At 35.2% G+C, this 72,089-nt stretch overlaps 1 protein-coding gene across 1 annotated transcript; it reads left to right on the forward strand.

Annotated features, from left to right (window-relative positions):
- Positions 1 to 16,012: 16,012 nt before the first annotated feature.
- On the forward strand, positions 16,013 to 16,960 carry LOC143666550 (olfactory receptor 8H1-like). The gene has a single exon (XM_077140224.1). It carries the CDS (start codon positions 16,013 to 16,015, stop codon positions 16,958 to 16,960), a length of 948 nt encoding a protein of 315 aa, XP_076996339.1.
- The last annotated feature ends 55,129 nt before the right edge of the window (positions 16,961 to 72,089 follow it).

The following is a 72,089-nucleotide window of genomic DNA, read 5'->3' on the forward strand; positions in this document are numbered from 1 at the left end:
AAGTAAAATGTTAGTTGTAAGTTTCCTTTGTAATCTTACCTGAGATTTTTTTTGTTAATCATGAAAGGTTGTTGAATTTGATAAAATACTTCTGTTGATTGATTGACATGATCATGCAATTTTTTTCTTTAAAGTGTCCATATAGTGGATTATATTGATTGATTTTCAATTACCATGCTAGTTCTCTGTGTCTGAAGCCAAATTAACCTGTTCTTTATTAATAAATTCTATTTCATAAAAATTTTCAGTACTTTAAAATTTAATTTGTAAAGGGTTCTCATCTGCCCTTTTCTTGTGTTTTTTTATGTTGTATTTTTCTGTTTTTGTTACTAGAGTAATACTATTTTCATAAAATGAATTGAAGGAAATCAGCTGCTGCTTGTGTCAGTTGATACAGTAGCATATTTAACAACCACATGGGGAGGGGAAGATAAACTGGTTCTCATTAGGCAGAACCCAAAAACAGCATGAAAGGCTCAGAATTTTTTTGCCTGTGATTATCTGCTGACAGAGGAGGTTTTTTCCAATAATGGAAAAGAGGAATATTCTTGGGTAGGAATAACTAGAACAGAAGCATCATTTAGCAAAGCTGTGCCAAATTTAATAGTTAAGAATCTATATACTTCCTTGATTAATCTTCTTCCCAAGCCAGTCACCAAGTTAGTAAAGCCAATTTAAGGAATGCGTGTTCCTGGAATTACAGATTTGATGCCTGGGCTTTGTGTAGGAAAGAAAAGAATATTCTCCTCTAAGCAAGACTTGTCTCCCTTTTTTTGGTATATCCCTCTTGATTTTTTTTTCCTTTTTTGACCTCTGCTAATTTTTCACCAACTATCTTCTCAGCACTATTATGAAACCCTAAGCAGGGTGGCAGTCCTTCAAGTCATAAAAATCTACACAAAATATAAGGACAATATTTTGACACCCTGTGCTATGGCAGCCATATAATCAATTTCAGACCAAAGGATGGAGCTCATTCTGAGCCAAATATTTTCTATACAGCCAGGTAGCCTTTTGATTTGGTTCCTGGAAGAGGCCCTTAAGGAGAGACTACATCTTAGAGCAAGAGTGGAGACAGGTATTCTTCTCCAAGCAAGAACTGGCACCTCCCCCTTGGTACTTTACTTTTTTTTTTACTTTATCATTTTATAGGTGGTTAGCAGCAAAGCAATGGGTAAAAATGTTCCAATCACTATTGTGGTGGTGGAGACAGCAGGCAGACTTCTCCATAGGGGTCACCCCACATATCTGTTCACAATCTACACCCAGGTATCATCTCCCCCAGGAATTTTGGTTCTTAACTCCTCTCAAGTTGGCACCTCTAGGTGCATCCTTATTAGAAGCAGTTGTGACCAGCAAGTGACTAAAGGTCTGAGTCATCTTTTCAGTAGATTAGCAACCTCATTTAAGTCCTGGGAGGGACAAGAACATAAGATCCCTTCCTATAAATCACTTTAAGTTGTTCTGACTTGGTCAGTGCATGGCTAGGTTCTTGATAAAGCTTAGGAACAAGCTGACAGCACCTATGAATGTACTAGCAGTAAAAGAAAGCCAACTGGATAGAAAGACATCACTTCCATCTGCATTTTGGAGATGTGCATCTGGAATTTCTGCCTATTTCACTCTTTTATCTGCCAAGCCATGCCCCAGGAATGATGAAGTACCCTCATTGAGGAATACCACAATGTCATTGGCCTGACCCTGAGAAGCAACTCGCATTATAGAAAACTGTGGCATCAATGGCAGCACAACCTCAGTTCAGAGGCATGCATTCCTCTCATCTTTTGATTCAGGATCATAGGCCTTACAATAACCCACTGGTGCCTTTCTAGTGGGGTGCCCAGGCATCTTGATAGCTCTGACCCTAAAAATCATTTCCACTTGGGTGAGTTCACTCCATGTATTGGAACTACTGCTAGGACAAGCTAATATGGCAGAGGGGAAGAACACATAAATACATGACACTGCACAGAAAATGGCAGTACCTCACTATCTGATGCAGAGATGTCCCAAATTTTGAATTCTAACTACTTAAAAATATCTAGGATTGTTTTGCCAATTTCTCATTTCATACTTGATACCATTTTCCTTCTTTGCACTTAATGTCATCTTTTTCCATTATGTTCTGTGAGATCTCTAAATCTAGATCAGATATAACCTTTCTTCTGCTATCTTGCTTGATAATATAAAATTTATTTTGCTACCTTTAAATTTTGTTTAAAAATCAAGATACTGTATTGAATTAGAAGTCTTCCACTATGCATTTATTACTCCCACATATTTGTGTGAACCTCTTGAAAATTACATCATGCATTATTTATCAATTTGTAATTTCAGTACTAGGTAATCTTTCATGTTCATAACAGACAATAAATACATTTATTTTTAACATAATTTATTGTCAGTAACTTCACTCTCTATGCTAATTATTTACACATTACAAGCTTCAGAAACACACAGTTTCTAACCATTTTGGAATCAATGATTTTGTTTATGTCTAAAAATATAAAACTCTTACACATTTGATAGATAGATGCTAAGGTCTTATGAAATCTTTCAACTAACTTTGCACTTAAGAATTTGCCTCAGAGGAGGGGGCCACATGTCTCAGCAGGCAGAGTTCTTGCCTGTCATGCCAGAGACCTGGGTTTGAGTCCTGGTGCCTGCCCATGCAACAACAACAACAACAACAATGACAAAAGAATTTGCCTCCCAGAAGACACTACACTGAAAGCTTACAAGCTATGCACAATCATTTTATAATTCACCTCTCATTTCCCAAACAAAACAAGCTTACTATCATTCTTTCTATCGCCTCTGTCTGACTTTCTTCCTTTAAATTATCTTGACATTATTGTTGCCAACATTTTCTTATCTTCTGATACAGTAGTAGTAATCTAAACAATTTCTTGGTACATCTGTTAGCAAAATAAACTAGTCAAAACTATTCCACACATAGACTGCTACCTTAAGGATAGAAGGAAAAATTGATATTTTTGTATACTCAAATCCATTAAGGAAAAATATAACACATAAAAATACAAATGTGAAAATTTCAGAAAATAGTTGGTGCTAAGAGAGGTTAGTATAGAAAAATTCATGAAACTTTGCAAGACTTCTCACTTTGCAAAAATTTTAGATGAAAAGGTAAGATATAGGTCTAAAACCTGCAAGGTATCATATAGGTTTTACTCAGATATTTTCATTTATGCATTAAAATAACTGCTATTTGTTTAGCTTTCCAACGAACAGCATGAGTTTTGACTTGTTTGAATTGACTGAAATTCATCTACTGTTTTGTTTATGTAACAGATAACATAATTTTGAAAATTCCTTTTCTTATTTGATTTTTTCTTTCATTTAATAGTTTTATAGGGATTTTATGGTCTCAAACTACAGTCAAACTGGGACAAAAGAAATAAACCAACAGCCATCTAATTCTTAGGAACTAAGACCATTTCAAGGAAGGAAAAAATGGGATGCTTTTATAAAATGAGAACTTTTAAATAAAAACGTTGATTATTTTTGAAAATTTTAAACTTTATGTAAATGGAATGAATTTTGATAAAAGGTATGGCAAGTTATTAGTGGCAATTTTCCTTAGTAAAAAAGAAATTGGTGAAGTAATAAATAAAAAATGAATGAAAATTGATAAAATATGATATAATATAAGAAAAGTTAGAACATTTCCTCAAGACAGAAATATTAAATTGGGTACTTCAAAACTGAGTGAGTAATTCAAAAGGAGAAGATCCTTAAACTTTTCATATTGTTATACTGACTTTTTTAAAATAAGGAAATGTACAATGCTCATATTTAAAAATAACAAGGATTAATTGCTTTGAGAATACACATCATAATTATTTTTTAATTATTCTTCTCCATGTTAAAAATATTAACTGATAATTGTAATTTTAGAAACTATGAGAAATTTTTTCAAAATCCAGTGATAAAGTAGACAGCTTTCAGTGAAAATGTATGTGTCCAAAGTATGTCATATCATTTTCTAAATTACTCCTAAATTAAGTGTACTGATTGAGTCTTCTTTTGTTCATAAATTATATGCCTATTTCCTATGTCATGAATAAACTCAAGAATATAAAACACTGAGTTAAAGAGTATTTTCTACACTATGGATAAATCTTATTTAAGGATAAAGGTCAATTATTTATTATAGGTAAAAATCTAATAATGGTAAGTAGTAATATTTAATATTACTAGATTAATCAATGAATTTGCCTCAAGTTGATAATCACTAAATAAAACTCTATCCTCTGAATATTAATCCATTTACTTATGAAATATTTGATGGTATTTTATTTTAATTTAGACAAAAGAGCTAAGACATTTTTTAAAAGAATATGCATAATGCAATATTTTGTTATGAATTAACCTCCTTAGAGACTTGACTTTTATAAGCTAAAGTTGGTAACTTGCCAAAAAGTGGTGACTAAATCAAACTTATGCTGAAGTTTGTATGTACAGGCACTATGAATCCCTTTAATACATAATTAAAATTAAATATTTTATTTTTTTAGTTTTATTTGGTAAATATGCTTGAAACAGAATTCAACAAATCCAAATTAAAATAAAATAGAAAATTGCTGTTCTTTTCTTCAGCTAACTGATTTTTAGCCTTGTTTAATCTAGATGATATATATGAAAACATAGAATCTCTTAGTTGAAATAAATACTATGTTAATGTACAGTTTTACAAAAAAATAAAAGGACAGTGAACAAAGTCCTATAATTTCAGTTATTAAAAATTCCTTACACTGTGATCATAAAAAGGGAAACCAAACTAATTCTGAAGTAGTACTTTTATAAAATATGTAATAATAATTGTATTGATATTATTTATTGTTTCTATAAGCACATTTACAATTCATTTTGAATGTTATTATTTTGCTACAATATTAATTTCTTTTATATTTTCCTCTGTAAATTCTGTATACATAGTTTGTGAATTCTGAAAATATGGATTTTGATTCAACAGACATAGGATAAAGAAATAACCATACAATAGGCTTTAGTTTTAATCATTGTAGATGAATACACCAGATTTTCTGATATTACCCTTATGGCAATTGAAAAATATAGCAATGCCTAAAAAAATATCTGTCAGAATTCTCTGTGCTTGCTTATTTTTCTAATCAATGTCAATTAATTTACTTTTTTTTTACATAATTATAGTTGTCATATTAAATTGTAATTTGACTTGTGGCATTGCTACCCTAACCATGGATTTATTGTGAATCCCATTTCCATATTCAAAGCAAAATCCTTCAGTGAAGTAAAAGATTGTGGTGAAATGACAGTGTGAATGAGAAAGAAGAGCTGAGAAAAAGCATTACCAAGGACAGAAACCACAAGGGGCTCACTCAAGTGTAATATCTGTTCTTAGCCTGGAAAGGACAAGGACGTTTTCTCTTGCTAGCATTTTCGCAAATCCATGACTGAAAGAATGCTTAGTCTAATTTCTCTATCCAGAAATTATTTGTGAATGACTTCAGAAGAAAAAAATCCATTTTTATGTTCTGTACACAGGTCAGTTAAGTTTTGCTTAACCCAAAAATGTGGATATGCCCTTGGTCTCAAGAGCAAAACCTCTGGGGCAAGTCCTTACCAATCAGTGACACCTGGTTGCCCAAGGGTAATTTCATGGAGATAATGATCTGCAAAGCACAGGGGATTTGGACCCAATGAAAATTGAAAAGCAGACACAAGAACTGAACAACTAGAAATAGTATTACCAATGAATATGTGTAGATATTTATTTGAATAATGAACTAATAAAATTAGGGAACATGAAGTGATCATCCTTCAGAGGGTACATAGGGGACATCAGTGTAGATTTCTGAGACAATATTATAAATTCTATGTAGACTAGATGACTTGTCTCTGCACTGGTGTGACCAATCATATGACCCTCTGAGTCTCAGAAATTCCTACTCTAGAATACAATTATTTATACTTGTCATGTTCATCACCAAGAGAAATTGGGAGGAGCAGTTGTCAATCAACTCTTTGAAAACTTTAAAAAATGTGTAAAACATCTGCATAAACAAGGCAGTTTGGGAGCAATCAAAATTTACAATAGGCCATTAAAATGCAGAGATAAATGGAATGATTTCCTGGGGGCATTTTGCCTGAGTTCACATGATAGATTTGACCTTCCTACCTGAGTGAATTCAATAATTTTTAAAATCTCTCTAAATCTCTCCTTAGTTTTTAACTTGAGTTACTCTGAGAATTAAATGGATGAAATATATAATTTATGAATTCCATATTTGATATATAATGTGTAAAATATTTTAATAATGTCTGTTATTTACTAATCATAAAACTTAAAAGTTAGGTACCATTTTTCTTACTTTTTATAAGACTTGGGACCTGAGGTTTAGTTAAGTCAATTATTTTAGCCAATGTACAATTCCTGTACGAGAGAGGAATACAGGATGGCTTTGAACTCATGCCTTCTGAGTCTAACATTCATTTATTTAAAGCTCTGCCAGGTACACTTTCTCCATTTTACTTAATGATAACTTAATATTAACCAAAGTATATCTGTGGGAATTGGTGAAAGAATTAGATCATCTATGGGCATTAGTTTGAGATTTTAATATATGTTTCAAGTATCCAGTAAATAAAATTAACAAATATTAACAAGATGTCTAAAACCTGTAATAATAGAGTAACTGACTTTGCTGTATTTTTAATGTTTAAATAGAGAGAGAGAGATAAAGAGGGAGAAAAAAGAAAGAAGGAGACAGAAAAATATTGAGGAGACAAATAGAAAATATATAGTCTCTGTATGTTCTCATTGTCCCTGAAAAATTTTATTTACTGTTTTGTATCAAATGATCTTTCATAATTTCTGTGTAAGTATTTATCTGTTTGTTTTCCATCATCTATCAAATATTTATCTGTCAATCATATCTCCATTTTGACCTACCTTCAAGATTAGTAACTGCTTTTTTGCTTGTTGTTTTCAATGTCCTTGCATAATTGTGTCTGCTTAATCTATTTAATCTAACAGTTTTACAGCTTTGTATTAAAATCTCCAATAATATTGATTTATCCATTTCTGCAGTTCTGTCATTTGTGTGTAGTGAAATTTTGTGTCAAGAGAAAAGAGAAATTTTCACACTACAATTAAGAAAGTGCATTCTCAATAAAATGTTAACATTTAAAAAGCTAGATTGTTCTAATTTCAGGAATAAAACTCAGTGTGTTCCATGTCACTCTTTAGATTCCTAGATTTATCATATAAATGATTTTTTTTACCCAAATAAGAAAATACACATTCAGATATATGCAATAGGAAACATAGTACATTTTAATTATAATTGTATTTTTGAAGAATGGTTATTAGCAGAATTTCACAAGTGAAAAATCAACTTGAGAATAAATGAAAAGAAAACAAAAAAAATTCCATAATCAACCACATATTATGAGACATTTTTTAAGGTACTCTAATTGATTCAATTACATTTTTTATTTGAATCAGTTTGTGATGTTAAAAGAGCACTGGGTGAATGATCTGTCTATATTCAATTCTAAATTTGAACACTTTAAGACTATTAAACTATTTCAATCTTCAGATATCTTATCTTTGACATTGAGGCTGATAATGTTTATCTAGCATGGTTGTAAAAGTAAGAAAGCATATACTGAGAACACCAACATAATCCCTGGCACAGAGAAGGTGTCCAAAGGAGAGTAGATAATATTCACATTAATGATATAATAATATTTTTATTTATATCTATCAATGAAGAATTTAAATATTTACCTATAGTATATTACTATTTATAATATATTGATATGTCAAAGTTGAGAAACATTTTTGACTTTTAAAAGCAGGTTCTATGAACTCAACATAAAGCTTTGATAATATCTAAACTCCCTTCTTAACCACCCCAGATAGTTATCAAACTCATAACATCATCTATTTGTCTTCAACATTTGTTAATACTTTATAGGAATGTATATCATGGCTCATGTGTTCTTTTGTATCTCACAAAACATATTGTTTTAGTGTCAGCCATATTGTCTGTAGAAGTAAATCACTCATTCTAATTGAATTGTATTTCGTTGTGTAAATTTTCCATTTTATAATGGTTGACATTTGAGTTGTTTTAGATATTTGGTTTAAAAAATAAGGCTGCTTGTACATGTTGTTTGGTGACAGGATATGCACATTACTGTTTGATATGACTTTGAGGAAAATTGTTGGGACACAAGGTATATAGATATTAAGCATCTGTAGTTATGGAGAAATAGGTTTACAGTTATATTAATATGCAATTCTCAATAGCATTGCCAAGTGATACATTTCCTCAGCACATGATTTTGAAATTATTAATATTTAACATTCATCAGGCTATGTGGAGTTTTATTATTGTTATTTATTTATTTATTTATTTATTTATTTTTTTTATATTTCAGGTGCAGCTTCATTCAGTGTTCCAACATAGTTACATTACACTTAGGTATTATTGTGCTGTCCATTTTTGAGTTTTTGTATCTAGTCCTGTTGCACAGTCTGTATCCCTTCAGCTCCAATTACCCATTATCTTACCCTGTTTCTAACTCCTGCTGGTCTCTGTTACCAATGATATATTCCAAGCTGATTCTCGAATGTCGGTTCACATCAGTGGGACCATATAGTATTTGTCCTTTAGTTTTTGGCTAGACTCACTCAGCATAATGTTCTCGAGGTCCATCCATGTTATTACATGCTTCATAAGTTTAGTCTGTCCTAAAGCTGCATAATATTCCATCGTAGGTATACGCCACAGTTTGTTTAGCCACTCATCTGTTGATGGACATTTTGGCTGTTTCCATCTCTTTGCAATTGTAGATAATGCTGCTATAAACACTGGTGTGCAAATGTCCGTCTGTGTCTTTGCCCTTATGTCCTTTGAGTAGATACCTAGCAGTGGTATTGCTGGGTCGTAATCCATTCTGCCAGTCTATGTCTTTTGACTGGGAAATTCAGTCCATTAACTTTTAGTGTTATTACTGTTTGGATAATATTTTCCTCTATGCTTTTGGCTTTTGTATTATATATATCATATCTGATTTTCCTTCTTTCTACACTTTACTCCATACCTCTCTCTTCTGTCTTTTCGTATCTGACTCTAGTGCTCCCTTTAGTATTTCTTGCAGAGCTGGTCTCTTGGTCACAAATTCTCTCAGTGACTTTTTGTCTATAAATGTTTTAATTTCTCCTTCATTTTTGAAGGACAATTTTGCTGGATATAGGAGTCTTGGTTGGCAGTTTTTCTCTTTTAGTAATTTAAATATATCATCCCACTGTCTTCTAGCTTCCATGGTTTCTGCTGAGAAATCTACACATAGTCTTATTGGGTTTCCCTTGTATGTGACAGATTGTTTTTCTCTTGCTGCTTTCAAGATCCTCTCTTTCTCTTTGACCTCTGACATTCTAACTAGTAAGTGTCTTGGAGAACGCCTATTTGGGTCTATTCTCTTTGGGGTGCGCTGCACTTCTTGGATCTGTAAATTTAGGTCTTTCATAAGAGTTGGAAAATTTTCAGTGATAATTTCTTCCATTAGTTTTTCTCCTCCTTTTCCCTTCTCTTCTCCTTCTGGGACACCCACAACACGTATATTTGTGCGGTTCATATTGTCCTTGAGTTCCCTGATTCCCTGCTCAAGTTTTTCCATTCTTTTCCCTATAGTTTCTGTTTCTTTTTGGAATTCAGATGTTCCATCCTCCAGTTCACTAATTGTAGCTTCTGTCTCTTTAGATCTACCATTGTAGGTATCCATTGTTTTTTCCATTTTTTCTTCTTTGTCCTTCACTCCCATAAGTTCTGTGATTTGTTTTTTCAGATTTTCTATTTCTTCTTTTTGTTCAGCCCATGTCTTCTTCATGTCCTCCCTCAATTTATTGATTTGGTTTTTGAAGAGTTTTTCCATTTCTGTTCGTATATTCAGCATTAGTTGTCTCAGCTCCTGTATCTCATTTGAACTATTGGTTTGTTCCTTTGACTGGGCCATATCTTCAATTTTCCGAGCATCATCCATTATTTTCTGCTGGTGTCTGGGCATTTGATCAGATTTCCCTGGGTGTTGGACCCGGCTGGTTGAAAGGTTTTTCTGTGAAATCTCTGGGCTCTGTTTTTCTTTTCCTGCCCAGTAGGTGGCGCTCGTGGCGCTCGTCTGTCTGTGGGTCCCACCAGTAAAAGATGCTGTGGCTCCTTTAACTTGCCAATCCGAATCTCGCAGTCAGCCCGGGAAACCGCACGTGGAGGGGGGGTCGCCGGCGCCGCGGCTTGGGGGAGTGCCGGTCCAAATTGTCCAGCTGGCCCGAGACGCCAAGCGCGGCGGGAGGGCCCCACTATCCAACGTTCCCAGTCAGACTGGGGAGCCACGTGCGTGGAGGGGACCCCAGTCACCAGCCGCCCCGGCCGGGAAAACGCACGCCCCTCGGGTATCTCACCGCAGCGGATTCTCCCTGCCCGTTCAGCTGTTCCAGAATGGGGTACACTGTCTTTTTGGTCTCTGTCGTGGCTCCGGGAGCTGTTTCGTATTGTTTCTGTTTCTTTAGTTGCTGTTCTGGAGGAGGAACTAAGACCCGCGTATCTTACTAAGCCGCCATCTTCTCCGGAAGTCCTATTATTGTTATTTTAATTTGTGTTTTTCAGGTGACATGAAGGCCTGTTTGGCTACATTGACTCAAAGCCTATCTGGCAGTCCCTTATAAAACTAGATATCGAGTTGCCCTATGACCTGGCATTTCTACTACTTGGCATATACTCAGAAGAGCTGAAAGCAGTGATATGAGCAGACATTTATAGCAGCATTATTCACAATTGGCAAAAGATGGAAATAATTGGAGTACCATAAACAAATGAGTGGATTAACAAAATATGGTATTACATATGATGGAATATTATGCAGCAGTAGGATGAAATGATATCCTAAACCAAATGATACATTGGATGAACCTTGAGAACATAAAGGTGAGTGAAATAAGCTAGACACAAAAGGATAGATACTGCATGATTCCATTTTTATAACTATGGTAAAGGTAAAGTCAGAGGCTTATAATACAGAATATAGGGGACCTAGAGAAACATGGAAGCTAGAGATGGGTGAATGGTTAGCTAATGATGTTTAACTTAAATATAAGGGAATAGATAAATGTGAAGGTGGCCCATTAGTAAGTCTATAAATAATATTGCCATATTGAAGGTGCAAAGGATTTAAAGGGGTTGCATAGACCCATGTGTCCTACCAATTACCACTACAAATATACATAAGTTATTGAATGAACTATTTCAAAGATATGAATCTTTTATGAAGACTGTATAATTGCAGGGTATGGGGAAAACTGCTATTGCATGCTATGGGCTATGTTTAAGAGGAAAACATCAATAATACCACAGCAATGTCAAGGGTAAATAATGAAGTAGGGATAAGAGTTAAGGGGAAGTTTGGATTTTCTATTTTGTGAGGGTGTGTTTATCAGTTATTTTTCTCTTGGAAACAATGAAATTGTCCAAAATTGAGAGCATTAATGGACTGTTGACTTTGAACATTATATATGACACCCAATGTATGGAAGTGGCAGAAGGATGCACTGACTGAGAGGTAGATTGGCAAATGATGGTGTATACATATGATTGAACATTTTTTTGTGAACCAATGAAGTTGTAAGGCATACAACATTGTAAACGAAACTGGGGAACATTTGGTGAGGCAAAATACACTCAAAACAATAAAGCAAATATGGTATGGCTTCATTTAGGAAATATGTATAAGAAAATTGGGGCCTAGATTGTAGGCTTTTATAGCTGTCACATTTAGTCCAGAGTGGTAATTGTTATTTGTGAATTTTGAGATGCTGTGTTATATATATATAGCCCAGTATTTAGTGATAAGATTGAAACTGATCAGGTCAGGATTAGGGTAATTCAGAATACAGGGATAAGGAAGAAATTGTGTTTTAGAACTTCAGCTACTCTATGAGACCAAAGTAAAAAGTTTTATTTTGTCCAGAATCTAACACAGGGAGCCTAGAATGAGAAGGATGGCCCTTATCCTGTATAGCTTAAAATAATGACTGTATACATCCCAGAGTATACTATGCAGATAATCAAAAGGTAATGGCAAAGTCCTTTGAGGGATGGAAAAAGAATATGGAACTATTAAACTTTATAACTGGGGAAACTCCTGGTACAATGTCAAATATTAGGGATACACAAAACAATAGGCCAAGCCCTTGATCTTGAGGCTTGCTGTTGTGAGTTCATTTATATAGTGGGGAAGCTTAGCCTACTTATAAGTATGCTTAAGAGTTACTTCCAAAGGACCTCTTTTGTTGCCCAGATGTGGCTGCTCTCTCTAAGGCCAACTTGGCAGATGAAATCATTACCTTCCTCCTTATGTCGGACATGACAGCAGGGGTGAAAGTTTCCCTGCAATGTTGGATATGACTCCCAGGGATGAACCTGGTACAAACATACATCTGTGAATACAGCATTTAAATACTGTGGTGCAAAGTTGTACTGCTAATAGATTCAATTTCTAGGTTTTTGCCATGCCACACGAAAGAATTCAAGGGCATGGCCCAGACTGAGCAAAGATTATTAATTACACATGCAAGAGGGGTATGCTGGCACTATCAATTACAGAGAGCCCAGGGGCATTCAATGCTGGAGCAATTTGCTTTTATGGCTAAGTTTTAATTACTCACCCTACTCTCTTCTTGTTAGATCAGAGTGGTTTAAGGCCTAATAAAAATGTTCTTTTCCCCACTCTATTAGGTCTTGTATTTGCAAAACAGGCCCTTGAAAAGCATATTTTAACAAGTCAGGACTCTTTCTCATACCCTCCCTTCTCTCAAGGGTGGTGCCTGGTGGTCATCAGTGCATTTGAGCAGGTTGGGCTGTCCCCAGGTGTTTTGCACATAGGTGTGTAACCCCAGACAGGATGTCTATGCAAGACAGGCTCCTGGCACTGGTCAACCATCCTTGCTCAAAGGCTTCCTCATGGCATCTTCTCTCCCATCTCAGGTTCCTGTTACAGCCTGCCTCAGTACTATTAGAGAATAGTATTAATAGTACTCCAGAGATAAGAGGGACAGTATAATAAAAATAGAGTTATCACCTGCCATGCTGGGAATCCAGGTTCAATTTCTGGTGCCAGTTCATGCAAAAAAGAAAAAAAATAGAACTAAATTTTCTGACAGTTATAAAGATCCTTAATAGAACTTCAAAACAGATTTTTAAATGGACACAATTAAAAAGAGGAATTAAAAAGAGGAATAGAATTTTGTTTAAGTTTCATTGGGTAATTGTCAGAGATAAGGTTCCAATTTTGTTGAAATGTAGGAAAAAGAAGTCATCTTTGCATTTTACCTACTTCTGATACACTGTTAAAAGCATTTTACTGTTATAGAAGATAAACTGGAATGCTACCAATAAAAATTCAGTAAAAAAATGTTAAATGTAAAATTAGTGTTGGTAATTATTCTTTCTTCAACTATTACTTACATTATTTTAAAGTATAATTAATGACTATGAAAATCTGATTTCAGTCCTGAAAAGAAAATTTCCTATATGGCCATTTTTGCAAAGAGTCAGCAAGACCCCAGTTGAGGTGGCACTAACATAGAACAACTTAAACCTCGAGGTCACAAATTGTGAAATAAATTGATGCTGGCTTTTGAACCTTTAAATAAGCATTTCTCAGTATCACTGAGAAAATCTGAGAAGAATTGTACTTCCAAACGTTCATCAAATATGTGATAAATATTTTTAAATTTATTTATTCATACTATCAAATTACCTACTGAAATTCTGCAGTGCAAATTTTGTTGAACAAGTTGATTCTAAATCTATATGGAAATTCATTTCATTCTCATTAATTCATGCACAGTTCATAATAATGCATTTCTCCTGGTTATATACAGATAAAATGAACTTTTGACCATCAAATGAATTTTAAAATCTTTACTCTCTTGGGCAGATTTTTACTTTCTTTTCTCACATTTTTTAATGCAATAAAATCCAATACAATAAAATAATGAACAAGATGCACAAGCATTGTTATGAGTGGATGTATCAATGTATCCAATTGTAGATAAATTAATTGACACTGACAAAACTGATTGGAGAAACTCAATCATGTTTTCCTTGTGATGCCTCAAAAAGGTCCATTCATTATCTGGGGTACACTCATAGAAAGAAGCTGGTTGTGCAGCATCAGCCATTGAAAAATACATGAAATTGTGGGTTTTACAAAAGTCTGATATAGTAATATTTTATTATTATTTAATTATAAATTACAGATATTATTGAAAACGCAGTGTGAAAAAAATGTATACACGTAAGTATACATCTAAGTAAGCTTTATATGCACAAAGGAAATAATTGGAAGAAAATAACCTAAAGATTAACTACATTTATGAATGAGTTTCTGCATCTTCATTGAAATTTGTTGTATTCTAATTTTTGTGTAATGAACAATTTTTACTCCTATGATGATGTCACACTTATAAAATGTTTCATTGATAAAAATGTGCTATTTCATCCCTAGTGGTTAATGATTTAGCCTTTTAGCCATAAAGTGTTTTTTCATGAATAGATTTTTTAACACAGTCATGAATTAGAGCATCACAAAGAAATGCCAGAAAAAGTACTCCTCAGCATTATGTTGCAACTAAGGGGAACATGACTGTCTGTAACAAACCTAACACAGATGCATTAGTCTTTAAACTATATCCTTGGAATGATGCCAAGCAATCTTCCTTGGAAATTGGCCCCAAAGGTGAGCAATGTTGCATTATCAACAGTCCTCAATATAGGAGATACCTTGGCATTGTCAGGGTGAAAGACAAGGGATGCTTTCTTCTACCTGTGTTCACAGTAGCTCCCTTGTATACTTTGAGGCATAATTTCCAGCTGAGTTGTCTATTGATCAGGACCTGAACAAAAGTTTTAGATTGATTTATTGAACATTAAAAAATTTTAAAACACCTACAAACAAAAATATTGTATGCATGAAAAAATTAAAAAAAGTTTATCTCAATGGAAGTAAATATATCATGGAACTTTCAGACTCCTTAAATGGTTTACATGTTGCATTTGTGAGGCAAATGAGTCTGACTAATTTCTAAACAGATAAGCTGAAAGAAGTTTTTCACCAATTTTGGTTCATGGTAAGTATTAATTAGAAGTTAGCGTGTTTTAATTTGTTTTAAAAATGGGGATATTATTAGAATATTATGCATGTACATATATTTATATATATCACAAAAGCCTTATCTAAGTAAATAATATCGAGATTTGTACAAGTGGAAACAGAATTGAAGGAACCAGTGTTATCAATCAATGTACATGTATTAGAAATAATTTTTGGAGGATAATTGTTTAAATAATCCATTAATATATTTTTGAAAATTAACAGTAATGTGTGATCTATAATATTAATGCACACCAGTGCAGTACTCTAAGGTTTAATTTATCTTATGTCATTTTTTTCTATAAAATTAGATACACTGTAACAGTAAATTATGCATGAATCTCTTTATCATTGTTTACTATATATCTAGTCCTTTTTCCTGTTTCTCTCAAATTAAATTTTAGTGGCAACATATTTTTTTGAGCATGATCTCTGAACTCAAATAATCTCTAGATAAGTCCTTTAACTTTCTGTGCTGTTTTCTCATTTAAGAATAAAGTAATAAATATGGTATAACATTTTCATGTGCATAAATGTTTAGTGTCAAATTCACTTTAATTATTCAATATATATGAGTCTCTATTATATAATATCCAAATGATTATACTAGTTTAATTTGGCAGGCATTCTGAAGTTTTTTCAATTATATTTTACAAACTATTCTTTATTATGAATTTCTAGAACCACAAAATAATATAGGCTATATCACTCCTATAAACAAAAACTGTTTTTAAGTCATTCAACTAAGTATCACCTTTGATTTCTCAACAGTTTACAACAGTTCAATTCTATTATGGGAAGTAGGAATAACACAAATGTACCTGACTTCATCCTTATGGGATTGACAGACTCTAAAGTGATCCAGCAGGTACTTTTTATGCTATTTCTCTTGATATACCTGATTACCCTGCTGGGGAATGCAGGGATGATACTGATAATTCACCTGGACCTCCAGCTTCACACTCCCATGTATTATTTCCTCAGTCACCTGTCCTTCCTTGACCTCAGTTATTCAACGGTCATCATCCCTAAAACCTTAGAGAACTTACTGACTTCCAACAAGTACATTTCATTCATGGGCTGCTTCACCCAGATGTCTTTTTTTATCTTCTTGGCAGTCACTGAATTTTTTTTTCTCTCTTCGATGGCCTATGACCGCTATGTGGCTATCTGCAACCCTCTAAACTATCAGGTTATTATGTCCACGAGACTCTGCAGAGCCCTCATCACTGGGTCCTATGCGATTGGCTTTACTGAATCATTAGGCACTGTTGTTTACATAAGCAATTTGAATTTCTGCAAATCCAATGTAATCTATCACTTTTTCTGTGACATGATCCCCATTTTAGCCCTGGCCTGCACTGACACTCGTGACATTGAAATAATGATGTTCATCTCTGGTAGTTTAAATGTCATGGTGTCTCTGATCACAATCTCTGTGTCCTATGGGTCCATTCTGTCTACTATCCTGAAAATTAATTCTACTTCAGGAAAATACAAAGCCTTCTCTACTTGTGCATCTCATCTCCTGGGAGTCACCATCTTTTATAGCACTACGATTTTTACTTATTTAAAGCCAAAGCAGTCCTACTCTTTGGGAAAAAATCAAGTGGCCTCTGTGTTTTATACTATGTTGATTCCCATGTTGAATCCACTCATTTATAGTCTTAGGAACAAAGAAGTGAAAAATGCTCTCTTTAGAATCAGGCAGAAGAGAGAGGGTTCCAGGCAATTGAAATGACAGTGAAACTCAAAATGTAAGAACAACTTTTCTTTTTTTGGTATTTACTTGACCTCTTTATAAATATGATTAGTTAGCATTTTTTGAGCCATCTTCTATTATTGCATGCATGACCTGGAATATTTCCAAGAATATGGTTTTAGAAAGCTACATAGTAAGTGTTATCCATGAAATATGTCTTAAACTACTAAGATTTAAATATATTTGTTTTTTAAGGACATCCTTTGTATAAAAACAAAATGTGGTTTTTCCCTCAAAATTTTATCACATAACTCCCCATGCATGTTTCAATTGCAGATAATTTATACTGGGAACATTTTCAGAAGTCACTCTATTTTCTCTAAAGAAGTAATAGAGCAATTAGTAAAGAGTGCTGCTTTGTTCTGGGTAATCAGGATAACGCTGTTTTTTTAGCTGGATGGCACCTCAACTTAGTGAATCACTGAAAAATCAAACCAAGTTTCCTCAAGTTTATGTGTAAAATACTTCTAAATCCCTAGAGTTGTGTTAAAGTTTGACTCAGATAATGAATGGAAGGAATTTAATGTGATTTAATTGATTATTGCCAGATCATCAGAGTACTTAGATTTTTGCAAAATTTTTAATGAACAATTATTTTTTGAATGAGTGGGGTCACTGGTGTTTTCTAAATACTTTTGTTTAGTCTTATTCATAAAAAAATAAACAGCCAAGAATGAAAACCACACTTCAATATTTGGTCTTAGAACAAAAGAAAATATTGTGATAGAATTAAGTTTTAGAAAAAATATTTGTTTATATGGTAAAACTGCAGTAATTTTAAAATATAGTTTGTATTATTAAAGAAAATAGAAATATCCTAACCATTTTTGGTAGTTTTGTTCATAGTTTTCTTGACTAATCTTAGGTATGCATATATATATATATTTATTATGTGACATATGATGTAGTTGTCATTTTCTATTCCCATTTTCAGCCTTCAATTTTCACTCTTCATTATAACCTTTGTAATTCTTTTGCTGTTTAAACTTGAGAGATGAATGAATGCTTTCTTGCTATGTGAGTGAAATTAAGAATCTCATATTGCAACGCCTTAGTACCTGGAGTTTAATAAATTCATGAGGTTAAATATCTCCTTGCTTTGTTTTTCTCTTTGTGTCCACCTGCTAACCATGCAAAAACCCTAATATACTGTGATTGGCCATAAACTTCAGTAATGGAATTCTTTCATTTAATGTTGATATGATTAAAATAATCACTTCCTTTTTCTTGATTTTCACAAGTTTATGCTCTTTAAAAAGAAGCACTTTTTTGGGTTAAATTTTTGGTTCATTAGTTTGAAAATTTTAATAAAGAAAATTACAAAATTAAGAATTGTTATTCAATCAAATTTTGTGTTATTTCATAAATTTTAGTTGTTAGGTGTTAATACTTCCCTTAAAAATCCTCTACATAATCTAGGATGACAGCTTTTATTTTTTCTGTTATTCAATGTATATTTAAGAAAACATTTTTTCTTAATTATCCCCTATTTGATTATTTTCATTTAAACTGTAGCAGTGGTTATAAGATATATTTTTTCAAGAGATTTCTATTATTTTTAACTTATAAAGTGTTTCTTCATACAATTAGTTTTGTTCATTTTTCTTAAATGATTTTTGAAAGATTAAAATAAATTGAGGGTGGGCCACAGTGGCTCAGCAGGCAAGAATGTTTGCCTGCCATGCCAGAGGACCTGGGTTTGATTCCCAGTGCCTGCCCATGTAAAAAATAAATGAATAAATAAATAAATTGAAACCTCTTTTAGAAGTAAACTGCTAATGAGTTTTCACTAGTTCATTACTGTTAGTTGATTTATTCAATAATTGAAATGTGCATTATTTTCCTCTACAACCTGAATTTATATGAAAATGTTGACTTATAATATGTAATATTCATATAAGTTTCTTTATTATATTTCATATTTACCATGAACCCTATGTTGTCTAGAATCCATATTTATGGCAATAGACTTTATTTATTTGCAATTAGAGATATATTTGATAAGAGCTATTTTTTAAAATATACTTTTTTGGACTAATCACTCAACTTATACATATATTGTTTCTTATCTCATATTTATAAGCTCTATACATTTTCTGATCTTCTTTATGAACTGTGCTTTCCTTGCTCATATTTGTATGCATTTTTATGATTTAGGAAATGGATACTGTGCTGGTTGGAAATGATGTATGTACCCTAGAAAAGCCATGTTTTAATCCTAATCCCATTTTGTAAAGGCAGCCATTTCTTCTAATCCCTATCAGTATAGTATGCTTGAAGCTGTAATTAGATCACCCCCTAGAGATGTGATTTAATCAAGAGTGCTTGTTAAACTGGATTAGGTGGAAGCATGTCTCCAGCCATTTGGGTGGGTCTTGATTAGTTTACTGGAATCCTATAAAAGAGGAAACATTTTGGAGAAAGCAGGAGATTCAAAGAGAGCAGAGAATGCTGGAGAATCATGAAGCAGAGAGTCTGCCAGCCAGCGCTTTGGAGATGAAGTAGGAAAACATCTCCTGGGGAGCTTCATGAAACAGGAAGCCAAGAGAGAAAGCTAGCAAATGACACCATGTTTGCCATGTGTCCTTCCAGCACTTTGATGCTGAGTTTGCCATGTGCCCTTCCAGCCAAGAGAGAAACCCTGACTGTGTTTGCCATGTGCTTTCTCACTTAAGAGAGAAACCCTGAACTTTATCAGCCTTCTTGAACCAAGGTATTTTTCCCTGGATGCCTTTGATTGGACATTTCTATAGACTTGTTTTAATTGGGATATTTTCTTGGCCTTAGAACTATAAACTGGCAACTTATTGAATTCCCCCTTTTTAAAGCCCTTCCATTTCTTGTATATTGTATTCCAGCAGCTAGCAAACTAGAACAGATGTTGTTGGAGTTTGTTGACAATGATGGTCATCAGATTCTCTAATTTTTCAGACAAAATAAATTCAGGAGATACTTACATTTTAATTAAATCCAGATTACCCTATCTTCTTTTAATGTATTCTACAATGCACTTATGATTCTACTAAATTAATCTTCTGGCAAAATGAGAAAAATCTAGACTATTTGCATTGTCCCTGTATTTTTGATATTTACATCAATGCATATCATATTATATGTAATATGTGATTAGAAGTAATTTTAAGACAAAATACTTTTGCTCTTGGTAGTATGGCAAAATTGTACGTATTCTGAAATTTGAACTACTTAAATAATGATAAAAAGAACAAGATAAGAGCATGACAAATGGAAAAATAATTGTTTTTTATTTTACAAATGATAGAAGTTATATAGTAATGATATAAAATAGATTATATGTACTCAGCCCCTACTTTGTGCCAGACAATATTCAAAGGGCTATAAGTATATAATATCTATCATCACAAGTTACCTCTCAGGTAGGTTCTTGCAATATCTGAAATTTAATCTCAAGTAATGAAAAGCTCTTCTACTACTTGCTCAGGCAAAGACTTAGGAGTCATCCTGGCATACTCTTTAGTCACACACCTCACTTTGAGTTCATAATAATATCATATTTTGACAGTGACTAATTCTCAATACTTCCTTTGTTGCCATCCTGACCCAAAGAACCCTCATCTCAGTCTTTAAATTAATGCTAAAGCCTTCTAATTTATCCCTCTGTTTTCTGTCATGTCTTCTGTGAGTCTATCTCAATGTAAAATTCAGAATGTTACTGTAAAAAAATGTGAATTCTATTTTGTCACTTTCTTCATAAAAATGTAAACTTCTCATCACATTGAGAATAAAAATAAAAATTTTATAAGAGCCTTCGGATTCAGTATGATCTTGCTCTATTCCTTACTTTCATGAATTCAGTCTTTATACTGCATCTGTCATGCTCAGTTACCCTAGGGATCATTATATGTACGTTTAATTTAGCACAGTCTACCTAATATACTATACTACAGCTACATAACTTGTAACATTAACTTTATAATTCAGTAGAGATTCTATTGTTCTTTCCTATTGTGATTTTTTTCATAAAATACACTGTTCTATATGGTTTAATCCTAAGAATAAATCAATCTAGTTTTGCTAAGGTAGTTATTTTTAAAACAATTAAAAATGCAAAAAGCAGATATTTGATATATTTACCTTTACTTTGATATTTTCAACATCATTTAAGTCTATGTTTAGACCTTTCTGTTATCTTATACCTGATTGGATCATATTTAAAGAACAGTTCTGTGGGCAAATTTTTATTTCTCTGTGTGTATATGTATGCATGTGTATGTGTTTGTTAATTTTATTAAAAAGTCTGTATTTTTTTCCTTATATTTGCTTGTTATTATCAGTGGGTGTTGAATTCCACAATGAGTTTTTATCTTTCTGTTCTATAAATATATCTTTCCATTATCTTATGACTCATTAAAGATGGTGTGCTAGTTTGAAGCTGTTATGTAACCCAGAAAGAGTCATATTCTTCTTATCTATTCCTGTGGGGGAAGATACATTTTGGGTGGGAACTTTTGATTAAGCTGATCCAATTGAGATGGGCCCACCCAATTCAAGGGTGGATCTTAATCCTTTACTTGGAGTCTTTTATTAGAATAAGAAAGAAACACTCAGACAAAGCACAGAGACAAACACTCAGAGATTTTGGAAAAAGAGAAAAACTTTGGGGATGATAAGAGAGTACCTATAGAAGCTCAGAGAGGAGGCCACTGGAACCAGAAGCTGAAAATGAGGCTGGGGCGGGAAGGATGAACAGATACTGGTGATGTGTTTTGCTATTTTGCAGAGAAACCATGAATGCCAGCAGCCTGCCTTCAGAGTTCAATATTATCTTGTTGATGGCTTAACTGGAATGTTTTCATGTACTTGGAACTGTAAATTTCAAGTTAATAAATCCCAATTGCAAAAGCCAATGGATATCTGGCAAATTACATTCTGGAAGCTATAGAAAACCAAAACAGATGGTGTCCTTTATAATAATTATGTTTTTCCTCTACATATAATATGTATTCACTTGGACTGCCTTCATAATTGCCTCCTTGCCTTTGTATTTCAGCAGTGAGTCTCATAAATCTAAATGTTATTTATACTCTCCACTAGACATTTATTGTCAATGCTCTTTAGCCAATACCACCAAAACACCTGTGGACCAACAACTTAGGTTTATTATACAATGCAGTGAGAAACCCATATGGAAATGTGCAGTTTCAAAGGAAGTAATTCTGAGGAACAAACTGTAATATTTGGGAGGTTGTAATATGAAAAGAAATATCTATTAGATTAGAGGCTGTCAGAAAGCAAGAACAACCCTATTATTAAATATCTAATAAATCTTATCTATCATTAGAGCAGTCTAAATTAAGATTAAAGATGTAGCCAGAAAAGTAATAGCAATCCCTGATTTTGTTAGAAAGGAAGATGTTTGATATTTTGTGGTTTGCATGGTGATCATGTCAGGAGATCTCTGAGTAGGTCACCAGTCTTTCTCATGAACACTTGGTAGAGACCTGCAAAAATGAAATTGAGAATGAACACAAACACCTTTATTCTAATTCTCTCTGCTTTTCTCTAAAATGACATGAAAGCCCACATTTGACTTTAACAATTTCTTATGATTTATCTACTTTCTTCATACTTGTTTGCACAATGGTCATTGCTTTCTCCCATTTTCTGACAAAGATGGGGCAATTATCTGATATGAGGTTCTTGTCCCTCCTTAGATTATTTGGGTTTTTCAAAAGTGTTAGGTTGCACAATGTTTTTGCAGATTTATACACCTCAAGAAGAAGTGGAAATTCTATATTCCCTTTAAACTTGAATGCAGCATGATTGCTTCAAATATTTTTTCTTGATAACTCCATATTTGCCTGTATAACATATTTCTGGGGTTCTAGTTTTGTATCATGAAAATAGAATAGTACCTAATAATCATTATAGTTATAACTGATCTCACACAATTAGCTTTTCCAATGTTTTTCTTTTTTTCACCCTCTTCTTTCACTTCCTTCTCTTTATTTTCTCCTTCTTATTTTCCAAAATCTCCTCCTCTTCCTTCTTATTCTTCTTCTCCGTCTTTATTTACAGTTACTTCTATTTCATCTCCTTCCTCTTCCTTTCCCTTCCTCTCTTCCTCTTCCTCTTTCTCTACATGTTTGTACTTTCATCTCTACTTTTTATGTTTCCATCTTATTGATGAGCCAGAAAAATATGCTGTAAGCCTACATGTATCAGTAAACTGAATAATTCGTGAAATATAGTGGAAGCCAATTCTCCCCTACTACATATTAAAATATTCCTTTCTTTCCTATTTGTACCATTGACTTAATAAAGTCCTTCATGATTTCATAAAGTATTAGTCAATATACCTGATAGTCAGTGAGCACAATGAAAAGATAAGTTTGTTCCTGCATTCAGTATACAGAAGTGTTCATAATCAGGTCATATTAGGAAATTTAGTTTTGAATGCTGGTATAACTCATATAAGCAATGTGGTATTGACTATATTTTATAAAGTTTATATGCCTCAGTTTTCTCAACTGATCTTTGATGACAGGAATAGTCTCACCTCTTGGAATTGCTATGTGGATAGAAACATTTAGTTTATTAAAGTGTGTGAATATTGGCCAGTTACTAATAAGCTGCATAAAAGTGCCAATTATTGACTCATTACTTGATTCACCACTCATTAAAATACATACATTTTCTGAGTAAGCTGTAGTTTGCAGGCACCATGTTATATAATGAAGATAAAATTGTGGACATAGACAAATTGACAAATATCTGTCTTTATGCAAATTACAGTGTCAGTGTGGTGGTAGACCTAGATAGAAATTAAACTTCCATATTAAAAGATATTAAATGATTGCATGTTAAGTGATAAAAAGATGTCCAATATGAGGAAAAGAAGTCAAATAATTATTTCTTGAGGGAAAAGTAATTGGGTGGTAATGAGAAAAATGAAAAATTGTTAAGTTGAGAGCTAAATATATTATTTTCCATATTGACCTGGTGAATAGAAAATTATTGCAGATATTTATTCTCACCATTTTGCTTCTACTTTACCAGGAGGCAAAAGAGGATAGTGCAATTTTCATGCAGATTGACTTGATAGCAACTTGTCTATTTTGAGGACTGAATTATCAGTCTGATGCTTACAGGCATAAGTGAGTGCATCCTTGTTTCTCATGCCAATCTTTCTTTCTCAAAGAAAGACTATTTCTGATAATTTCAAAGAGCAAATATACTTATAAAACAGGGTACAACCAGGAATTACACAGGGAAGTTCAGCCACTGGGGCACAACTTCTTTGTCATTACTAACTGTATCAATGCCTTGGATATTATTATTCCTTTTCAAAAAATGAGGATAAAATTGTGTGGACTCTATATTCACACATTCTTGCCTTGGGTACATATACATGTAAAGTGAAATATCAGGATAGGCATCTGCTTTGCATATATACAAGATTCAGGTGAAGAATATGTCTGAGGTCACTATGTTTGTGTTGATGGGTTTCACAGGCTGAAGTCTTCTTATTTTTATTACATCTAGAAATTTATCTCTTCAGTTTATTTAGGACATTTGGGACTGGTTGTATTGGTCATTGCAGATTCCTGGCTACACAAACTAATGTATTATTTTCTGTCACACTTGGGTGTTTGCTATTCTTTGGTTGTTGCATTCAAAGAGGTAGTCAGTTTCATGGCAGAAAATAAGGCCATTTCATTTCTTGAATGTGCAACACAGATGTTTGAACAGTTTGCATTTCTGCAAATCCATTATAACATCACTTTTTCTGTGACAAATCACAATTTTAGCCCTGTCCTGTACACTCCTGACACTTGAAATCATGATATTCATTCTCAGCAGTATAACTGGATGTGTTTGTGCCAGTTTGAAACAATTCTGTTCCCCAGAATTGCCGTGTTATTTTAACCTAATCTTGTAGGGGAAGGACAGTTGTGGGATGAGACTTTTTGATTAGGTTGTTTCCATGGAATTTTGTGGGGTCATTAATTGGATTATTTACATGGTATTTTATTTTGTAAGCTGCTGGAATGTGATATACCAGAAATGGAATGGCTTTTAAAAAAAGCCTTAATTTATTAATTTATTAAGTTCCAAGTTTACAGTTCTAAGGCCATGAAAATGGCCAAATTAAAGCAAAGCTATAAAAAGTCCAATCTAAGGCATCCAGGGAAAGAGACCTTGATTCAAGAAGGCTAATGACATTCAGAATTTCACTTCTAGCCATAAAGGTACATGGTGAGATCTGCTAGCTTTCTGTTCAATGGCTTCCCTGGGGCTCTGTCCATTCTGTTGACTTTGTTGGTTCTGGCAGCTCTTGTGGCTCTAAATCTTTTTCCAAAATGGTTCCCTTTTAAAGGGTTCTAGTAAGCCACCCCACCTTGAATGGTGGAGACATTTCTTCATGGAAACCATCTAATCAAAAGTTATCACCCACAATTGGTGGATCATATCTCCATGGATACAATTGAGAAACTACCACCTAACAATATTGAGTGAAGATTAAAGGACATGGCTTTTCTGGGGTGCACAAGAGATTCAAACTGGCACTACTTGGACCCCAAAATGATATGTTCTTTCCAAATACAAAAACATTTACTCCATGACAATATAAGAAAGAAAGACTTAAACAATTTCAGTAACAATACAAATACAATACAAAGTCAGAAACAGTACAAAATCTCATCAAAATCAGCTACAGGCATGGTCTGTCATAAGGCAAAATTTTCCTTTGTCTCTGGACCTGTAAAATTCTGAACAAGTTATGTGCTGCCAACATACAAAGGAAGTACAGTCATACAATACATATCCCATTTCCATAGAGAGAAATTGGAAGGAGCACAGGTGTCACCAGACCCATACTGTTTCAAAAACCTGCAGGGAAAACTCCATTAGATTTCAAAGTCTGTGTGTCATTTATCTTCTAGGCTTTCCAAGGGTCTATGCAGTGGTCCACCTTTCTCCAAGTGCAACCTTGGGAGACATTGGGGAGACCACATTTTTCTTATCTCCACCTTCTCCAAGTGTTGGGACCACATCTGGGCTCTCTGCCATCTCTAGGGCACACAGTCAACCCCTCCATAACAGTACTGTGGCAGCCAAGTTCTCCCCAAACCCCAAGGAATATACTCTACCATCTCCAATGTCTGAAGTGGTATAACTCTTCAACTGAAATGAGGTGGAAGGCCCACACTCTGCCTTCAGGACAAACTCACCCTTTCCAATTGCTTGGGTTGTTCCACTCTCCTGGCCCATGGTTTCTTGACTTCAGAAGTTGGCTTCCATAGTTTTGCCTCTGAAGTTAGTTTTCCTCCAAAGTATCCTTTTTCTCTCCCACTTAGTCTAGAATGGCAGAAGTTCCATTTATACAGAGCCTGCAACCCTCCTATTGGTTTCCAATGCAATAAGCTGGGATTGTGATCATCAGATGAAAGCACTTTCCACAAATCCTTCCTGAATAACTCCATCTCAAATATTTACCTGTACTTTAATGGCTGACTGCTTCCATATTTGGTCATGTCCTCATATGGGGCACTACTGTCTGGGGTCTCTGTTTCTGAAAGCACAGAATTTTACAGTCAGTTTCTGGTTTCCTTATATCCAAGAGTTCAGTTCTTAGCTTATCTCTTTTCTGTCATATTTCACTTTAAGCTGCAAGGAGAACCCATACTGCACTTTCCACATTTAATTTGGAAATCTCAGTCAAGTATCCTGGATTGTCACCTTTAAATTCTAATATCAATCCAAAAGCAGTACACAATTTTGCAAGATTCTATGCTACTTTAAAACAAGGATCACCTTTTTTTCCAGTTTGCAGTGGTACATTCCCCATTTCTGACTAAATCCTTATCAGTGCTATCTTTAGAGTTCACATTTCTACCAACAGTCTCTTCAAATAATTCTAGGCCTTCTCTATCAAGCTGCTCATAACACTTCCAGAATCTTCCAGACTTTCTTGAGTGAAGGTATCCTCTTCTTGATATTTTATGGCTTTAGAACTGTAAACCTGCGTTTTAATAAATCCCATTTGTAAAAGCCAGTCCATTTCTGGTATATTGTATCCCAGCAGCTTTAGCAAACTGCAAGTGTATTTTATCACAATCCCTGTATCCTATGGGTCCATTTTGTCTGCTCTCTTGAAACTTAATTACACTTCAGGAATGGGGGTGAACATGGCTGCAGAAAGTATTCTGGAGGTAGATTTACCATGTTTGCAAACATAAGCAATGAGTTTTTTTTCCAGGTTTCCTTCTAGAAATACCTATTAATAAAGTGCTCATTTTGGCCTTAGCACTTTGTGTACCTTATTTCTGTTCAAATTTTGTGTTAATTATGATATAAGGGATTTCCTTATTCTTATGCTTGTAATCCTGCAGAGTTCTTGTATGGATACTTGGGAAATATTTTTTGGCAAAAAGAAAAAACAATCATTTCATTAATATATTATAGTTGTTTATGCAGTCTGTAACTAACTACACAATATGTATTCCCCAATGAAATATTGGAAATATTTTTGAAAGCTATTGCTAAAAGAATTAAACCATGTAGGTAACATCCAAGAATTTTATAAAAATAAGGAAAGACAAAATCATAGGGCCACAAATCTCAGTGAAACCACAGGAAGGGTAACTACAAAAAGCAAATCAATAGATCATAAAGTGCATCTTGATTTATCTGATTTATACTGAAAACCATGTACAATTACATAGGTATTCAGAGGAAAATACATATCAGATAGAGAAGAAAATAACATAATTATTATAAGAGACTTGCATTGATAGTAATAAAAGCCAAAAAATAATTGAAAGGCATATTTAATGGACTGAGGGAAAAAGTCATTCCAGAGTTCAATACCTACTGATAACAAAACTTTCAAAAGCAAGTTTTTAAACCATGTAATTTTCCCTAAGAATTATCTGATTTCTGGTATTCTCTCTATGCCATCAGACTTTTGTATTCAATGGAGAATGAAGAAAAACTTCATGCCAAAAATATTAAAAGGTGCATGTAAATGAAATGAAAAAAATTAAAACAATTTCCATAAATAGGAGCAAAATTTCAGCACACTGATTTTGATTTTCTTTCAGTTTGTCATAGACCAAGGTGTGTGAACAATTACTAACTCATTGGTCCATGTGTGTTGTAGGATTTAAGGAATAAAATATGTTCAAAGCATTGAGCCAAGCTGCATTCAGTGACCCACAAATTTTTTATATCAATTACATGGAACACACTAAGGTTTTGTCATATTGAGATGTTCATATGTCAGGAAGAGAATGTGAAAATCTTTAAAATGTTGGAATGAAAAGGATACCATGTCTTCATTTTCCAAGAAAGGCTCTTCTAAATCTAAATGAAGGAATTTCTAACAAATAGATAAAATAGTTTCATAATTGTGGTGTAGAGAAAACTATGTTCATTTAGTGCAGAGAATAGAATAGTAGAATAAAAATTTTAATTAAGCTAAATTCCAATTTATACATTTATTCAGACAATTTATTTTTTCATGAAAACTCACTTAGTTTGAGTGGTTATGTTAATAAAATAACATATGACTGCTAATAATATAATTGTGTACTGTTAGACATTGTGCTGGTTTGAAAGGAAGTATGCCCCCTAAGAAAAGCCATGTTTTGATATAAATCCCATTTCATAAAGGTAGAATAATCCCTATTCAATACTGTATATTTGAAACTATAATGAGACCATTTCCCTGGTTGATGTGATTTAGTCAAGAATGGTTGTTAAACTGAATTAGGGGATGACATGTCTCCACCCATTTGAGTGGGTCTTGATTGGTTTGCTGGAGTCCTATAAGAGAGGAAACATTTTGGAGAGAGAGATTCAGAGAGAGCAACACTACAAAGCAGAGAATCCACCAGCCAGCGACCTTTGGAGATGAAGAAGGAAAATACCTCCCGGGGAGCTTCATGAAACCAGAAGCCAGGAGAGTAAGCTAGCAGATGATGCTGTATTTGCCATGTGCCCTTCCAGCTGAGAGAGAAGCCCTGACTGTGTGTGCCATGTTCCTTCTCATTTGAGAGAGAAACCCTGAACTTCATCAGCCTTCTTGAGCCAAGGTGTCTCTCCCTGGATGTCTTTGATTGGACATTTCTATAGACTTGCTTTAATTGGGACATTTTCCCAGCCTTAGAACAGTAAACTAGCAACTCATTAAATTCCCCTTGTTAAAAGCCATTCCATTTCTGGTACATTGCATTCCAGCAGCTAGCAAACTAGAACTGACATAAAAATACATTCAGCTAAAAATAATTCCTTACTATCTCTCTCTCTCTACCCCAAAATATCCCTCCCTGTGTTCTCTTTCTTCCACTAATCCATGGATTACATTAAAAATTTTTCATGGAAGAGTCTTAAGGAAAAAACAGGAATTAGGCAAAAAGGAAGAAGCACAGTGAAAGGAAATACAATGAAACAAGCAAATTTTGAAAAATTCATCAACAAGTAGTCTACTAGGGGGATTCACTACATAATACATCTTGACTAACGTACACCATAAATTTCAGCCACCTTACACCTCTAACCTTCAATTTGCTAGCACGATTGAGACAAAACAACAATTATGAAGGATTAAGACCCCCTAAAACCAAGTGTTAAAATGTCTGATTTATCACCACTGAGAGTGTGAACTTGGAAATTTAGCTTAATCTTTCCAAACCAAAGAATAACTAACAATGATCAAAATTTACAGGTACGCCCCCATTCAACTTCATGAACATGATGTAATTACACAGTGCTCACTTCTGAGATGAACTGAAATATCTGCATTAAATTCTGTGTTATATTTGAATGATGAACAAAATTTATACAACACATCCAAATTTTATTTATCTAAATAAAAATATAGGATGCTATAAAACAGTTGTTATTTATCATTGAGCCATGAATGGATCCTGCAAAGTATTTATTCTTTATGCTATATATATGTTATATGAAAGTAATTATATATTAAATATCATTCTATTGAGAATAAATCCAGTGAATACCAATATTCTATGCTATAAGAGACTAAAATGTTTCTTCTCTGTCACCACACTCTGCTTAGGGTAATTTTTAAAGCACAAATCTCTGGAAAAAATTATTTATCTATGTGTGAACACGTGTGTTGCATTTGTTAATTCACCTAAAAGTGCTTATTTTCTTTGCTTTTGAAAGTTTTGTTATCAGTAGGTATTGAACCCTGGAATGACTTTTTCCCTCAGTCCATTAAATATGCCTTTCAATTATTTTTTGGCTTTTATTACTATCAATGCAAGTCTCTTATAATAATTATGTTATTTTCTTCTCTATCTGATATGTATTTTCCTCTGAATACCTATGTAATTGTACATGGTTTTCAGTATAAATCAGATAAATCAAGATGCACTTTATGATCTATTGATTTGCTTTTTGTAGTTACCCTTCCTGTGGTTTCACTGAGATTTGTGGCCCTATGATTTTGTCTTTCCTTATTTTTATAAAATTCTTGGATGTTATCTCCTTAAATGTTTCTTCTGTTCTATTCCTTCTCTATTATTTTTGTAGAACTCTAACTATATATATATTCATTTGTTTATTTGTACCACAGCTCTTGAATAAGTTTTTCCTAACTCTTAGATTTCCCTTTGACTTGGATAATTCCTATTGAATTACCTTCAGGTTCACTAACTCTTCCCTCAGCCATCTGATTGTACTATGAAACTTTTAAATGAATTATTGTTTATTGTGCTTGAATGCTTCTTGAAATTGTATTTCTAGCCATTCATTGAACAGATCTGGTAGTACTCAGTATCTGATGGAATTTCTCATGCATTTATGCCTGTTATTTATCCTCTATACTAGATATTTTAAGCAAGTATCCATCAATGCTTTTTAGCTAAAGACCAGTAGGAACACTTGTGGTTCAACAGTTTGGCTTTATTACTCAATGTCATGAGGAAGAACACCATTATGGGGGAAATGTAGTTTCTAAGTAACAGGGTTTTAGAAAGAAACTGTGATAGGATTTAGGCTTCTTTTGGATAATTAGGGAGAATTTATAAGGAACAAAAATGTCACAGATTAGGTGATCTCAGAAAGCAGGAGCAATTCTATGATTTGGTTTTAATAAATCTTATTAATCATTAGGGAATACCAAAGTAAGAATAAACCTGTAGTTGGCAGAGTAATAGCAGTCCATCAATTGGTAAGCGAAAAGTATGTCTGATATTTTGAGGGTGGCATGGTGATCTTGTTTGATGATCTTACAGATTTCTCCCAGTCTTCCTGATGAACAATTCATAGCTAACACCAGAGTAGATATTGAATGTAAAGGGAAACTCCTTGATATAGATTTCCCTTCTTTCTCCAACTGACACTGTAACCCCAATTGGCTTTAACAATTCTTTATAATTTAACTGATTTCTTCATAGCTGCTTATACTTTGTTCACCTGTTTCCTCTATCCCCTGACAATTTTGAAATGTTTCAATTGCCACATCTCTTCTTTGAGGGTTTTTTTCCCTCTTTGGAATTCAAATCACTTGGATGTTTCCAATTTTGACTTTCTGGCATGCTCATCTAAAGATATGATATTTCTTAGATTATTTGGCTTTTAAAAAAGTACAGAGTTTAAGTAATTTTCTTTTGTAAATTTTACATCTTAATTAGCAATGGAAGTTCTATATTCCCTTTTCAATTCTATACATTGTGGTGGCTTTCAATATCTCTTTTTTTAATAAATCCACACTGCCTGGGTAATATTTATCTGTAGTTCACCTCAGAATCATTATAAGTATAACTGATCTCATCCACTTTACTTTCCAAATGATCTTCTTCCCCTCTTCCTCCTTTTCCTTCTCCTTGTTGTATCTTTCACCTTCTCCTTTTGCTTATCCACCTTTTTCTTCTTCTATGCTTATGTCTACTTCTACTTCAATTTCTCCTCTTATTTCTCCCTCTTTTCCTCATATTCCCCTTCCTTTTCCATCTTTTCTCTGCTTCTCCTTATTTTAATATCTCCATCCTATTGATAACAAGGCTGAAAACCTGCAATCTCCTCATTTACCATCCAATGATACATGAATGATATGTCAAATCTAGTGAAACAAATTATCCCATACTTCTTACATACTTCCTTTCTCTCTTATTTCTGTCATTGTCCAAACAAAGACCTTCATTAATTTATAATACATGGTTATGAAGCCTTTTCATCTATGAACAAAGTGAAAATATCAGTTTGTTCTTTCATTTCATGTATGCAAATGATTAAAATGAGGGACTTTGTAGTAAGTAAACTTACTTTTGAGTGCTGTTTTCACTGATATGAGCTATGTGTTTCTAAGCAAATCACTTAAATATTATATGCCGCTGTTTTTTACCTGTGACCTTTGTTGATAAGTAATAAAGGATTTTCTTCTTGAAGTTGTTTTAAGGATTCAATGAGTTATTATATGCAAGATATTTATATATTTTACAGTAATATGCTACCTAGAAAAGCTAAATATAGCTATTAAGTATTATTCATTTCTTAACTCGTCGTTTATTAAATATAAATATAAAAAATATATGTATATTTTCTGAGAATACTGAATGCTTCACGAACAACATTACGTCCTTCAGATAAAATTTTGTGGGTGGACAATGTTCTGCCTTTAATTAAGTTATAGTGTCAGTGTAGTGGTAAATCTAGATACTAGTTAACAATTAATATAAGAAATATTGTATAATTACAATGCAAAGTGAACAAAAAAGAGGTCCAATGAGAGCAATGAAATTCAAAGAATTCTTTCATGAATGAAATATAATTGATTTGGAATACGAATACTAAAGTTATTAACTTGAGAGTTAAATATGCCAACTTTCCATATGACCTTGATGAATAGAAAAGCATGGACATTGGGATCTCAACATTTAATTTCTGCTTCACTAGGAGAAAAAGGCTTAGTGCAATGTTCATGCAGATTAACTTGAAATAATTTTCCTAAAATGTGGACTGAATTATCGAACAGATATTGACATGCAAAAGTGAGTACATCCTATGTCTTACTGCTAATCTCTTTCTTTCTCTTAGAATTTTTTTAATTTGAAAGACTGAATTGAAATCAGGGTACAAACATGAATAAAACATTTTCTTAATAATCTGAAAACCTGGTTTGAATGGAAGAAGTTATAAAATCATCCTGGAGTGCCATTAACATTTTAACTTTTGTAAAAGATGGCTATTCTGTTATACTTTTAGTTTGTTAAGCTGCCAGAATGCAACACACCAGAGAGGGATCAGCTTTTAATAAAGGGATTCATTTATTCACACACTTATAGTTCTTCAGATGAAAGGCAGCGGACTTTCTCTGTCACATGGGAAGACACACAGTGGACACTTGTTGGGCTTCCCTCTCTGCTTTTGGATTCAAACAGCTTTCCCTGGGGTGATTTCTTTCTGCATCACCAAATATCTGGTTCTGAGCTCTATGTGCTGAGATGAAGTATACTGAGCTGCTGAGCTTGCTTCTGACCTATCACTTTTAAGCCTCCAGCTAATTAACTTAAATGTTTAAATATTACTCATTGTGGAGGGCACTCCCCTTAGCTGGCTGCAGATGTAATTATCCACAGATGAATTTCACATGCTGATGATTTAAGTGCACAACAACAGAACAATGTGGTATCATCACCTGGCCAAGTTGACAAATGAACCTATCACACATTTGAAGAAGTTTATTCCTTTATTATAGAAAAATTAACTAAAAGGGTTGCAATCAAGAAAGTAAACAATGTTCTGTGGTTTCAAATATCTTGATTATCTTATAAAACACCATGATATCTACATTATATTTGGTATTTTGTGTTTGAAAATTTCTTTTTTATCAAGAGGAATTTTTAATTTTATTTTTTAAATCACTTTGGGGAAAAAGTGAATTTAATTGAAAGAAATATAAATTTCAATTTTAATGTCCCTTCATATAAACAAATCTTCAAACAAAAATAAACAAAACAGAATGAAAAGGGCAGAAGAGTGAATTGAGGTATTAGAAGATCATTTCTAAGGGATTTGCTCATTGGGGGCAATCTTTGAGCATTGATGACAGTGAAAGTTCTTTACTTTCAGTTAGATGATTTCACACTAGGAAATGTGTGTGAATCAAAGCAACTTTTCTGGTAGGCTAGCTACCTTTGCAGATTGTGGTTCATCATACATGGTAATGAGTTGTAAGTTGTTCTTCAAAGTGTGTTTTGTTTTCCTTTATTATACACTCAATAAATATTTCCATGTCATCTCAATATACTTTTGGGTGTTTCCGAATGGATCTAATACATTTCTGTCACTGGACATTGGGAAGTTATTGGGCAATGGGAAGGACAATGGGATAAATATGCATTATGTTGAGCCAATGAGTGAAAAGACAGGTCCAGAGGCTAAGACCAATCTGAGAGTGTAAAGTCATATGGAGAAAGTGAGGTAAAATTAGTGAGCCTTTCACAGGGATTTCAGAATAGGAATTCAAGTTCATAATGACTGCCGAGAGTTTACTATAAGCCATGTGATGTTAAATCAAGCTGACATCTCCTGAGGACATATCCTACAATTATATTAAAGCAAAATCAAATCACATAAATGCCAAAGATATGAACATATCCCAATCAATGAATATTTAATATGGATCAGTTTGAACATACATATAAGCATATAGAAGTCACAATGTATCTCATATGTAAAATGCTGCATTGGAGAACACATTGCTTTCTTAGAAATTATTCTAAGATATGAAAACACTGCTAACTAAGATTAAGATATTTTCTTCCCTAGTTTCTAACCATACAGCTATGGACTGATATCTAACCTTCATTTAAGTTTTACTCAATGTTAAAACAATACTTTCTTTATGAACCAATTTCTCTCAATTTTTAATTGCCTCTTTAATATTTTTGTTCCTCAAACTGTACATGGTGGGTTTCAGCATGAGAATCACAATAATGCAAAATATAGTCACTATCATATTATGGTCCAAAGCATAGCTTGAAATCGTCTTCACATATATGAAGTGGATTGTCCTGTGAAAAATTGTCAAACTAGTTGGGTGAGAGTCACTTGTGTAAAGACTTTTGTTTCTCTTCAGCAGAATGCATCTTCAGAATGGCCAACAGAATGAAACAATGAAATAGCAAGATAATTAGTGTAGTTGTTTTCTAAATATAGGCTACAAGGTAGAAGAGTAGAAGCTTGTGTAATCTTATGTGAATGTCAGAACAAAAAGTAGTGAGAAGTGGAGGAACATTTAAAAAACTGCATAATTTTATTGGGTGCACAGAAGAATAGGCTAAAAGTGACCACTGTGTATAAAGTAACATCCAAAACTGCCACCAACATAGGAAGCAATCATGAGTTGCAGTTTGACTTGGTGTGATATGTTAAGTAAATATGTGTCATTCATTTGTTTACTAAATAAGTTTTTTAAAAAAATCTTCCAAATTATGTGTAAATTTACACTTAATTTCTTATCAATTTTCCATATTGTTTTCTCATAATACATTATTTTAAAATTTACAAACACTGTTGAATACTGAGATATTTTTAAACCAAAAATGTTATATTGGAAAACTCAAATCTGAATACTTTTTCTATATTTGCTACATTATGTATAACATGCCTTTCCTTATTTGTTATATATATATATATATATATATATATATATATATATATAAATGCTAGCAACTATATTCACATCAAACATCATATTCAATTTATAGACAAAGGTGGTGTGAAAATTGTGTGATTAAAATTTTTTCAGGTGACTACAAATTGGTATAGGTTAATCTCACATGTCAATTTGTCTCACAGGGGAGTCCTTAATAAAATATGATATTGTACTCTTTCCTGGTAATGATTTTCTTCCATTAATCCATCAGGATTTGTGGTATATAGTGCAAAATAATAATCTATAAATAGTCATACATTGTTTGCAAAGAAAAGCATAAAAATGTATTTTATAAAAATTGATTCTCTATCTTGAAGTACATAGCAATAACTTGTCTGATTTGGGCATTGCAGCATGTTCTACAATGATTACTGTTCTTCATATTTTGACTTTATAGTAATATAAGATGTTTCTATATTCATATGCTCATTGCCCCTGAAATGCATTTGTGTGGATTTTTGTGACATATTTCTGTCAATAAGAAATGACCATTTCACTGATATATGATCATTTCTTATGCAGTCTCTAAAATAACTATGAAATAAATATTACCCCATGGTCATAAAAAAAATTTTAACAAGCTATTGCTAAAATAATCAAATCATGATATTTTCCATAAATAGTATTTGATTTATGCTATCCTTATGCCATCAGACTGTTTCTCTTTTAGTGAAGTCTGGAGAGGGTAAAGATTACATATTATCCAGGGTTCTGTGAGAAATCAGGAACTAAGAACTGACAGAATACACACACACACATACATACACACATTTATGCATATATAATGTAAATATTATATTTTTTCTGGAATTGGTTCACAAACTGTCTGAACCATTAAGTCAAAATTCTGTAGGGCAGATTGCAAGCTGCAAGCTACGAACTCCAATGATGGTTTATGCTGATTTCTGGGAAGTGCTAACAACTTAATGTCATACCATGGCCATCCAGTCTCTCTTATCCAATCAGATTCTAATGAGTCTTAGCCAGATAAACATGTAATAGTTTGCCCTGAAGGTTCAGTCACCAAACATCTATCATGCCCTGAGAAACCAGACTCTGACCTCCAGTCTGCCCTGAGGAATCTTCCATCCAACTTCCACCTGAGAAAATTAAACCTGCTGTGCCTGCTAAATCTGTAACCACATGACCTGAGGAAACAGCCCTTACTCCTCTGTATTAAAAGATTCATCTTGTTTCACAAGATGAAACTGCAACAGAATGCCCTGAGGTGGTTGGCTTGCAAGACACTTCTAATTCTTCTCATGATCCACCGTCCCTCACTCCTCTTTTCTTATAGACATACAACTAGACAGAAGTCTCAGCAGACTACAAAAAATGAGATGCAAAGTGTGACCCATGAGGTCAACCAAGAAATAGCAGGATCTTTTCCAATCTACATAGAAAGAAATCAGGGGAGAAGGCTTGGGAGTGGATATGAAGGGTGTGGGATAATGGTAGAAGGCATATGAAATTGGATTTGGCTGAATTTATTTACATGGTCTCATAAAGAAGAGATTTTGAATTCAGTGTGGTAGCCTAAGGAGTTTGAAAGGACTCTAACTGTTTGTCTGCAGCATGGACCAAAAGGGCCACATTTCCTGAAGTTGAAACATCAGATCTTCCTTCATATAATGTAGATGAGAGAATCCAAAGCCTTAGAAATATTGGAATTTTAGAGTGGATTGATCATGTAAGCCCTGCTCACCCACCCAGGGATGGTCAGAGGACACACCTCTCACCAGGGGTGTGTAATTTTGTAACACTGACTCTTTCTTCCCTGAAGAGCACTGCTGTTGCTTTTTTTCTGTAGGTCAGATATAACTGTGGGAACAGCTGTCAGTGAATTTCATCTTTAAATACAGTGGAAATGATCAGATCCCTGGCTGGCAGAAGCCAAGTGGAAGCATGTAATCATCAAATACAAGGTGAGTATGGATACCATACTGTATAGTAGACTCAAAGCGGTAATCAAAATACCTTGACTTGCAGAGTCTTATGGCATTCATTAGTAGATCACGGGGTACAAAATCTACTCAGTAGATTTATCTATCTCTATCTCTGTCTGTCTATCTATCTATTTATTTTTAAAAATTAAATAGCCAGTCTACCATATTCTTACTTGATCTATATAAGCAGAAATATGTTAAGTCTAGCAAGCAAAAATCTAACTTGAAATACAAAAATAGAGAATCATGGCACCTTAATTACTTCCAAGATTTGAGACATTTTACAGACCCAGAGCCCTGTGAATGAAAGAAGGTTGGGTCTCTTTGGACTAAGACCCTGCAAAAATTCCAAAAATTTATACCATTAATTTTCTCCCCAACTTTTCACAAAGATACTTATAGCCATTTACAATGGTAACAGTGCATTGGGCAAAAAGAAATAATCAGATATATCAGGGGTTATTAGTTGCTGACTTGGAACTGACATTAATTCCAGAGACCCAAAATCTCACTGTGGTCCATCCCTGGAGGACAGGGACACACTGACTTATTGTGGTCAATAAGTCAGAGTAGTGACTTATTGAAGTTAGGTGACCAGTGGAATTTTACCCTAGTTCTACCATTCAGTGGGCCCAGAGCATCCCTGGACCCATATTGTGATTATTTCTCCATTCTGAAATTCATAATTGGAAAAGTTTTCCTCAACATCTAGCAGAATTCCTAATTTGTTCCACTTATAAAAGGCTAATCAGAAGCCACTAGAACTGCTTCTATGAAGCAAAATAGTAAATCAAAAGCAATACTGCTTACTCCTAGAGAGACTGAAGAGACTATTGCCACCAACAAGGACTTAAAGTTTCAGTGGTGGTGATTCCCATCACATCTACATTCAACCCTCCTAGTTGATCTGTGTAGAAAATAGATGGACCTTGGAGAATGAGAGTGGTTTATCAGTTACTTAAACAGTTGATGACTCCAATTGCAGATGCTGTTCCAGATGTGGTACCATTGCTTGAGCAAATCAACAAATCCCTTGGTGTCTGGTATGCAGCTATGGACCTGGCAATTGTTTTTCACAATTATTGTTAAAGAACAGCAGAAACAGTTTGCTTGCTGGTGGCAAGCAACACACCTTCACTGTCCTAACTTGGGGGTATATCAACTCCACAGACAAATGTTATAAGCTAGTCACAAATGTTATAATCTAGTCCACATGGACCTTGGCCATCTCTCCCACACAGGCAATATCATAATGGTCCATTTTATTGATGCTATCATGTTGTTTAGTCCTAGTAAGAAGCAGCAATTACTCTAGTATTACTTTAAGGAATTGGATTGTCAGACAGATATTGGGAGAGATAAATTGAACAAAATTCAGGGACTTTGAAGCTCAGTGAAATGTCTACATGTCCAGTAGTGTAGGTCAGTTGAAACATATGTTGTTGCATCTGGTTGGTCCCTCCTACAACCTAGAAAGAGGCACAATGCCTAGTAGGCACTGTAAAATTTTAAAGACAATATATTCCTCATTTGTTTTCTTCAGGTCATTAACTGAAGTTAATCACCTGAAAGGCTGTTAGTATTGTATGGCGATGAGAACAATCAGAGGTTCTGAAGCAGGTCCTGGCTGCTGTGCAAGCTGCTCTGACTCTTTCAGGCCTTTGGGATTTTGATGCAAAATCTTGCCATCCTCTGCAGATAACTATTCTGCTTTTGAGAAACATCTTTTATCATGTTACAGGGCCTTAGAAGAGACTGAATGCTTAGCCATGGGCTACCAAATTACTATTAGACTGAGTTTCACTTCATAAACTTGGTGTTGTCTAACCCACCAATCCATAGATTGTTGTGTTTAGTATCACTCCATCATAAAATGCAGGTGGTATGTACAAGATAAATCTTGAGGACATCCTGAAGGCACATATCAGTTACATGAGTAGGTAGCCAAAATACCCATGACTTCCACTCCTACCACTTTACTTTTTCTTTCCCAGAACATGGCTATGGCCTCTAGGGGAGTTCCTTACAGTTGACTGAGGAAAAGAAAACTCATGCTTCATTTCCAGATAGTTCTGCATGATATACAATTACACTTGAATGTGGATAAGTCTCTTTCTGGGACATCCCTGGAGGACAGTTTTGAAGGTCAATTCTCCCTGTGGGAAGAACTCTGAGTAGCGCACCTGGTTCATTTTATACGGAAGAGGAAATGACTGGAGATGCATTTGTATATTGGTTCATGCTCTGTCACCAATGATTTGGCTGATTTGTCAGGGATTTTGAAGGAACATGATTAGAAAATTGGTGACAAAGATATCAGAGAAGGGGTATGTGGATAGACCTTTCTGAATGGGAAAATCATGAAGATATTTACGTTCCCTGTAAATGCTAACCAGTGGGTTATTTCAACCTAAGAAAATGTAAATAATCAAGTGGATAAGAAGGACAATTATGTGAACACCAATCAGATTCTCTCTGCAAAAACTTCTACCCTTGCCCAAAGGACTCATCAACAAAGTGGACATAGTAGTAGGGATTGAGCTATGCATAGGCTTAGCAACATGGACTTCTACTCATCAAGTCCAACCTAGCTACAGACACTGCTAAGTGCACAGTCTACTAGCAGCAGTGACTGACACTCAGTCCCTGATATGACCCTGTTCCCCAAGGTGGTCATTCTACCACCTGGTGTCAAGATTGATTGTATATCATGGAATAGGCAGCACACATTTTCTAACTGTAATGGACATATTATCAGCATATGTTTTTACCTTTCCTGCATGCAATGCTTCCACCAAAACTAACATCCATGGATATAGAATGTCATACTCACCATCATCATATTCCACACAGCATTGTTTCTGAACAAGGAACCCATTTTACACAAATGAAGTGTGACAATGAGTTCATGCTCATTGTATTCACTGGTCATATATCCCAGCAATATGAAATAGCTGGTTTCATAGAAAAGTAGAATGGCCTTTTGAAGCCTCAATTATAGTAACACTAGCTGCAATACCTTACAGGTCTGGGCCAATATTTTCTAGGAGTCTGTCTATGTTCTAAATAAGTATCCATTCTATGGTGTTATAACTCTATAGCTAAAAGTAATGGGTCCAGGAATCAAGGGGCTGATATGGAGTGCTACCACTCACTACTATGCCTAGTTACCCACTAGGAAAACTTTTGCTTCCATAAATTCTGGTGGTGTACAGGTCTTTGTTCCATGAGACAAAATAGCTGCACTGAACTTTAGACTGCCATCTGCTCACTTCAGGCTCTCTTGACTCTGAATTAAGAGGCAGATTAAGTAATCACTGTAATAGCTGAGGTAATTGATCTTGAATATCAAGTGGAAACAAGATTACAATGCATCTACACAACATAGTAAATAAGAGTTTACTTGGAATGTAGGAGATCCCCTAATGTGTCTCTTAGTTCTACCACGTCCTATGATTAAAGATAAAATTATGGAAGGCCAAGAAGCATTAGGAAAGAAGGTTTGAATCATTTCACTACGCAAAGAATCATGGCAAACAGATGTACTTCCTGAGAGTAAAAGATAAATGAAATGTATAGTGGAAGAAGGTATTTTTAAATAAGATCATGTAACCAGCAGCAGCAACACAAACTGTCATTGTTTTGATTATTTCTTCACTATTTTGGTATGAGTATATTTGTACATATGTGCAAAAAATTCTTTGTTTTCTTCCCTACCTTATCCCCTTATCATATGATATAAACTGTATTAACTTCATTTCATAGTATTTATGTTATAAGTTATAAAGTTAAAGAATGACTATTACCCAAGGATTTGCACACTACCCATGGGAGAGTTAGTTCATTTCCTGTTGTATGCAGGAAAATTGAGTATTGTTAGGTGAAAATATGAATGTTATGTTTTTTACTTAGAGATTAAATATGGGGAAAGGGCATGGTTTGATAGCTGAGAGGGAGTGCACTGTGATGGTTAAGTTTGTGTGTGAACTTTGCCAGATTATTGTGCCCAATTGTTTGGTCAAGGAAGCACTGGTCTGATTGTTATTGTGATGATATTTTATGAACTTAAATAATTATTAAGTTGATTGATTCTATGGCTGATTACATCTACAATCAACTGAGGAGATTGTCTTCAACAATGAGGGAATATTCATCCAAATAGTTGAAGTCTTTAAAAGCAGAAGTGATGATTTCAACAGTCAGAAGAAGGAATTTCCATCTCTACTTCAGGAAGCCAGATTGTTCTGGGGAATTCAAAGAAAACCTTCACTGAAATTCCCAGCTTGTGGCCTATTGGGATTTGCCCAATCCCACAGTCATGGGACAATTTTTATAAAAATCTCATTTTATTTACATATACATTCTGTTGGTTCTGTTTTCCTAGACAATACTGATGAATACAGAGGTTGGAATGTGTATGCACATGTGTACCCCAGAAAAACATGTTCTTAAAGTTCATCCATTATTTTGAGGGTGAATTCACTGCAATTAGGATCTTTGATGAAGCTACTTCAGTTAATGTGTGAAAAACCTCTATCAATATGGTTCTTAATCTTATTACTAGAATCACTATAAATGGAATGGAATTCAAGCAGAAAAAGGGAAAGCCACAGACTGAGTATGCAAAGGCTGTTATCAAGAAGACTTGGAGGAGAAGTGAGATACAAGTAGATGCCACTATGTGCAATGTTATGTGCCAGGCTAAGGATCATGAGTCACTCTCATCTAGTCACAGTTTTGGGGAGAAACCATTGCAGTGGTGAAGCATTAGTTTGGATATTTTCCTGGCCCCAAACCTGTAACGTAATACATTTTCATTGTTTAAGCTGAACTATTACATTGTATTTGCTTAAGAAGTTTAGGAAAGTAAAATGTATGTGAAGAAAACAGAAATGTGAATTATCACATCCACATTTTATTTATCTTAAATAAATGAGTAGTTACAAAAATTACTTGTCATCAAAGCATAAAGTAATGATTGTTTCTATTATAGTTTGAGCTGTTATGTTTCTCAGAAAATCATGTTCTTAAATTGAATTCGTTCCTGTGGTTGTCGACCCATTGTAAGCATGATCTTTGGTGAATAGGATTGTAACTTAATCTTTTTACTGGAGTCCTTTATAAGAGGGTGAAAATCAGAGACAGAGACAGAGATAAAGATATCAAATCAGTAAGAGATAGCCACATAAACAGAAGGAAGCCACTGAAGACAGAAGCTGGAAACGATGAAAACTAGAGGAGAAGGAGGAGATCAGCAGATGCCACCGCTAGCCTTACCATCTGACAGAGCATTCCAGGATCAACTGCAGCTTGACTTCAGGAAGGTGTCATGTGGATGATGCTGGATTTGGATATTTTCACAGCCTCAGAACTGTAAGCATGTAAACTAAAAAATTCCCATTGTTAAAAGGTAACCCATTTCTTACATGACACATTTTTGAAGCTTTAGCAAGCAAAAAAGAGGAAGCTAATCCAGAAGCAAATCATTTGTTCTTAAGTTATGCATATGTTTGTTATATGACAATGCATAACTTAAAGAACAAAATAAATAAATAAATATATATATATATATATACAATGCCATATAACATCAAGAAATAATATTTATAGGAAACCATTTGGGAGCAATTGACCTATTAATTAAATGTAACCCCAAATTGATCAACAGAGTTAATGAAGCACAGTTGAAATATAAGCAAGCATTTTCTTGTTGCAGAAACTGACAATATGATTTTACAATTTGTGTGAAACTGCTAAGGACTAAGATTGTCAAAGAAACTTTGAGAAAGTAGAATGAAGTTAAAAGTCTCACCAAACCTAATTTTAAGATTTGTTAAAAATCTAAAATAATCAGGAGAATGTGGTTATTTTTGAAAAGAAGTTTTACCTTGATCAAGAGAATACAGAGTCCAGAAATAGATTCACACCTATATGGTAAAGATTAATGTTGACACCAAAGCTTGAAGGATGCAGGGGTGTTGATTCCATCACATTCCCATTCAAACTCCTGTTTGGACTGCATAGAAAGCAGAGGGATCTTGGAGAATGAAAGTGGATTACTATAAACTAACAGATGGCTACTTTATTCAAGCTGCTGTTTCAGATATGGTGCAATTGCATAAAACAATTAACACATCCCCAGGTACATGATATGAAGCTATTAATTGGGCAAATGTTTTCAATACTTGGTAGTTTGCTTCAGTTGACAAGGACAGCAAAATACCTTCACTGTACTTCCCCAGGGGTATAGCAAATCTTCAGCACCATTTCAGAAACTAGTCTGCAGTTATATAGACTAAGTTACTTTCCCAGAAGATATGACACTGGTATTAAGTTGATGATAATATTATACTGATTAGTTAAAGTAAGCCAAAATTAGCAACTATTCTATACTTATCAGTAATACATTTGCATGTTAGAGGATAGATAATAAATAAAACAAAAATTCAGGATAATTTCACCTCAGTGAATCTTATAGTCACCATTTGATAAGACAATATCAAGATATCCTTTTCAAAGTGAAGGATGAGCTGTTGCATCTGACCTGTTATAAAACCAAAATAGAAGCAGAATGCCTAGTTGACTGTGTTTAAGTTATGGAGCCAATGTATTTCTCATTTATATGTACTAAACTGGCCTATTTGTTCAGTAACCCAAGTGCTGCTATTTTTTTTAACAGTTAAGACTCTCAGGAATAAATATGATTGCTGTAAGAGCTTATAATCTGGGCCCTAATTTTCTTTTTTTTAAATTTTTTTATTAATTAAAAATTTTAACAAACAAAAAATTAAGATATCATTCCATTCAACATGTACAATCAGTAATTCTTGATATCATCACATAGTTGCATATTCATCATTTCTTAGAATATTTGCATCAATTTAGGAAAAGAAATAAAAAGACAACAGAAAAAGAAATAAAATGATAACAGAGAAAAAAAAGATTATACATACCATACCCATTACCCCTTGCTTTCATTTACCACTAGCATTTCAAACTAAATTTATTTTAACATTTGTTCCCCCTATTATTTATTTTTATTCCATATGTTCTACTCTTCTGTTGATATAGTAGCTAAAAGGAGCATCAGACACAACATTTTCACATTCACAGAGTCTCATTGTGAAAGCTATATCATTGTTCAATCATCATCAAGAATCATGGCTACTGGAACACAGCTCTACATTTTCAGGCAGTTCCCTCCAGCCTCTCCATTACATCTTGGATAACAAGATGTACTTAATGTGTAAGAATAACCTCCAGGATAACCTCTTGACTCTGTTTGGAATCTCTCAGCCATTGACACTTAGTCTAATTTCACTCTTCCCCCTTTGGTCGAGAAGGTTCTTTCAATCCCTTGATGTTAATTCTCAGCTCATTCTAGGATTTTTCTCAGTCCATTGATGCTGAGTCTCAGCTCATTCCAGGATCTCTGTCCCACATTGCCAGGAAGGTCCACACCCCTGGTAGTCATGTCCCATGCAGAGAGGGGGAGGGTGGTGAGACTGCTCATCATGTTGGCTGGAGAGAGAGGCCACATCTGAGCAACAAAAGAGGCTCTCCTGGAGGTGACTTTAAGGCCTAAATTTTAAGTAGACCAAGTGCTGCTATTTTAGAATATGGGTTAGAATAAAAGGAATCTGTGCAACCTGGCCAGATTGCCATACAATCTGCTTTGTCACTTGGGCTGTAAGAACCCAGCATATCAAATGTTGCTTGAAGTTTTAGTGTCAAATAGAGATGTTGTTCCTTCCTCAAACTTCTGTATGAGAAACACAGCATAGGCACATGGAATTTTTAGTAAAGCTTGCATTCTCTGCACTTAATTACACACTTTTTAAGAAAAAGCTTTTGGTCTTTGGTCTATTACTGGGAATTAATAGACACTGAGTGCTTAAATCCAGGACATCTAATTACTATGAAACCTGAGCTATCCATCATGAAATGGGTGTGGCTGTACCCATCAAGAAATGAATTTAGATGTTCTACTCCATCATTGTATGACAGTAGTTTTCAGGAGTTCATGTTCAGGACCTATCAGGCCCCAATGTTACAAATAACTTAATTGCAGTGGTGGCTCAAAGGCCCATGGACACCGCACATGCTCTCTTATCTTCTCTCTCCTAACCCAAGCTATGGCTTTGAGGAGTTTCTTGCAAGAAAACTTCCATCTTCTTTACAAATGGTTTAATGCAATGTACAGACACCATCCAAAAGTACACAGATAAAACATTACATCCCTTTTCTGGGACATTACTGAAGGAGAGTGGTGAAGGGAAATTCTACCCTGCGGTAGAAACTTGAGCAATGCACATGCTTGTTAATTTTGTTTTATGGAATAAATGGGCAGAAATGCATTGTGTACATATTCATGGTCTGTGGACAATGATTTCACTCTGTGGTCTGGGTATGGAAGAAACATTACTGGGAAATTGGTGACTTAACAGTCTGGGAGAGAAACATATGAATAGAATTTTCTGAACATTGTGTCATTGTGAATGCTAATCTGATTGTGTATTTATGCAAGAGGATTTTAGAATCAAGTAGGGTGGCCATTTCTGTTTCTATGAGCAGCTTCATTTTCCAGCCACTCCTGCATTCCCCAATGAACCCAAGAACAAAGAGGCCATGGTGGTATGTGAGAAAGTTATCTATGGGCAAGGCCACATGGAATTCCATTCACCAAGGCCTAACTGGCTACAGACACTTCTGCTTGCCCAATCTATCAGCAGCTTAGGCAAACATTCCCTGATTTATCCATTTCCTAGTCTGGTTACCCTATTATCTGGTAGCAGATGATTACATTGGACCAAATTCATCATTGAAAGGGCAGTATTTTGCAATTACTACAAATGATACTTAATAGCTACTGATTTGCCTTCTCTGCATGCAAGGTTTCTTTTGAAACTACCATCTGTGGGCTTGTGGAATGCTTTATATCATCTTATCATTCCACAAGCATTGCTTCTGCCAAAGGAAATCACTTTACCCCAAATGAAGTGTGGCCAGTGGGCCCTACTCATGAGATTACTTGATCTCAGCATGTTCAGATCCTGAAACAGCTAGATTCATTGAACCATGGAATGACCTATCAAAGATCCAAGCACAATTTCAGCAGGATGTCAATACCTCAAGGGCTAAGGAAATGTTCTTCAGGGTGCCATATATGTTCTAAATCAGTGTCTACTCTAGGATGGGCTATTTAGGATTCATAGGGCCAAGAGTCACAGTGCAGAAATGAGAATGGCACTAATCTCTATGACTTATGTGATCCACTATTTTCATCACTGTAATATTATGCTATTCTGGCCTAGATGTCTGCAAAAAAGTGCTTCCATCAGGAAATACAACAATGATTACATTGAACTATAAGAATGCTATGAGGCCATTTTGATCTCCTCATACCTCTGAAACAAGAGACAAAAAGAGTTCCTCTATTGACTGGTGTGATAGATCCTGCTTAGAAAGGGGAAATTGGATTGCTAGTAGGGATAGGAAAGATTGTTCTTTCTATATGGTATATTTCACTCAGCAAAATGTCATCAAAATTCATGCCTATTTTCACATGCATCTAGACCCAATTGATTTTTTATAGTTGAATAATATTCCATTATATGTATATAACACATTTTGTTTAACTATTAATCTCTTGATGTATATTTGTGTCACTTCCATCTTTGGGCAATTATTTGGAATGTTGCTTTGAATATTGGTGTCAAAACATCCATTTGAGTCACTGATTTCCGTTCTTTTGGTTACATACCTAGCTCAAGGATTTTTTGGATCACATGGAAATTCTCCAGTTTTCTGAGGACCTGTAATGCTGACTTCCACAGTGACTGCATGCTTTTACTTTCCCACCAGTGTGTATGACTATTTCTAGTTCTCCAAACCCTCTTCAACATTAGAACTTTTTATAGTAGCAATTGTAGTGGATGTGAAATAATATATCATTGTGGTTTTGATTTTGTTTCCCTATTCAGTAGTGATGTTGGGCATCTTTTCATGTGCCTTTGGCCGTTTGTATTTACGGTTTGGAAAAATATCTATACAAGTCATGTCACATTTTTAATTGGATTATTTCTTTTTATTGTTGAGATTTAGAATTTATTTATATATTCTAGATATTGAAACCATATTGATTATGTGGTTTCCAAATATTTTCTCCCATTACATAGACTACCTTATCATTTTCTTGACAAAAATATTTTGAAATACAGAATTTTTAATTCTGAGGAGGTTCTGTTTATCTATTTTTATTTTGTTACTTGTACTTTGCATGTAAAGTTTGAGAAAGCATTGCTTAACACAAGATCCTGAAGATACTTCTCCCAATTTTTTTCTAGGAGTTTTACAGTCCTGGTTCTCATATTTAAGCCTTTTATCCATTATGAGATAATTTTCCTGTGTGGTGTGAGGTACATGTGAGGTACAGTTCCTATTTCATTATTTTGCATGTATATATATGTGTGTATATATATATATTGCATATATTTCATATATTTGCATTATTTTACATCCATCTCTCCCTACACCATTTGTTGAAGAGCATATTCTTTCCCAATTGAGTGGACTGAGCAGCCTTGTCAAAAATCAATTTCTCATAGATGTAAAATATTTTTACACTTCCTTCAATTTCACTAGTTAATATATCTATCTTTGTGCCAACACCATGCTGTTTTGAGTACAGTAGCTAGTAATAGGCCTTAAGATTGGGAAGTGTGAACCCTCCAACTACACTCTACTATTTCAAGATGTTTTCATCTATTCTTGTTCCCTTACATTTTCAAATAATTTTGAGCAATAGCTTTTCCATTTTTGCAAATTAGGCCGTTCGAATTTTTGTTGGAATTTGTTTTGACCCAGGCCCACAGGTACAGAAATTCCAGCCATGAGACTGAAGAAAACACTGACTGATTTATTTAATTGACAACTTGCTGAAGATAGGGATAGCAACTCCAATAGGGGCCACTTGGGGATCAACAGATATGCTCTGTAATAAGACAAAAATCACAAATGCCAGATATAGGGGCCTAAGACAAAGATATTTCATTATCTATAAGATCATACAGTTATGACATATGGGGTAGATTCTTACTACTCATTCTATGTGTAGAAGGGTTTTAAGATTAACTGAGAAAATTCAAGGAAATGATAACATGTGTGGTAGTTAGATTCAGGTGTTCACTTGGCCAGGTGAAGGTACCTATTTCTATTGCTGTGGCATATGAACTTCATCTATTGCTGATTACATCTGCAGTCAGTTAGAAGGCATGCCTGCTGCAATAGATGCTGTTTGATTTAATTGTCTGGTGCTTAAATCAGAAGACTCAATGTACCACAGCCCAAGCAGCTCAGCATACCTCATGTCAGCACTTGCAGCATCCCAGGCCTTTGGAGATGCAGAAAGGAATCACCCCAGGGAAAGTTGAACACAGAGGCCTGGAAAGAAGGCCAGCAGAGATCACCCTGTGCCTTCCCATGTAAGAAGGACCTTAGTTGAAAGTTAGCTGCCTTTCCTCTGAAGAACTATATGTTAACTAAATAAACCACCTTTTATTGAAAGCCAATCCATCCCTAGTGTGTCTTCCCATGTAAGAAGAACCATGCTGTTCTAGTTTGCATTCTGGCAGCTAGTAAACTAGAACATCATGCTATTATTTCAGATGGCATATAGGGTAAAGAATGGTATCAAATTACTAAGGTGACTGGAGTTTGTTCAAAGAACCATTTGAATATTCTTTTCTCCTGAATGAGGCAGGCTTAAAGATTAACTGGTCCTTTGTTTACCAGGTAACTGCATGCTCAGGGCTTCACTGGGGTGAGACCAAGTTAGGGCTTCAGTTCCTGCATTCCAACCCCATGCAGCCTCCTATGCTGACCACAGGGCAAACATTGCATCCACAGTCCACAAAAACAATGCATGAGGTGTTGCTTCCTATTGAAATGGAGCTCAAGGGATATTAATGAATGATGAGAAAAAGAGAAATAAAGGAAGAAAGAAAGAAAAAAAGACAGACAGACACAGATGGGTTCAGGGGGTCTGAAGCTTAAGTTTACATCAGACATCAGACAACTTTATTCTTATCCAGCTCCTGCTTAAATACTGCAGGGTGACAAAAGGCATGCATGCATTTCTTGAAAGAACAGAGAGCTTATTTTTCAGTGCTCTCTTCCTTCATACTTAACATAACCATTTGGGCTAAACATTCTTTTCCTCCCAGACTGCTCTACATAACAATCTCCACAGAATGGACAGGAGCTTCAGAGCCTACAGAGAGAGAGTTAATAGGAACTTAAGAGCACAGCTGACACAGATGCAAACACTTGGAGAATAGAGGCACAGATGTTTAGAGGTGCTTGGAGCCCAACAGATGTCACCATAAGATGTTAAACAAGCCAGACCTGGAGAGAGCCAAGGCAAACCAAAAGATGAAAGCCAGCCTCAGAGAAGCAATATAAGGACCCCTCACATGAATAGAGGCTAAAAGCAATGGAGCCCAGGAGCAAGGGACTAGTAGATGCCAGTCACATAAGTGCTCAGCTGACAAAGGTTTTCCTCACCCATCAACCTTCCTTGAATTAAGATATCTTTCCCCAGATGCCCTAGTTTGGACATTTTATAGGCTTAAAATTGTAAACTTGTAATTTACTAAATTCACCTTTTTAAAAGCCATTCCAGTTCTGGTACATCACATTTTGGAAGCTTACAAACTAAAAAACAGTCATAAAATAAAGAAAGGATTAAAAAACAGGGAAATAGAATCTTTAAAATAAGTGCAATTGAGATAACTGAGCAGCCTTTGAAGAAGTGTTTAAATTAGTACTTCATAGTACAACAAGAAACGCTCTAAATTACGTGCAGTTTTAGATATTTAGAAAATGAGAAAATAAATTTCTAAGAAAATGTTTGTTTTTAAATAATTTTGGGTAAGATCTTCTAACTATGACTGAAAATTTAAAATATAGGACCCAAAAATAGAAAAATTGCTCTGTAAAAATAAATGGTAGTAGCTAGTAAAAGAGACAAACACCAAATGTAAACTCAAAAGACAATTGATAAAATGGGAAGAGTAAATATAAATCATATCTCATAAAAACAGCTACTTGTTTTTATAAATACATTTTTCTTAGAAATGAACAAGGGAGTTTTCATTATATATAATCTTATACTGTATCCCACAAGGGTGATAAGTCTCACTTTACATGTTTGAGATATTCCCAGATCTGACGCTGTATATTTTGGTTTCTTTATGATTGTATCCTTTTACTATTATAAAACCATTATCATAAGTAAAGTTCAAAATCCAAGTTAAAAACGTGGGCCAAACATGCTAATTAACATTTCACAGGGAAGGGAGTAAAATTATCACCTACATATATGGACTGCTACTCAATTTTATTGTTAAAAAAGGAATTGAATTTTAAAATACAACAGAGATTTCATATGCAATCTCTTGATACTCATAACACTGTAGTGGTTGGGGATGTTTCCTATGATAGTTTATGGTGACTTCTGTAATAGGCCTTGCATGCTGGGCAGGCCTCCTCTATGTGGTGAATGGATGGTGTGCAACTATCTCTACATCCTCATTCTCCTACACTATGGCCCCTTGGCCACATTGCCTTAGGAAACCCTGAACCATGACCAAATGATGGAGGGGAAAGAAGTTGAGGTATTTGTCTTTCAGGGAACAATTACCCAGTTGGTGTCAACACTTTCAACTACAGCAAAGAGATCTTTGAAGGAGCCTCTTTCAAATATATCAGATGCTCTGTACAAAAATCAAATGAAAAAGCTTGACCGATTCTGGTAAGCTAGTTCTGGAAAAGAGCTGCACGCTAATCTCATTCCAAACAATCAATATCAAACCCTCCTTATTGTGGATATTGGAATTGGAATCACAAGGACAACTTATCAATTACCTTGTTACTATCACCAAATCTGGGGCCAAGGCATCCATGACAACTTTCCAGGATGGGGCAGGCATCTCTATGATTGGCCAGTTTGGTGGTGTTGTTTTTTATTCTGTGTATTTGGCTGATGAGAAAGTGACCACAATCAATGAACATTATAATTATATGAATAAAATGCCTGGGTTTCTTTTGGGGAATGGTCAATCACAGTTAGAACTCACACAGTTAAACCTATGGGCTATGTGATGGGTTATTTTGCATCTTACAGAAGACCAAACTGAGTATTTGGTTGGGTAAAGGAGATAGTGAAGAAAGATTTTCAACTTGTTGGCTCTCTAAGACTCTTTGTTGGGGAGAAAGAATGTGTAAAAGAAGTGTGATGATGAGGCTGAAAAAAGGAAGATAAAGAGGAAGATCTAAAAAAGGAAAAGGAATCTATGACAAGCCATAAATGGAAGATATTAATTCAGATGAATAAGTAAAAGAAACAAAGATGGTGATAAGAAAAGGAAGGAAAAAGTCCAAGTAACTTGATCAAGAAGAACTTAACAAAATAAAGCCTCTCTGGACCAGAAACCCTGATCATATGGCTAATGAAGAATATGGAGAGTTTTATGGCCAATTACTGTTAAGACCAACGGCAGTGAAGCATTTTTCACTTGAAGAACAGTTGATAATTTGATCTTAAAAATCATTTTTACATGTTGCACATCAAATCTTGATTCTGGCTTTTGTAATATTCTTAAATAAATATAGAATAGCATACAGAATACCAAAACCATATCAGCATGAGAGTACATACTTGCTTTGCTAAATTTGCTCATAGCTTTTTCCCTTCAGTAGAAAAGTGTAAGTAAAAAGATTAAAAATATACCTTTATATTGATTCTGTGAGACACTTTTGCATTATTAAAAAAATTCACTAATTGAAACTCACATCTCTATTACATTATATGTGTTTAAAAACACTGTGTTTTCCAGAAATAAAAAATATCTTTCTTATTTGACTGGATGTATTTCCTTTTCCATATGTCACCTTAATATTTAATTTGATGCTTCTGCTTGCAAATCATCCTAATTTGTTTTTCCAGTGACTTTGGCTAAATCATCTTTCCCTAAGTCTCCCTCTGGAATTCACTTTCCAATTCCATCTACCTCTTGGCAAAGAACAGGAATACCCACAACAGAGCTAATTATGCCTGTTAGTCACTGGAGAATATTAAAACTCAAAGTTGTACATTTGAGGCTCTTTCTTAGCACAACTTTTCTTAATGTTTCTCCTTTGATTCCTCTACTTGGACCTTGAAATATGGCAACACTAAACTTCCCTCATCCTCATCACCATTAGATGTTGTTGTTTTAAGTAAATTGGTCTTTTTTTTTTTACTTATAATCCTAGCTGATGAACTAATTAATTAATTGTTGTCATGGTCAGCATAGATGTTATTCCAATGAATAACTCCAGTCTATGTTGCACATAAAGTTTTAAAATCATGAGTATATCAAAGAAAAAAAGGAAAACACTACAGAATCTGTTACAATTTACAAGCAACTTCCCTAATCTGCTTTAAATTTTATACTAGATATAAGTGAGATTTCTGTGCTCACTCCTCTAGGATGTTCTAATTTGGAACAAAATGATGTTTGGTCCATGTGTCTATTTGATTCTAAATCTAAAATCATCTTGCTTGCCTCAGTTTCTCCAATTCTTAACAATAGATATGCTGCCTATAATTGCTATAATTTAATTTTTACCTATTTTCTTGCAACATTTATCAATGTGCAATGGAACAGAATAGAAAGTTCAAAAATAAACTATCACATATATGGCAAATTATTTATTTATTTGTTTATTTATTTCATTTTTTTGTATGCTGCATGGTGGGGTTCTATTCCATTCTTTTTCCAGGTGAGTTTCCTTGTTATTGCAGCACCATTTGCTGAATTTTTGTTTGTTTGTTTTTGTTGGTTTCTTTGTTTGGGAAGTGCATGGGCCAGAAATCAAACCCCAGTATCCCACATGACAGGTGAGAATTCTACCACTCAACTACCCTCACACCCACCTGAACTAACCTTGAACCACCCTGAACTACTTTTGCACCCCTCACAAATTTATTTTTAGTAAAATTAGTATTACATTTCAATGGAGAAATTACAATCTTCAATAAATTTTTCTGGAACAATTAGATGTCCATACTTAAGAATGAATTTAGATGTACATCTCAAAGTGCTATTAAAATTACACTAATTGTAAATATAAAGCCTCAAATGCTTAAATTTCTAAAAGAAAATATAAGAGAAAGCCTTTGTAGCCTTGGGTTAGGCAATGTTTTCTAACATACTGTCCTTCATTAACTGAATTTTTAGGGCTTCATAGCTGCTGTTTCCCGTATTTTGCTTATTTTTTAGTTGTTTCAGTCTTGAGATACATTGGGTCTTGTTACTCTGTCTTAAGTGGCAGTAGAAATTTTGGTTTCATAAATTTATTGAGCAAGTTGTATCCACTTATCTTCAGAATTTAAAGTTCTTTTTATAATTTCCACTTCCCCAGTTTCTTTTAATAACACATTCAAAATAACTCAAAACAGGGCAATGCTACAGTGACTCAGTGGCAGATTTCTTGCCTGCCATACCAAAGACCTGGTTTGATTCCCAGTGCCTGCTCATGCAAAAATAAATAGATAAATAACAACTCAAAACAAATATTTATGAAACATAAATTTGAGTGTGTCCTTTTATTTGTTCAAAGACATTGAGAAGGGCAAATGCTACAGGGAAGGAGCAAATTATTTCATTTTGAGACTAATTTTTTTAAGGTTTACAAAGATTTTAAATGAAATTAATATGAATTTTTCAAATTATTTTTAGTATTTTCCAATATACATTTCTTACAAATATTGCCATGATATATTTTTTCTTAACTTTTTAATTGTATAGTATAATTGTCATGGTCAGGTTCATGTGTCAACTTGGCCAAGTTGTGGTACCTATTTATTTGGTTGGGCAAGTGCTGGCCTGTCTGTTGCAATGAGGACATTTCATAGAATTAGATCATGATCACATCAGCTGCATCCACAGCTGATTCCATTTCTAATAAGCCAAAGTGCAGTGTCTTCTGCAATGAATGATGCTTAAGCTAATCACGGGAAGCCTTTTAGGGAAGATTCAGAAGAGACAGACTCTATTCCTACTTGGCTGGTGAGTCTCTCCTGTGGAGTTCATCCAAACTTTCCATCAGAATTGTCAGCTTCACAGCCTGCCCTGTGGTTTTTGGACTTTGCATTCCTGCAGTCACATGAGACACTTTTTTAATTTTTAAAAAATTATTTATTAATTAAAAAATAAACAAAATAAAACAACATACATAATCAGTAATTCACAATATCATCACTTAGTTGCATATTCATCATTTCTTAGAACATTTGCATTAATTCAGACAAAGAAATAAAAAGACAATAGAAAAAGAAATAAAATGAACACAGGAAAGAAAAAAAAATTATACCTACCATACCCCTTACCCCTTGTTTCATTGATCACTAGCATTTAAACTAAATTTATTTTAGCATTTGTTCCCCCATTATTTATTTTTATTCCATATTTTCTACTCCTTTGTTGACAAGGTAGATAAAAGGAGTATCAGACACAAGGTTTTCACAATCACACAGTCACATTGTGACAGCTGTATCATTATTCAATCATCCTCAAGAAACATGGCTACTGGAACACAGCTCTACATTTTCACACAGTTCCCTCCAGCCTCTCCATTGCATCTTGAATAACAAGATGATATCTACTTGATGCATAAGAATGACCTCCAAGATAACCTCTCGACTCTGTTTGGAATCTCTCAGCCATTGACACTTTTTTTCTCATTTCCCTCTTCCCCCTTTTGCTCAAGAAGGTTTTCTCAATCCCTTGATGCTAAGTCTCAGCTCATTCTAGGGTTTTTCTCAATCCCTTGATGCTGAGTCTCCCTTCATTTCAAGATATTTGTCCCACATTGCCAGGAAGTCATGTCCCACATAGAGAGGGGTAGGGTGGTGAAACTGCTCATTGTGTTGGCTGGAGAGAGGGGCCACATCTGAGCAAGAAAAGAGGCTCTCTTGGGGGTGACTCTTAGGCCTAAATTTTAAGTAGACTTGACCTATCCTTTGTGGGGTTAAGTTTCATATGAACAAACCCCGAGACTGGGGGCGGTGCCTATAGCTTTGGTTGTCCACACTGCTTGTGAGTATATCAAGAATTCAACTTGGGGAAGTTGAATTTCTCCCCATTCTCACCACTCCCCGCAGGGGCTTTGCAGATACTTTTCCACTCACTGATTGAATCACCCTGGGATTCATCAGGGCATCACTCTGGACAAACCAGCAAAATCTCATGTCCTACCTGAGATTCCAAGTACTTATGGCATTCAATCAAACTATCTACATAAGTTATATTAGGAAATGCACTAGTCAAAATATAAATTTTGTAACTAATAAACATTTTTTGCTTTAGTCTCACACAGAATATGACTTTTTAAAATATTAATTACCATCTATTTTCAGTACCCTGCAGTAATAACATTCCTTTGTTCTTCCTCATGTAAAAACATTTTGAAGTTGTACCTTGTACATTTCACTATTATTATACACTCTAGGCATTCCTAAATTATACCATCTCAAACTTTAACATCTATCTTTTTTTCTGATTTCATTTATGTCCCCAGCCCTCCTCCCTCTATCATTCTCACATGCAGCTTCATTCAGTGTTTTAACATAATTATATTACAGTTAGGGAGTATTGTGCTGTCCATTTCTGAGTTTTTGTATCCAGTCCTGTTGCACAGTCTGTATCCCTTCAGCTCCAATTACCGACCATCTTACCCTATTTCTGTCTCCTGATGGTCTTTGTTATGAACAAAATATTCCAAGTTTATTCACTGATGTCAGTTCATATCAGTGGGACCATGCAGTATTTGTCCTTTAGTTTTTGGCTAGTCTCACTCAGCATAATGTACTCAAGATCCATCCATGTTTTTACATACTTCATAAGCTTATTCTGTCTTAAAGCTGCATAATATTCCATCATATGTATATATCACAGTTTGTTTAGCCACTCATCTGTTGATGGACATTTTGGCTGTTTCCATCTCCTTGCAATTGTAAATAATGCTGCTATAAACATTGGTGTGCAAATGTCCATTTGTGACTTTGCCCTTATGTCCACTGAGTAGATACCTAGCAATGGTATTGCTGGGTCATATGGCAATTCTATATCAGCTTTTTGAGGAACCGCCAAACTGCCTTCCACAGTGGTTGCACCATTTGACATTCCCACCAACAGTGGATAACTGTGCCTCTTTCTCCACATCCTCTCCAGCCCTTGTCATTTTGTTTTGTTGATAATGGCCATTCTGGTGGGTGTGAGATGATACCTCATTGTAGTTTTGATTTGCATTTCTCTAATGGCCAGGGACGTTGAACATCTCTTCATGTGCCTTTTGGCCATTTGTATTTCCTCTTCTGAGAGGTGTCTGTTCAAGTCTTTTTCCCATTTTGTAATTGGATTGGCTGTCTTTTTGTTGTTGAGTTGAACGATCTCTTTATAAATTCTGGATACTTGACCTTTATCTGATATGTCACTTCCAAATATTGTCTCCCATTGTGTAGGCTTTTTACTTTCTTGATGAAGTTCTTTGATGCACAAAAGTGTTTAATTTTCAGGAGTTCCCATTTATTTATTTATTTCTTCAGTGATCTTGCTTTAGGTGTACAGTCTTTGAAACTGCCTCCAGTTATAAGATTTATAAGATATTTCCCTATATTTTCCTCTGTTTTATGGTCTTAGACCTGATGTTTAGATCTTTGATCCATTTTGAGTTAACTTTTGTATAGGGTGTGAGATACAGGTCCTCTTGTGTTCTTTTGCATATGGATATCCAGTTCTCTAGGCACCATTTATTGAAGAGACTGTTCTGTCCCAGGTGAGTTGGCTTGACTGCCTTATCAAAGATCAAATGTCCATAGATGAGAGGGTCTATATCTGAACGCTCTATTCAATTCCATTGGTCAATATATCTATCTTTATGCCAGTACCATGGTGTTTTGACCACTGTGACTTCACAATATGCCTTAAAGTCGGCAGTGTGAGACCACCAGCTTCGTTTTTTTTCCCTCAAGATACTTTTAGCAATTCAGGGCACCCTGCCCTTCCAGATAAATTTACTTATTTGTTTTGCTATTTTTGCTAAGTAAGTTGTTGGGATTTTGATTGGTATTGCATTGATTCTGTAAATCAATTTAGGTAGAATTGACATCTTAACTATATTTAGTCTTCCAATCCATGAACTCGGTATGCCCTTCCATCTATTTAGGACTTTTGTGATTTCTTTTAACAGTTTCTTGTAGTTTTCTTTGTATAGGTCTTTTGCATCTTTAGTTAAATTTATTTCTATGTATTTTATTCTTTTAGTTGCAATTGGAAATGAAATTCGTTTCTCGGTTTCCCCCTCAGATTGTTCATCACTACTGTATAGAAACATTACAGATTTTTGAATGTTGATCTTGTAACCTGCCACTTTGTTGTGTTTTCATTTTCATTCGCCTCGAGGTATTTGCTAATTTCTCTAGCAATTTCTTCTTTGACCCACTCGTTGTTTAGGAGTGTGTTGTTGAGCCTCCACGTATTTGTGAATTTTCTGGCACTCCACCTATTATTGATTTCCAACTTCATTCCTTTATGATCTGAGAAAGTGTTGTGTATGATTTCAATCTTTTTAAATTTGTTGAGACTTGCTTTGTGACCCAGCATGTGGTCTATCTTTGAGAATGATCCATGAGCACTTGAGAAAAATGTCCATCCTGCTGTTGTGGGGTGTGATGTCCTATAAATATCTGTTAAGTCTAGCTCATTTATTGTAATATTCAAATTCTCTATTTCTTTATTGATCCTCTGTCTAGATGTCCTGTCCATTGATGAGAGTGTGGAATTGAAGTCTCCAACTATTATGGCAGATGTGTCTATTTCCCTTTTCAGTGTTTGCAGTGTTTGCCTCATGTATTTTGGGGCATTCTGGTTCAGTGCATAAACATTTATGATTGTTATGTCTTCACGTTGAATTGCTCCTTTTACTAGTACACCGTATCCTTCTTTGTCTCTTTTAACTGTTTTACATTTGAAGTCTAACTTGTTGGATATTAGTATAGCTGCTCCTGCTCTTTTCTGGTTGTTATTTGCATAAAATACCTTTTCCCAACCTTTCACTTTCAACTTATGTTTGTCTTTGGGTCTAAGATATGTTTCCTGTAGACAGCATATAGAAGGATCCTGTTTTTTAATCCATTCTGCCAGTCTATGTCTTTTGACTGGAGAGTTCAATCCATTAACATTTAGTGTTATTACTGTTTGGGTAATACTTTCCTCTACCATTTTGCCTTTTGGATTTTATATGTCATATCTAATTTTCCTTCTTTCTACACTCTTCTCCACACGTCTCTCTTCTGTCTTTTTGTATCAGTCTCTAGTGCTCCCTTTAGTATTTCTCGCAGAGCTGGTCTCTTGGTCACAAATTCTCTCAGTGATTTTTTATCTGAAAATGTTTTAATTTCTCCCTCATTTTTGAAGGACAATTTTGGTGGGTATACTATTCTTGGTTGGCAGTTTTTCTCTTTTAGTAATTTAAATATATCATCCCACTCTCTCCTCACCTCCATGGTTTCTGCTGAGAAATCTACATATAGTCTTATTGGGTTTCCCTTGTATGTGGTGGATTGCTTTTCTCTTGCTGCTTTCAAGATCCTCTCTTTCTCTTTGACTTCTGACATTCTGATGAGTAAGTGTCTTGGAGAACATCTATTTGGATCTATTCTCTTTGGGGTATGTTGAACTTCTTGGATCTGTAATTTTAGGTCTTTCATAGGAGTTGGGAAATTTTCAGTGATAATTTCTTCCATTAGTTTTTCTCCTCCTTTTCCCTTCTCTTCTCCTTCTGGGACACCCACAGCATGTATATTTTTGTGCTTCATATTATCATTCAGTTCCCTGAGTCCCTGCTCATATTTTTCCATTTTTTTCCCTATAGTTTCTGTATCTTGTTGGATTTCAGATGTTCCATCCTCCAGTTCAGTAATCCTAACCTCTGTCTCTTGAAATCTACCATTGTAGGTTTCCATTGTTTTTCTCATCTCTTCTACTATACCTTTCTTCCCCATACGTTCTGTGATTTGCTTTTTCAGACTTTCCATTTCTTCTTTTTGTTCATTCCTTGCCTTCTTCATATCCTCCCTCAATTTATTGATTTGGTTTTTGATGAGGTTTTCCATGTCTGTTCATACATTCTGAATTATTTGTTTCAGCTCTTGTATCTCATTTGAACTATTGGTTTGTTCCTTTGACTGGGCCATATCTTCAATTTTCCTGGTGTGATTTGCTATTTTTTGCCGGTGACTAGACATTTAATTACCTTAATTAGTTTATTCTGGAGATTGCTTTCACTTCTCTTACCTAGGGTTTTCTTGCTAGATGAATTTGTTGTCTATCTGTTCTTTGATCTTCAATTCAGCTTTTTCCAGATCTCTAGCTTAGATTTTGTTTAACAGAGGAGAATTTTTCCATTCTTGTTTTCTTGTTTCTTGCCCTGCTTTTATGGTGCCTTTTCCCTCCCCACCCTTAGGAGGGTCTACGTAGGTATTATACACTCCAGCTGGGTTTTCCCAGACCAAACTGGCCTTCTATCAGGGGGAAGGAGTCACCTGCATCAGTTTTCCCTGAGGGTGAGGCCCAGCAGGTTAAAAGACATTTCTGTGATGTCTCTGGGTTCTGTTTTTCTTATCCTGCCAGTAAGTGGTGCATCTGCCTGTGGGTCACACCAGCAAAAGATGTTGTGGCACTTTTAACTTTGGAAGACTCTCCCTGCTGGGGGCATGGTGGAGACAGAGGAGAGGTTGTAGGCTGGTTTTAATGGCTTCAAATTGCCAAGCCCTGGGGTCTGAATTCCTTGAGAGAGGGATTCCACCTGAGTTGGGCTTCACCCCTCCCCTGGGGAAGGCACAGGTGGGAGACAGCCCTGAAAGCAGCCCATTTCTGCCTATGCCTGGGGCAGTTGCAGCCTGAGAAGTCCCTCTACTGAATCCAGAGGCTGCCAAGTCTCCATCAAAACACAGTCACTAAAACCTCCGTTTCCTCTCCTTCCCTCTTTTTCCATGAGCCCAATGAGTGAACTCCACCTTGACCAGGTTTAGAGTCTCTTTCCTTTCCCTCTGGGAAGCCGCCTATGGGGGGGCACCGAGAGTCAGCTGCCACAGCTTGGGGAACTCACGGTTTTAGAGAGGCTTGCAGCCGGTCCAGCTGGTCCAGACTGGGGAACGCTTTGTGTCTGGTCACTGATGTGGCTCGGGGAGCTGTTCTGTACTGTTTCTGGTTAGTTAGCAGTTGCTCTAGAAGATGAACTAAAATGCTCACATTGCTAAGCTGCCATCTTGGCCCCTCTACTTTTATAAATTTTATATTTGTGAGTGTCCCCTGTTGATTCTGTTTCTCTAAAGAACCCTACCTAATACATTTTGGCATCCCCAAAGGCCTAAGAACCTCAAATGAAAGTTAGCTGCCTTTTCTCTGAAGAACTAATGAAATAAATCCTCTTTTATTAAAAGCCAATCCATCTCTGGTGTGTTGCATTCTGGCAGCTAGCAAACTAGAACAATAATATTATACAAAGCAAAGAAATTAAAAAGAAATAGTTTTCCAAGTACTCTTCAAAAGGTAGTTACAGGATAGATCCCAGAGTTCATCATGGTCTACTATATGAACCCCTCCTATTTTCCTTCTAGATGCTCCAGCATGTAGGAGGCTAAAGAGCTAAAATACTTCTTTATCATCACAGTTGACTTTTTTCCTTATTTTTTTTGAACAATAACATGTATATAAAAAAGCTATACATTTCCAAGCACAGCACCACAATTATTTGTATAATAATTTCAGACTTTGACATTGGGTACAATTTCACAACTTTAGGTTTTTGCTTCTAGCTGCTCTAAAATACTGGAGACTAAACAAGATATCAATTTAATAGTTCAGCATTCATATTCATTACTAAGTCTTATCTTCTATGTAAAATTGCACCATAACCTTTGATTTCTCCATACCTCTCATTGAGGTTGCTTGGGCTATTAAATTTTTGATATTGGAAGGACCTGCCACTAATATGGGGTAGGGAAATGGAAGCATCTGATGTTCTGGAGAGGCTGGGCCCAGGTGTCAGGACTTTTCTGGACCAGGGAACCATCTGGAGGTTGTAGGTTTCTGGCAAGTTACTGTAATGCCTGGAACCCTTGTGGAATCTTAGAAATTGCCCTAGGTATTCTTTAGGATTTGGCTGGAATGGTCCTGGTTGGGGTTTTGCATGTTATGGTAGGTAGCAAGGTCTACCTGAAGTTTGCATAAGAACAACCTCTAGATTAGCTTCTTGACTCTATTTGCACCCTCTACCACTGATACTATATTAATTACATTTCTTTTCCCCTATTTGGTCAGACTGTAATTGTTGATCCCACGGTGCCAGGTCTGGATTTATCCCTGAGAGTTTTCTTCCATGTCACTAGGGAGATTTTTGCCCCTGGATGCCACATCCCACATGAGGGTGGGGGCAATGATTTCACTTGCAGAGTTGGACTTAGAGAGACTGAAACTACATATGAGCAATAACAGAGGTCCTCCAGAAGTAACTCCTAGGCATGCTTATAGGTAATCTAAGCTTCCATGCTACTTACTTAGCATAACTTCACATGTAAACCTCATACCATGATAAATTTAATTGTGTCCATAAAAATTATGTCTGTCTCCTGGTTAACACTGATATATTGTTTTCTTGAATTCGAATATAAATAACAGATTTTTAAAATATTGAAAAATGTATAACTTTAGCCAATTTACAGTTGTTAAAGTTTTCTACTAGAATTATGACTGCAAATGTGTATGTACATATTTATATACTTGTGGAATTCATGCATTTTGAAATATATGTATTTTATCCTTTTATTTATAGCTTAAGCATTGTTATACCAAAATACTCCCATAATTAAATAAATCACCTCAGCTCCCAGAGTATTAATTTCTCTTTATTCCTAGTGCTGATGATGTATGTTTTGTTCTTCCTCAAAAACACTTGTCCTGGGTTAATCAGCTCCATTTCTCACATAACTGCCCTATCAAATTTTACTGCTTACAGTTTGTAAAATTTCACTAAATTTTTGCTTTAGTATTTTTGTCATTGTTTTTTTTTATTAGTGTTATTTATTCTATAGTTGTGGTAGACAGAGTTGTAATATGGGCCCCAATGTTTCTATCTTCTGGTGTACAGACCCCTTCTCCCAGTTATTCAGTCAAACAGAATTTAAATATTGTTGAGAAAGGATTTTACAGATGTAATTATGGTCCAAATAATTTGGTTTACACTAGGGAGATTTTGAGGAGAACCTGGACCAGCCATTTAAATCTGGGTCTAGAGGTCAGAAAGGCCCTTCAATGTGAAGGAGACAGAAAGCCCACATGACATGGAAAACAGGCAGAACCAGCTGAAAGTAACCCCTACTTGGCATCTAGAGAGAGGTATGGGAGTCTCATTCCAAGTGGTTTCTGACAACCACCATAATTGAACTTGGGAGCAGTTTCTCTTCCTGTACCTCCAGGCAAAAACTCAACTCAACTGAAACCTCCATTTCAGCCTCTGAGAACCTAAGCAGAGAAACAAGCCATTCCATGCCAGAATTCTGACCTACAGAAATTTTGAGATAGTAAATTTGTTTTGTCTTAAATTACTAAGATTATGGTCAACTATTATGCAGCATCATTAAAACTAATGTGATAACTGAGCAGCTATTGAACTAAATCATCTCAATTGTGGAAATAGAATTGATTTACAACTGAATTGTGAAAGGTCTGTCTTTATCCCTGTGAACTACTCTGGAGATCCCAGAGCCATTTATATACTTATGTTTTTTTAAACTATCCTAAAGAGTTTAACAAGCCTGGATGATTCCATATCCAGGAGGACTTTTAACACCACTACACATTCTAAAACAACTTCTCTTTCAAGTCAGAATGCAGCTTTCTACATGCAAAGAAAAGGACCCTGGGGATTTCCCTTTGGTGAACAACTCTCAGACCTTCAGTGCTTGCCTGCATTTCCATTACATCTACCTTTAAATGAAAACCTTTAGTATGTGCACTCTGTGGAGTCTGGTGAATCTTTTGAAATATTCAAAATATTTCAAAAGTTTAACAATAAATTAAGTTTGATAATAAAATTTTTAGTATAAGAAATTTTCTTTTAATCAATGGTATGGTATATTCAAAGATGTGTATTTTTCTTTAGATTAGTGTAGGAAGTTCTCTACTAAATCAACATAAGTATTTATTGTAATTAAGTTTGAATGTACTTATATTTACTTTTATTTTTTATTTCCTATAAACATTACTTATTAAGTGCTTTAATTTCAAAACTTCTCAGTTAATTCTTAAAATTTAAATATTACTAACATTTTCACTTTGTTGATTTTGGAATTTTAATTTACATTAATCAAATTATCAGTCAGTAATTATATGAACACAATTTTACAAATATTTAAAGGTAGTGGAAAAGAAATCGTTCATAACTATACTGATGATGTGACACTCTTTGCCTCAATCTGGGTTTGTCACTTAGCATGGCTTAATACACAGGCACACAGAATGGCTATGAAGGAGAAAAGATTTTATGTACTCTGGTAGGAGGCAAAGGATAATTCCCAAATCTATCTTCATGTAGTGATTTTTTGCTTGGCTTTTATTCTTGTTAGAGACAAATTTAATCATCTTGTATAACCTGTGACAGAGGTCTGGAGAACTTCATTAGTTCCTCTCTCAGGCATTCACTGCATCTTTTGGATTACATTCTCTAAGATACATGGTGCATGGTATCTCCAAGTCTGTGATGATAGATGAAAGGACACAAATAATAGTAATTAATAAATGCTTAAGGGGTATCTATTGATGTCTGGGTTCATGTAGTGCATTTTGTTCCTTTGTGAGACTAAAACTTACATTCAGAGCTTGCTTACAGCTTCAATGTTACATTTAAAATGCTAACACTACAATACCAATTTATGATCTCTGTTAATCATACTCAATATTTTCAGTTTGACATCAGATATGTTAGACACAGAGTCATTAAAGATTCCACATGGGGCAGCAAGTCAAATCTTAAAAGATTTATTGAGATGAGAAAGCAGGTGGGCAAAGGCAGGTGGGAGTCAGAGAAACCTGTCAGTGAAAGGAGAGAAAAAATGGCTCCAGTTCTTTCTTCTGGGAGCTTCATTTTAAAAAGAAGTTATACCAGAAGGGGAGAGTGTCCAGTAGTTGGTGTGCCATCCCTTGATTGGATGAGGGGTTTGTTGACTTATGATTTGATTGGATGCTGGGGTTCTGATGCTCTGCTCTGTTATCAAGTAGGCTTTCTGTTTGGCATGGCACCAGTATGTCTGGGGATCTCAAGCATCTCTTAGCCATAAACTTTGTGGTTGTTTATCTTGCTGTCACATCTGACTCTGTAAAAGAAGCTGAGGGAAAAAAAGATAAGGGAACCCCAGGACAAAAAGTCCCTTTTGTATGTAGAGTTCTCTTTCTGAGACATGACACCCCTCCCTTTTTACTATAATAAAATTGACAGGAGTTGGGGTTAGGTTCAGGGGAATGCTTTAGCCCAGCTTAAAGCAATTTTTGGAGGGAACAGGAATATTGTGTTCTTTCTTTGGCTACTTCAAGCAAGGGCACTACTGATTGGGTTTCTGGGCACCTTCTGTTGGAATGGGCTGACAACAATGTTTTTGCTGTGACAAAAGCTTTAGCAGGAGGATGTTTTCAGAGTTTTACTGGTTGGTCAAGTTTCTATTGAACTGTGAATAAACCTAGACAGATATTGTAAGAGGCAGAAAACTAGGGCTAAAATTAATATTAAGGTAATTAAGGGCCTAATGAGGGGGAGCAGAATAATTCATAAAGTGGTGGAGAAGAATGAAAGAAAATTTGAGAGAACATTTTCTAAGCTGAATTTTCATTTTCTAAGTTATACTTGCATAAGAGTAACCTCCAGAGCAAACTTTTGACTTGATTTGAAATCTCTCATATTGAAACCTTATTTTTCCCCCTTCTGGTCAGTTCACCCATGATGTCAGTATCAGTCTCATCCTTGGAGCTATGTCTCACAGTGCCAGGGCCAGTTATGTCTTGTGATGTCAGAGTCCATTATGTTTCATGCTGACAAGCACACACAGGCATCACTCTGAGTGTGATGAGGACAATGGGGAAGAGTCAATGGGAGATGCTGTCCCATTGCTGGGGACAGGGAGGCACTCAGAGGAAATGACAGAGACATGAATGACTGGCAGGACTAGTTAGCTGCTGTGAACACAGGCTTGTTCCCACCATTGAGAAAACATAATGGTGACAGAAGAGGAGAGCACCTCAGAAGATGTGAGAGTGGGGGATGTGATGAGCCCCCTCCTGGGAGTATAGCAGCTCATCATAGGATGGAGGCCTAGCAGAGCTCTAACATGGGGAGCTATTGTGTTGGAAAGGAGCCTTGGATGAGTGAATCTTCATGCATCTGCATAACATCAAGAAGTCAAAACAACAATCACCATGGAGAAAGAAGGTGAAATTCTTGTCTCTGGTGTAAATCTCCCGTTAGAGCTCCCTGCCAACACTGGGACCCTTGTCTCCATCTTTGCTCTCCTACCCTCCATGACTCATTTCATGGTTTTTGATGGCCAGGAGGCTCCAGCCTTCACACTCACTCTCCAGACCTGCAACAAGATAGTAACTCTATCTTGTTTTATTTCTTTTAACTGCACCCTTGTTGAAAGTCAATTGACTATGTATGTGAGGGCTTATTTCTAGCTTTCTATTCTATTCCAGTGGTCTATATGTCCATCCATAGTCAGTACTATGATGTTTGTTTTCTGCCTGTCTGAAATCAAGAAGTGAGAGTCTTTCAACTTGGTTTCTTCTTTTTCAAGATTGTGTTTTACTATTCAGGAATCTTTGCAATATATATGAATTTTATGATTGGCTTTTCTATTTCTACCAAAAAAAAAACCCACTGCTGAGACATTGATAAGGATTATATTCAATATGTACATTGTTTTGTGTAAGTGATGTTATCTTAAAATATTAAGTCTTTAAATCTACATGTCCATTATGGGATATTTTTCCACCTTGTAAGTCTTCTTTAATTTTTTCAGCTGGGTTTTCTAGTATCCAGGGTCCAAGTCTTTGCTTCCTTGGTTACAGTTATACCTAATTATTTTATTCTTTTTGAAGATACCGTGAATGGAATTGTTTTCTTAATTTCCTGCTCAGATTTTTCACTGATAATGTATCAAAATAAAATTGATTTTTGTTTGTTGATTTTATGTCCCACAACTTTCCTGAATGAATTCATTGGCTTTAACAAAACACTTACTGAATCAAAAAGAATAAGGTGAACGATTCAATAGAAAAAATAAGCAGAAGAAATTTGCTAGAAAGAGGAAGCAGAAATGCTCCACAAGCATAAGAATGATGCTGAACTTCATTAGCAACCATAAAATTTCTATTAAAATTCCAAAAACATGACTTCCAAGAAGATGGCAGAGTGGAGTGGAGTCAGTTCACTCCTGCTCCATGATACAAGATAAGAGATGGGGAGAAAATGTTCAGTACTGTAGGCACTAGGGTGTAGGAGTTGTCTAGGAGGGTCTTTACAGAGTTTGGAGAGGAGGATCTGGGAGAGGAAGTGGGTCGGGAGACTGGAATTCCCACCAGGAGGCCAGTGGTGCACAGGGGAGGTGTGATAAGATACTGACCATCCACGGTTCCAGCCTGCACAGCTGTGGGGTGGGGAAACCTCCTCACATGGTTGTGGTGGACAGCACCTTCATGGAGCCAAGAGCCTGTAGATCATCCACCGTGGGCAGGCCATGGGGTGGTTGTAGTGATCACCCGATCAGCTGGAAATGCTGGCCCAGCAGTCACTCTGGTAGACCCATCAGTGCTGCAGGTCAACTGAGCAGCTGATCCCCCACATGCTGGTTGGCTCACCAGTCCCCTGTAGGGACCCCTAGGCCAGCTGCCCCTGGGAGAGCAGCCCCCCTGGTCTGGCCAGGAGGGGCAAGGCTGAGGGGCAGGAGACTCAAGCATGCCATCTACTGGCCAGACATGGTAAGTGCATGGCAGCTGCATCAGATGGAGGGAATAGTTTGAGGTAGGAAGAGGCTTATTGTAACCACATGCTAAGTAGAGGGGGTTTGTGCAGGCAAGATAACTCCATATCTGCCTAGGTCTTTATTTTTATTTTATTTTTTTCTTCATAATATTTTTTTTTGTTTCCCCCCTTTTAAAATGTATTTGTCCTATACATTTTTATTAGTAATGATTATGGTCCTTTCCATTATTTTAATTTTTTATATTTATTTTATATTATTATATTTTTATTCCTTATTTGCTATTTTTATTTCACATATTATTTTTAGTATTTCATTTCATTTACTTTTATTATTACCATTATTATTTTTCTCTTAAATTTTCTCTCCCCCTGGTGTCACCAACTTGACTTCACTCCCAGTATATCCTGGGTTATCTCCTTTTGATTCTGGTACCTACTAATGTTGAGGTGTATTTTGCGGATTGCTTTACTGTTTCAAATTTTTATTATGTTATTATCACCAGTTTTTCCTTTTCTCATTCTTTTTTTATGTGCATGGTCTAGGAGTTGAGCCTGGGTCTCCTATGTTGTAGGCAGCCATTCTGACACTGGAGTACACATGTAACTCCAGCCCAGTTTCTAATAAATCCTTAAGTATTATTGTATCCCCTACATGAGATCCAGACCTTGACTTGGTGGAGAATAACTGACAACAATGTGCAAAAGGAAATATTCAGCAAAAGCTGAATACAAAACTTTTGAAGAGTGAAGGAAACTGACTTGCAAAATAACAATATCAATAAAATCAAATGCCCCCAAAACAACAAAAAAATCACAAGGCCCTCAAGTACCCAAGCAGAAATGTCCCAGTCAAATGACCAGTCAAAATTCCAGAGGGGGCACAGGATATGAAACAACTACCCAAGGTTAAATATAAAAAAACAAAGGATATAAGGAAGACACTAGAAGAGCATAAAGAAGAATTTGGGAGAGTAAATAGAAAAATAGCAAATCTCACAAAAGTGAAAGATACAGTACACCAAATAAAAAATAGAGTGGAGACACACAATAACAAACTCAAAGAGGCAGAAGGAAGAATACGTGATCTAGAAGATAGAAATAGAAAACATAAAGAACAGATAGCAAGAAAGGTGGAAAACATGCAACTGGATCTTACTGAAATGATGAACAAGAGGTCCACAAATATAAGAATTATTGGTATCCCAGACAGAGAAGAGAAGAGTAAAGCATTGGGAAAGTTAGCCAAAGATATAATTGGAGAAAATCCCCTAACCCTTATAAAAGACACAAATATGCAAGTCAAAGAAGCCCAGTGAAGTCTAAATAAATCTGAACTGGTCCACTCTAAGACACATACTAATCAGACTGTCAAGTGTTGAGGAGAAACAGAAAGTCCTGAAAACAGCACAAGAAAAGAAATCTACTATATACAGGGGAAAACACATAAGAATACCTTCAGATTGCTCAACAGGCACCATGAAAGCAAGAAGGCAGTGGTATGATGTTTTTAAGATCCTGAATGAGAAAGTTTTTCAACCAAAAATTCTTTATTCTGCCACATTATCCTTCAAAATTGAGGGAGAGATTCAAATCTTCAAAGACAAAGAAAGGTTGAGAGAGTAGTCAACAAGAGACTAGCCATTCAAGAAATACTAAAGGGAGCCTTGTCAGCTGATAAAAAAAATAAAAGGAGAGGGAGGTTGGAAGAGGTCACAGAATAGAAGAATAAGTGTGGAGGTAATTTAAAGGAAAAGCAAAAGAGAAGGAAAATAATACACAGATCTGACAAATTAAAACTAAAGGACAGGGCAGGCCACAGTGGCCCAGCAGGCAAAAATGCTTGCCTGCCATGCCAGAGAACCCAGGTTCGATTCCAGGTGCCTGCCCATGTTAAAAAATATAATAAATAAATAAATAAATAAATAAATAAATAAACTAAAGGACAAGATGTTAGAATCAAGAGCTGTTTTCACAGTAGCTCCTTTGAATGTTAATGGACTAAACTTACCCATTAAAAGATACAGACAGACAGAATGGATCAAAACATAAACTGTCTATATGTTGTTTGCAAGAGATGTATCTTAGATTCAAGGATACAGTTAGATTGAAAGTGAAAGGATGGGAAAAGATCATCTATGCAAGCTGTAACCCAAAGTTAGCAGGAGCACCTATACTAATAGCAGACATAATAGACTTTAAATTTAAAGACAGCATAAGAGACAAAGAAGGACACTACATATTAATAAAATTATTAATATGGCTTCATAGAAGAATCATAACCAGGTAGAAATAACAATCATAAATGTGTATACTCCCAATCAAGGAGCTCCAAAGTACATGAAGCACATATTGGAAAACTAAATGGAGCTATAGACACATCAACAGTAATAATGGGAGACTTCAATGCACCACTCTCCACTATAGATAGAACAACCACACAGAGAACCAACTTGGAAACAGAGAGCCTAAACAGCAAGGTAAATGAATAAGATCTAATAGACATATATAGATCATTATATCTCAAAACACCAGGATACATGTTCTTCTCTAGCACATATGGAATGTTCCACAAGATAGATCATATGCTGGTACACAAAGTGAGTCTTTACAAATTTAGATGGGAGAAAGAAATAAAAGGCATCCAAATAGGAAAAGAAGAAGAAAAACTTTCATTATTTGCAGAAGACACGATCCTATCCTTAGAAAACCATGAGAAATCTACAGCAAAACTACTTGAGCAAATTCAGCAAAGTGGGAAGATGCAAGATTAATGTATGAAAATCATTAATATTTCTATATGCAAGCAGTGACCTATCTGAGGTGACAACCGAGGAAAAAATTCCATTCAGAATAGTGACCAGAAGAAGCTTAACCAGGAATCTCAAGGACATATACAAATTACAAAAAATTACTAAAGTAAATACAAAAGAATCTAAATAGATGGAAATATATTGCATGCTCATGGATAGGAGGGTTGAATATTATGAAGATGTCAATTCTACCCAAACTGAACTACAGATTCAACACAATACCAATTAAAATCCCAACACCACACTGGGAAGAATGGGAAAAATGGATTATCAGATTTATATGGAAGGGAAAGAGATCTTGAATAGCTAAAGATATCCTAAAAAAGAAGAGTGAACTGGGAGATATTTCACTTCCTGACTTTAAAACTTACTGTAAAGCCACTGTGGTCAAAACAGCATGGTACTGGCATAAAGACAGAAGGATTGACCAGAGAAATAGAATCATGAGTGTGGAGGTTGAGCACCAAATTTATGGACATTTGATCTTTGATAATGCCTCCAAATCCACTGAATTGTGACAGAATAGCCTTTTCAGTAAGTGGACATGTGAGAACTGGATTTCAACAGCCAAAAGAATGAAAGAGGACCCCTACCTTACACGCGGTACAAAAATTATTTCAAAATGGATCAAAGATCTAAAATAAGGGCCAGCACCATAAAATTTATGGAAGAAAATGTAGAGAAACATCTTCAAGATCCAGTAGTAGGAGGTAGCTTCTTAAATTTTACACCTAAAGCACAAGTTGTGAAAGAAAAAAAAACAGACAAATGGAAATCCTTAAGATCAAGAGCCTTTGGGTCTCAAAGGACTTTGTTATAAAGATGAAGAGGCAGCCAACACAATGGGAGAATATATTTAGAAACCACATATCAGATAAAGGCTTCATATCCTGTATGCATAAAGAAATTATACAGCTCAACAATAAAAGAGCAAGCAACCCAATTATAAAATGGACAGAGGAAATGAATAGGCACTTTTCTAAACAACAAATACAAATAGCTAAAAAGCACATGAAGAGCTGCTCATCTTCATTGCTTATAAGGGAAATGCAAATTAAGATGACAATGGGATATCACCTCATACCTTTAAGAATGGTGGCTATTAAACAAACAGGAAACTATCAATGTTATTCACCATTGGTGAGAATATAAAATGGTTCAGCTGCTGTGGAAGACAGTTTGGTGATTCCTCAGAAAATGAAATACTGAGTTGCCCTATGACCCAGCAATACCAATGTTTGGAATCTACACAGCAGAGTTGAGGACAGTGACATGAACAGACATTTGCACACCAATGTTCATAGAAGCACTATTCATGATTGCCAAGAGATGGAAACAATCCAGGTGCCCATCAACAGAGGCATGGACTTCCTGGAAGATGGCGGCTTAGTAAGACGCGCGGATCTTAGTTTCTTCTCCAGGACACCTACTAGGGGAGTAGAAACGATACAGAAAGCGCCCAAAGCCACAACAGAGATAAAAAAGACAGCGTACCCCATCCTGGAACGGCTGGCTGGCTGAGAGAAGCAGCTCGGGTGAGATCG

This window comes from Tamandua tetradactyla, chromosome 23 (genome assembly GCF_023851605.1).
Source record: "Tamandua tetradactyla isolate mTamTet1 chromosome 23, mTamTet1.pri, whole genome shotgun sequence".
Classification (NCBI taxonomy): Eukaryota; Metazoa; Chordata; class Mammalia; order Pilosa; family Myrmecophagidae; genus Tamandua; species Tamandua tetradactyla.

Excerpts from the sequence above, each read along its gene's own strand:
- LOC143666550 (XM_077140224.1), top strand. The coding sequence starts at position 16,013 with ATGGGAAGTAGGAATAACACAAATGTACCTGACTTCATCCTTATGGGA.